We start from the raw sequence: 63,617 nt of genomic DNA on the forward strand, positions 1-63,617 counted from the left end.
CTGGAGCTGGACCTGGGTCCAAGGTGGTCCTATCCGTAGGGCCTGGCACATGGTGGATTTCACTGCAATGAGTCATGGAGGTGAGCAAGAGCTTATCAGTGTCTTAGTTGTAGAATTCTTCAAGTCTTTGGTTGAAAGGAAGAATATCTGGAGGTGAAAGTGGGTAGCGTCTCTCAGACTACCCCCTTCCAAACAACTGGTAAATAATTAGAAGAACAGAGGGTGGAAGCAAATCCCCTCTCCAGCTGGTGTGGGCATCCCTTGGAAACCCATGGAGAAACATGGCTGTGTGGTCTGCCAAGGGGGATCAGTGTGGACTGGAGAAATTATCTCATTAACTGGCCCTTCAATGGTCTCATTCGTTATACTCACATGATCCCTGTGTGTGAGGTACTGCCTCTGAGGGGGCTCTATGGTGACTCCCATACAACAAGGAAACCAAGGTCCAGAGAAATCTCTTTGCTTTTTTAAAAAACATATAAGCCTGGATGAAGAATCCATCATTTAAACTGGACCAGAATTTGTGGTCTAAGCCTTGTAGCAATCTTGTATCTTCATATATTTACTTTTCACTCTAAAAGTCATGGAGCCCTCTCTGTGGGTGCTAGGAAGGTCTGGATCTGGCTGGAGCAGCCAGATCATCAAATATGGAACAGGTCTCCTCAGGAAATTGGGGTGGGGATGGCGACTGGCTTCACCCCTGGGAGCACCTTGAAACAATCCACTTTCAATTTTCCAACAGTTTATGGCCATTTTCATTGTTCCCATCCAAGAAAATTCAAGAAAGCCTCTGGTGGCCCATTGGGCCATTTCTTTGATCTAGGAGCCACAGCCTGTATGGTCTGGAGCCAACCCCACTACTCAGGCACTGCTGCTGCTGCTGCTAAGTCACTTCAGTCGTGTCCGACTCTGTGCGACCCCATAGACAGCAGCCCGCCTGGCTCTCCCGTCCCTGGGATTCTCCAGGCAAGAACACTGGAGTGAGTTGCCATTTCCTTCTCCAATGCATGAAAGTGAAAAGTGAAAGTGAAGTTGCTCAGTCGTGTCCGACCCTTAGCGACCCCATGGACTGCAGCCTACCATGCTCCTCCATCCATGGGATTTTCCAGGCAAGAGTACTGGAGTGGGGTGCCATTGCCTTCTCCAACTCAGGCACTGAACCCACTGGATACCCACTGGGTGCCCCCTCTCTGAAGGTCTGAGAGACGGGCACCTGGAAGTCTGCTTAGAAAAACAGATAGAGGCAGAGGAAGGACGGCTGTAGCCTCCACATCCGGAACCACTTGGGGCACGCAGAGCAGTCTGTTAAACTTTAAACCACCACAGGCCACCTTGTGGCCAGCATCGCCTGGTCCTCGGACAGCATTCCAGCCGGTTGGGGCTGTATCTTTGCATGTGAGGCAAGGGAAGAACCAGTGCGGAAATGCAAATGCACTGTCGTTTAGTGACCCATATTGCGAAAACCAGCAAAAGGAAGTTGTGTTTTGCTGCTGCCTGAAGTCAGTCCTGGAGAGAAGTACGTGCGCCACAGAAGACAGGTGAGTGGTGCTGGCTCTGGGGTCTTCGCCAGCCCAGAGAGCCTCTGCTGGTCCCGTAAGGGGCACTTTGGGGTCAGGGAAAGTTCAGAGCAGTAGTCATTTGGGGTCGGATGTCTCTAAGGCAGGAAGCTGCCGTGGTGGCGCCGAGCGGTGTCTTGTGTCCCTTTTGTCTTCCTGTGGTGCCTCTGGCATGATTTGTAGCAAGTCGTTGAGCAGTGAGTGAGCACACTGTTGAGTGTCCTGTGGCAGTTTAGACTCTAGCAAAGATGAACTTGAGGGCTGGGGTCCCCGAATAGACTGGACCTTTGGAGGAGGGATAAGTGGTCCCAAACACAGTCCCTAGAGACTGTGGGGCTTCAGAAGATTCCTCTGCAATCTGCATTTTAGGACCTGACAGGGCCTGTCTATGATGGGCTGCTAGGAGGGAAGACTGAGCCTGTCAGGGCCTCTTCAGAACCTCATTCTGTGCCCAGAGAGTGCAGGGTGGTGGCCAGGCCACCTTGACCTCAGGGAGGTAGCCAGGCCACCTTGACCTCGGGGAGGGTGATGGGCAGCCATGGGGTACCAGAGGCAGCGGTGTTTGTGCTGGTTATACTGAGGGGGCATGTTCTAGGGCACAGCTGTACCCAGAGCACTTGGCTCCCAGGACCCTGTGGCGTTTGCAGTGTGGAGTCCCTCTGATTGCAGACCATCAGCCCGTTTACAGTTTCTCAGGGTCAGTGAGGTGCTGTGGATTCCCCCTGGGAGGTGGAAAGATGGGTCTGGGGTTTGCACTGGAGGAGGGAACCGAGGAGTATGCGGCAGCAGGTAGCTTGGATCCTGGTGATGTTCATGGCCCACGGGGACATTTGGCTTGCAGTCCCTCCCCCAGCTCTGTGACTATGGGCCACTGATTCTACCACTCAACTTTCTCGTATGTGAAGTGAGATCTGAGTGGTGCCAGGCTCCAGAGGTGAGCACAGCCCTGGGAGGCTGGGTGTGCTCAGGGAAGCTCTGCTGTTACTCACACTAGTCCTCAGACAAATCCCACGGTGACTTTGCTCCACCACTCTTTTAGGAGAGGAAGCTGAGGGCCACAGAGAAACTTAGGCCCATCACTTGCCCCAGACCATGGACTGTAAGCTGACAAGCTGGGCCCAAACTCAAACCTTTGGAGCCTGAAAATTTGATTGGCAAGTGGCCCTGGGGCTGGGTGGGGCTGGGTGCTGAGGGGAGGAAGTGGTTTGTCTTCGGCTGGGTAGTTGCAGGAGGCCAAGGCCCTGGTTCCGCAACTTGCGCTGACGTCTGTTTCCACACAAAACCAGCACCTCCAAATATGCAGTGGCCCCCAAAGCTGGACAGGACTGTATGCTCTGCACACACAGAAGCCTAGACTGCAGTAGGTCTGTTGAGTTTAGAGCTGAGATGAGGTGTTGAGCAAGGCCCCAGAGGAAAGGTGAGGCCTTTCTGCCCTGAGCCCCTTAAGAGCCTAGGGTGGGGGTTGTTGCTGGACTCAGAACAGTGATCACAGAAGAGTCTCCAGGAGCACCCCAGGATCATGGTCAAGTGCCAGGAGCACTTGTCTTGCTGCATCCTTGCCATCTGCTCCAGGTGGGCTCTGATGACCCCACTGACAGATGAGGAAACAGGTCCATGGAAAAGGGGATGAGTCTGGGAGTAAAAATGTAACCTTCAAGCAGTATTGACCATAGCACAGATGTGAAACCCAAACCTGAATGGGGTGTCGCTCACCTGCATGACCCCTGGCTGCCTACAGCTATGAGATCCATCCTGGCTCCAACCCCCACATCCTGTCCCCTCCCCTCTGGGCTCACACACCTAGGCACACTGCCACCTCTTCAGATGGCATGACTCACTCTTGTTTGCTTTGTGCCCTTCCTTTGTCCCTTCTGGGACACTGGTCCCTCTGCCTGTGATACTGCTGTCTCTGTCTGAGATATTGTTCCCTCTATCTAGGATGCTGTTTCCTATGTCTGGGTTCTTGTCCCCTGTCTGAGCCCCTGTGTGTGGTGGTGATGACTGGTTGTCTAGGTTCCCAGTGAAGTGGATGGTAACCTACCTTGTACATCAGTTCTACGGGGTTTTGTGGGGGCTACTTGGAGCCCCTTGGTGCCCAGGACACAGAGCTCTTGCTGGTACAGCCATGCGGCTTTGTGGGGGGTGAATCCACTGTCTAGGCCTCTGTTTCACTGTAATTACCTGACAGGGTCATTGTGCAGTTAGATGAGATGATGTGGGGCTGTCAAGTGACGGACGGTAGGAGATGGGGTTTGACCTTCTGTAATCTTGATTTGCATTTTATATTTTCAAAAATTTGGACTTGACTAAAGCATATTTTTGTAGGGCTATGTAAAAGTACATATTAGAAGGAAATAAAACTGACGTGCTGATTCAAATTCATCTATTCACTTACTCACTGAACATGCTTACTGAGCCCTGCTGTTTGCCAGGTGGCAGACCACACGAAGGAGGTAAGATTTCCACCTGTGTGGTCTGCAGCCAGTGGGGAGTGGAGTGGGGAGGTGTGGGTGAGCCTGGCAGGTGGGAGCTATGGAGGAGGGGGTTCTCTTCTGAGGAAGGTCTATCACAGAGCAGGGAATGAGCGCAGGGAGCTGGGCTAGGCTGTTCCTCCAGAGGGAGGGCCTTGCAAAGGCCCCCGAAGTGCCTCAGTGTGGAGGGAGAGGCAGAGTCATGTCTGTGTTAGGGTTTTCAGTATCAACTGGAAGCTGTTGGAAAGTTCTTATCTATTTTGATTCATTGCTTTTTTAGATAAAAATTTTAAACACAATCAAAAGTAGAGAGGAATATTTAGTGAGCCCAGGGTGCCCCATGGGAGAGGTCAGAATGGAACAAGGAGCCCCTGTTGCCTCACCCTGAGTGTGGGCCTAGGGATCTTGAATGCTGTAGGGATAAACTCTTTTCCCAAAAAACTTTATTACAAAACATTTAAAAAATACAGCAAAGCTCCAATAATTTTGCAGTGCTCACTCCTGAGATTCTACTTGCTTTATCATACATCTAGCTGCCTATGCAAGAAAGGATTTTACTTTTTATTTCCAAGGTTGTGATTGTATTTCTGTAGTTGCTTTTCATGTATGGCAATGCATAGTGTCTGTAATATTTATACTTGTTCTCCTTCTAGATAAAAATAAAAACAGAAACAAAATATGAATCAGAAATAAGCATAAAAATTTAAAAATAGAAAAAAAAAGGAAATAAAGAAGAATAGTAAATATATACATAAGCAAAAAGATTAAGTTGAAGCAGTACAGGGACTTCCCTGGCAGTCCAGTGGTTAAGACTCCACGCTTTCACTGCAGGGGGCATGGTTTGGAGCCCGGGTTGGTGAACTAAAATCCCTCATGCCATGCAGCACGGCCAAAGAAGAGAGAAAGAAAGAAACATCACAGTGATCTGTTTCCCAGACACACCTGCCTGCATACAACGCAGCTCTGCATGTGGGCCTTCTAGTCACAGCTCCTTACACTGTACCCAGTGCGTTCTTGGATTTGCTTTCCCTGAACTTCTGTCAACTCAGCTCTGGGCACATGTCATCACTACTGGGCTCATTGTGTGATTTTGCCAACTCCTACTGTAGCTGAGCAGGCCCTGTGATGGGGAACTAGGAGCTTCAGGTGATGCTAATCGCTGAAGGTCATCAGCCTGGTGAGGTGTCCTGCCCATCTTTGTCTGTTAGGACCCCTAAAAAGCAATGACATAGCCATTGGAGGTAGAGTGTTGTGTGCTGCCTTGAGCTTTAAGAACCTTTGTGGGACTGTAGTTGGGTCCAGTGCTGTTGACCAGTCTCCTTTCCTCCTCGCTCTGCTAGCCCCATCCTGCCTTGAAGTCTCATTGACCCCCACTGAATTTTGAAGCGTATGGCACCCCAGTGTCTGTGTCCATGTCTGGGTTCTCAGCACACAGGATGGAGACCACAGACTGTACCAGCCAGAGCACTTCCTAGGCTGAGGCCCCAAGACAAGTATTGTGCTTCTGGATCCTAACACTGGAGTGCAGGCACCTCTGGGTCATGGAGCAGCTTTGCAGACATGCCATCGACTGTTGCATCTGGCAGGGCCTGCACAACCAGACTTTTGTCACTGCTGATAGAGCCTTGTAGGTTTCTGCAGCCTTGTTCCCCAGCCTGCAACCTGCATGTAGGTGTGTGCAGCATAGCAGTTTCTGGTATTGCCCCATGGTGCTTTCAGTACTATTTGGATTACCTCCTTCACGTAACCAACCACCCCACTGAGCACTATTTCTCATGATTCTGGGACTGGTGGGGTGCATTCCAGTGGCCCTTATTCAGGGTTTCTCTGGGACTGTAGCCAGTCAGGGCTAGAACTGTTTCAAAGGCTTCCTCTCAGGCTCATACCTCTGATGGCTGCTGATAGCTGTCAGCTGGGGCCCCATGTTCTGGGGCTACTAAGCCATGTCAGTGACAAAGCTGTGGAGATCCCTGCCCACCTGGAGCCTCCAAGGTACCAGGTGACAGGCAGCAAGTGAGATGGGCATAGTGTTGATTTTAGTGGGAGCTCCTGCACTGCATCCATAGTGGGGACATCCAGCGTCAGGTGGAGCAGAATTGTGGCCCATCTGCAGGACTATCCTTGCCTGTCTCAGGCAGCTGCCAAGCAGTCTGGGGACTCCAGGGCAGGGACCACACCCCTCCTGCCACCCTATCCATTGGCTGCACAATGCACTCGGTAGTGGGGCACATTTAATTTCTCTGTACTTCTCCAGTCCCCACACCTCTCCTGGTCCCAGGTTTGGGGCCTTTGATACTGGCTGGTGGCAGCCTTGGGTGTCAGAGGCCCTGGGCCCTGGGCTGAGTTCAGTAGCTGGGCTCTCTCAGCTAAGAGAGCTTGGGGCTTCGAAGAGAGAGGTGAGTGGCTGGGAAGACAGAAATGACAAATGCTCCTTGGCTCCTGCATGGTTTTACATCTTTGGCCTTGGGCATGTCAGAATGAGCCTGGAACCCAGTCCAGGGGGTTCAGAGCAGCATGTCTGGTAGACTCAGCTCCTGGGTGCTGATTCCCCTAGGCCACATGGCCAGGATCAGCTTTGGCATCCTTGTCTGAGACATGGAATGTCACCCACCTTGGTGACTACAACTGAGCAAGCATACAAAAGCGCTCAGCATGTCCCCAGGCACATGGAGTATGTGTGTGTGTGTAATTGGATGTATGTTTATGTGTGTCTGTGTGTGCATGTGCATGTGTGTAAGTGTGTGTGTTTACATGTGTGTGTGTGGTGGGCACCCTTGCACGTGTGCGTCCTCGACCCTAACCCTCCGTCAGCCCTCCGCTCCTCTGAGCTGTGAGGAGGGGAGGCTATAACTGGACTGGCCTGTCCTGTGCTCACCTTGGCCTTAGAAAGGGAGACCAGCTGAGGCTGCGGGCTGTACCCTGCAGCTTCCTAAGTCAGATTAGAGGGTGGTCTCAGCTCTTCTGCAGCCAGAACTGCCCTCCACCAGGTACTCTGCTCCCTGGAGGACATCTTTATGCCGAGCCCTGGGTTTCCCAGTCTGGCCAAGCCTTGATCAGCTGCCCTTGCACAAAAACCCTTGGAAGATAAGATGACCACGCCTGAAGGACCTCCAGAGGAAGGGTACAATTCCTCCCCTTGACGGGGATCCAGGGAAGCCAGGCTGCTGCAGCCTCCCCAGGCTCTGGGCCTGCCACACCCCTTACCACTGTCCTCTGCATAGTTCATTGTCCCTTCTGTAACAAGGAAAATGACACTGGTGAGTGTTAGCAACTCACCAAGTCTGTGTAACTCAGAGGTATCACCTTCCCTGAAGTATAGTCAACATATAACTAACTGCATATGTTTAAGGTGTACAATTGGATGTTTCAACATCCACAAACACACACACATGTGATGAGCACATCTGTGAACTCTGCAAGGCTTCCTTGTGTTCCATTGTAACCCCCACACCACACCTATCCCTCCTTCCAGGCAACATCCTGGTCTGCTGTCTGGCATCACATGTTAGGGTACATTTCCTAGAATTCTATGTAAATGGAAAAACAAGTAGGCACCTTTTCCTTTGTCTTTTTCCACTTGAAATAATTTTTTCTAGATTCATCCTTATTATTGAGAAGTATTCCCTTTTCCCCTCAGTGATCCAAAGGTTTGTGTAGAATTGATATCAACTTTGGTCATTTTTTTTCTCAAGTATTTTTCAAGCTCACTCCTTTTTTAACACTCCACATATGTATTCTGGTTACACACATATTATGCTGTTCATAGTTTTTCTGCATCTCACAATTCATTCTCTCTCTTTCATTTTAGAAAGCTTCTATAGTCTCTCCAAACTCACTAATTTTTCTTCTTTAATGTCTAATCTGCCATCAGTCCCTTCCAGGGGGTTTTGATCTCACATCTTGTGGTTTCCATCTTTAGAAATTGTATATGTATCTTTTTTTATTTTCCATGTCTCTGCTGACCTTTTGAATATAAAGCAGGTACTGCTTCTGCCTTAAAGACCTTGTCTGCTAATTCTAGCATCTGTATCAGATATGGGTCAACTTCAATTCATTGACTTTTCCTCCTCTCTGTGGGTTGTGTATTCCTGCCCTCTATGTCTGGTAATTTTTGGTTGGATGCCAGACACTGTAAATTTCACCTTACTGGATTCTGAATATGTCTGTGCTTCTATAATTGTCCTGGAGCATTGTTTAGTGATGCTGTTAAGTTGCGTGTAAACAGAGGGACTTTTCTGTTAAAATTCATCAGTGTTCGTTAGGTGGGACGTGAGTAGAGCTCACTGTGGGGCTAATTATGCACCCACACTGAGGCAAGACCCTTCCAAGTTATCTAAGTCCCTGTGGATATTGGGGTTTTCAATCTGGCTGGTGGAAACAGGCTTACTCCCTGCCTCGTGTGAGCCTGAGTTGACGTTCCCTTTGATCCTCTCAGGTAGTTCTCTCTCAAGTCTTGTAGTTCCCTTGCACATGCACTGAGCTATCCCGAGGGCCCTCGTCAGTCTCCGTGTTCCCTCACTGCAGCTCTCTCTCTAGCCCTCTACCCTGTGACGTCCAGCTGCTTTGGGGTTCCTGGATGCCCAGCTCTGTCTCCTCACTCAGGGGTCGACCTGGGATCCCCTTCTCCAGTCAGGAAGTTGGGGTGACGGAGGGCTCACTGCACATGTTTGCACTTTCAGAAGCACTGCCCTTTGCTGCCTGGTGTAAGGTGTCTCAAACTGCTGTTTCGTGTGCTTTATCCATGATTTAGTTGTTTCAGGTGAGAGAGTAGCTCCAGTTTATTCAGTCTTGACCAGAAGCAGGAGGCCCTGAGGTGTGATTGCAGCAGGCTCAACCTGGCACCGGATGGCTGCACTAGACATGCCAAAGCTGAGTGTGTGGCCTGAATTCCATCTGGCATATTTTTACTGCTGTGTCATGTCTGATTTCTGGCAACTGGAGATTATCTTCTGTGCTATGAGAAGAATGCAGCAAAGCATGCATTTTCTGTTTAGAAATATTGATATTCCTCTCCATTAAGTTCTTGAGGAATGTGGCAGTAGCAATACTAAATGTGCACCCTGCACTGATTTTGGAGTCACTTGACTCAGAAGAAGTCTGATTACACTGGGAGACAGGAGGGCAGGAGACCCACAGGGGCTGGATCTTTGCTTGGCTCCTGGGGCCTCACCAGCCCTCAAGGCCATGTACGTGCAGAGGTGGGTCACACTTCTGTTCTGAGCACACTCTGCCAGGAGGCCCTTCTGTTACATGGGTGGCCAAGGGTCAGGCTTCAGGAGACCTTTTTGATTGTGTGTCTGGAGGGGAGGGGGACCTGTGCGTCCACTGATGGTTCTTTATTTTGTTTAGTGAGGGAGGAAGGCAATGTGTGAAGAAGCCACTGACAGCAGAGTTGATTGTGACTGTGAGCACAGGGAGTGCGTGTGTCTGGGAGGGCCTGCTGGGTCCCCTCAGTCATGATGGCACTGCACACTCGAAGGGACCCTTTCTCCCTGAGTCATGGCATGGCTGGGGACAAGCTCAATTGTGGCCCCAGTTTTAAGCCAGCCCTAGAGGCAATGGCAAGCCACTCCAGTACTCTTGTCTGGAAAATCTCATGGATGGAGGACCCTGGTAGGCTGCAGTCCATGGGGTCGCTACTAGTCGGACACGACTGAGCGACTTTACTTTCACTTTTCACTTTCATGCACTGGAGAAGGAAATGGCAACCCACTCCAGTATTCTTGCCTGGAGAATCCCAGGGATGGGGGAGCCTGGTGGGCTGCCGTCTATGGGGTCGCACAGAGTCGGACACGACTGAAGTGACTTAGCAGCAGCAGCAGCAGAGGCAATGGCAAGCCACTTCAATACTCTTGCCTGGAAAATCCCATGGACGGAGGAGCCTGGTGGGCTGCTGTCTATGGGGTCGCACAGAGTCGGACACGACTGAAGCGACTTAGCAGCCATAGCAGCAGCAGTAGAAGCTGCTATATGCCACGGCCGTTGTCGTACATGTTTCCTTGGGCTGGGGGCCAGGGAATCAGCCGTGCTCCATCTACCCATAGACCTCTACGACCTGCTCAGGGGTCCCCTGCACTGAGCGGTGGCCTGAAGCTGCCCTTCCATCTTCTCCCCAGAGAACTAGGTCTGTCACCCAGGTTGCTCTAAGTGCCAGTGGAGGAGGTGGTTGATGTTCTCTTTCACTTTTTTTTTTTTAGAACCTCCTGAACTGCTCCACTTCAAAACTGCTGGGCAAGAAAAAGATTTTCAGCAAATCCTGCCCCGTCTCAGTCTCGTGCAAGGCCTCGGCTGACCAACCCAAAGGACCCAGAAAGCAGCCGGCAGGGAGCCTGTCACCCGCCCTTCACCTCAGTGCCCTGTGGAGTCTGCCAGCCTCAGGTAACCCACCTGTTGCCCAGGAATAAGTGGCTGCTGTTCCTGGTCCCTGCCTTCTCTGCAGCTCCACTGTGGCTTCAAGTAGAAGATTTGGGGGGATCTCAGTCTCCTGCAGTCTAGTCTCACCTTTGACCCTCTCTGTGCAGGTCTGACACTTGACTGACTGACACTCGAAGGGGCGTTTCCTCCACAAGGTTTTCCAGAAGAGGCACCATGTGAGAGCATGAAACAGCCCCAGTGCGTAAACGCAGCAGCAGGAGGAATTTGGGACCAAGATCCAGGCTCCTCAGCCCCTGGGTCTCTGGAAAGTGTCAGGTCACCTGTCAGGCAGCATATCTACAGTGATATTGAGGGAGGGTCCTGATGAGGATCCTGCCTCACCTCAGAGCTACCTTGAGGATAGTGTCACGGATGCCAGAGCAGGGTGCAGACCAGATCCACTGTGCCCAAGATGGCTACTGCCATCATTTTATGCGTTTATTTCTAATTCATCGAGGAGCAGGTAGCTTCGTGCTACAGGATTCATTCCTCCCTCTCCTTTTTATTTCACCCTCTCTTTTTTCTTTCCTTTCTTCCTCCTTCCTTCCTTTGTCTCTTTTTCTCTCTTTCTCCCTCTCTCCCTCCTTCCATCCCTCTCTCTCTTCCTTCTTTCTTTATGAAGAAATTAACTTTTAAAATAAAATGCTTTGTATTTGCCATTGCCTGAAACCAGCTGAGGCTGACAGGGGTGCTCAAGTGCAGCTGCGTGTTGACTTTCTCCAGAGGGCCCTCCCTGGGGGCTGGTCCACAGCCCAGCTGGCATTGACTGCACTCATTTCTCCCTGACAGGAAGCCCCCAGCCAGCCCCTCACAGAGGTCAGAGAACTCAGCTTTGAGAATGGAGCCAGAAAGGGGGTCCTCAACACCCCCGGCCCCCAGTGCCACCATGGAGGAGCCAGACGCTGGGCCTAATAATGCCTCCCTGGAGCAACCAAGCACAGACCCAGGGAAGCTCCCAGCCCTCCCTGTCGGGCCTGGAACTCACTACGGGGAGCTTGCCTCTGGGAGCCCTGGCAGCCAGGCCTCTGCTGGGGACATGAGCTCAGTGGGTGAGGCCAGCAGCTCTAAGATCCCTAACCGGGACAGCGGGATAGACAGCCCGTCCTGCAGCGTGGTCGGCGAGCACTTCTGTGAGGACAGCGGTGAGGCGGGCCCAGGTACCATCATCAAAGGGCCACACCCGGGGACAGCCCTGGGCGGCAAGTCTCCACAGGAGGAGGCTGATAGCGATGCAGGCGAGGGGAGCAGTGAGGAGCCAGACCCCGAGAACAACCCTTCTAAGGTTGACATGGATCCAGCCAAGGTAGGTCACCTTCCTGTACCAGGTGTCAGGGGCTGCAGGGCCCTCCTCTGAGGGTATTGGAGGTCCATAGGGCCATCACTTACTTACATCACTTACTGGTGCCAGTAGCAGGGTGCACACTCAAACACCACTCTCAAAGAAGCCCCCGCAATGGGTTGGTGGGCAGGCCCGAGGGCAGGACCATGCAAGCAGGGGTCTCCCCAACACATCAGGCAATGATCTCACTCCTAAGCCTCAGTTCCATGGCCACACAGTGGCCCAGTCTTAATGGAAACAGCGCTGCCACCAGCTCTGTTCACCAGTGCTTGCTGCCTGCCTTGCAGAGCCCTCATGAAGAAGGCAGCATGGTTATCATGTTGTTTTATGAATGGGAAAACACTAGTGTTGCACATGGGGTGTACAGAGGCAGGAAGGGAGCCCAGGCATGGGAGTAGAGCCCCATGCAGATGGCCCAGGGAAGCAGGTATGCTCATGCATGTGGCTCAGTGTTAGAGAAAGCTCATCTGTGTCCCTTTAGCATTTGGGGCTCTGGGCTCTGCACTGGGACTCATGGGGACATGGGAGTAAAGCTGATAGCCCTGGCTTAGAGGGACTGCATGTGCATGGGAGGAGAACAGCATAGGTAAGCTGCAAGTGACTAGGTCTCAAGAGAAGCACAGGTGGCCTTTGGTTGGAGGTGGTATTGACAAACATGGCTGCATCAAGAGGCAGGTTTGTGGGCAAACGGCAGCCACGGGCCTATGCTGTTGTAAGCCAAAGTCTCAGCAAGTGGGCTGGGGACATATTTTAATCTAGGTTTTATTATTATTCAGAAATGACAAAGCCAACAAATCAGGAAATGACTTCTGTGTAAAGACAGTTTATTACTCATAGCTCATGAAAAGAGGGGGCACATGATACCAAGGAGAACCAGAGAGAAACTCACCAGGGTGGGTCAGGAGACAGAGGGGGTGGAAATTGTGAGCAAGAATCTTTTTTTAATCACGTAATGATTTTTTTTTAATTGAAGTATAGTTGATGTACAAGTACTATTTAAGTTACAGTAGAGTCTTTATTGTGATTTCTGATGAGATGGATGGGTGAGACAGAATAAGCAGGCTTAAGATTGGCCAGTCTGAATAATTTCAGTGGGCTCTGTGTACAGGGGCTGTCCCTGGATACCTCATACCTGATCCTGTGTGATTCAGGAAAGAAGATGGTTGGATGTGGGCTCTGGATGGGTTGGTTGAAAGACACTTTTTGTCTTGCTGGTGAATTCTTTATATCTCTAGGAATCAGTGTATCCTGGGAGGGACAGTATCTCCAGGGTCAGCAAGGCCCCAAAACTTTGGTATTAAGATAATATTGGTCTTGTAGAATGAGTTAGGCAGTGTTCCTCATTTTTGGAATTTTTTGGAAAAATTTGAGAACAATTGGTGTTAATTTCCCAGTGAAACCATCTGGTCCTGGGCTTTTCTTTGTTGGGAAGTTTCTTTATTGTTTATTTAACCTCCTTATTTGTTATTGGTCTCTGCATATTTTCTATTTCTTCCTGATTCAGTCTTGGTAGGTTGTGTTTCTAGGAATTTATCTGTGTCTTCTAGTTTATTCAACTGTTCGCATTTAATTGTCTGTCTCTATGATTCTTTGTATTCTGGGGTATCGGTTGTAATGTTTCCTCTTTCATTTTATTTATTTGATTTCTCTCTCATTTTTTTGGTTTGTCAATTTTGTTCACCTTTTCAAAAAACAATTCTTAGTTTTGTTGTTTTTTTAAATGTATTTCTACTCTCTGTTCCGTTTATCTCTGCTCTAATCTGTTAGTTACTTCCTTCTGACTCCCTTGAGTTTAGTGTGTTATTTTTCTAATCCTGAGGTACAAAGTTAGGTTGTTGATTTGAGATCTGTCCTCCTTATACATGTATGCATTTACAGCTATAAATGCCCCTCTTAGCACTGCTTTTACCCCATTCCATAAGCTTTGATATGTTGTGTTTTCATTTTCATTTGTCTCAAGCTATTTTCTAATTTCCTTTGTGACTTCTTTGACTGTTGTTTAAGAGTGTACTATCTAATTTCCAGAAATCTGTGGATTTTCCAGGTTTTCCTGTGCTATTGATTTCTAGTTTCATTCTGGTGTGATTGGAAAAGATATTTCATATGATTTCAATCTTCTTCAATTTGTTAATATTTGTTTTGTGGCCTAACACATGGTCTGATCTTGAGGGTTTCCATGTGCACTTGAGAAGAATGTATGTTCTGCCATTATTAGATGGAGTGCTCTACATATGTCTGTTAGGTTCATTCGGACACTGTTGTTCAAATCCCTTGCTTCTTTATTGATATTTTGCATGTCCTATCCAGTATTGAAAGTAGAGTACTGAAGTCTTCTACTGCTATTTTGCTGTAATCAGCTTCTTTCTTCTAATCTGTCGAAGTTTGCTTCATATATTTAGGTGTTATGAGATAAAGAACCTGCCTACAATGCAGGAGACCCAGGTTCGATTCCTGGTTTGGAAAGATCCCCTGGAGGAGGAAATGGCAACCCACTCCAGTATTCTTGCCTGGAGAATCCCATGGACAGAGGAGCCTGGTTGCCTACAGTCTATGGGGCTACAGGAGTCGGACATGACTTAGCAAGTAAACCACCCCCACCGTGAGGTTTAATGCATATTTATAATTTTTCTATCTTCTTGGTGAATTGATCCTTTTATCATTATATAATGTCTTTGTATTGTGTAAGGTTTTTTATTTAAAGTCCATTTTGTCTGATGTAAGTAGGCCACTCCTGATCTATTTGTTGACCATTTCCATGAAATATCTTTTTACATCTTTCAGTTACAGCCTATGTATATCCTTAAGTCTAAAGTGAGTTTCTTCTGTGTGTTTAGTCACTCAGTTATGTTTGATTCTTTGTGACTCCATGGACTGTAGCCTGCCATGTTCCTCTGTCCATGGAATTTTCCAGGCAAGAATATTGGAGTGGGTTGCCATTTCCTCCTCCAGATCTTCCCAACCCAGGGATCAAGCTCTCCTCTCCTGCATCTGCTGCTTTGGCAGGTTGATTCTTTACTACTGAGCCACCTTGGAAGCCTGAGTTTCTTGTGGGTAGCATATAACTGAATGCTATTTTTTTTAAAATCTGTTCAACCAATCCATATCTCTTGATTGGGGAGTTTAAATCATTTACATTTAAAGAAATTACTGATATGGACGAACTCACTATTGCCTTTTTCATTATTTTCTATATGCTTTGTAACTTTTTTGTCCATCTCTTACTGCTTTCCTCTTTTAAGTTTAACTGATATTTTTGTAATAATATGCCTTGATTCCTTTCTCATTGCCCCTTGTGTATATTCTATATATTTTTTCTATTGCAATTACATAAAATATTTAAAGTTATAGCATTGTATTTTAAGCTGGTAAAAACTTACTTCAATGGTAAACAAAAACTCTGCTTTACAGCTGTCCCTACCAGATGTTCTATGTGTTATCACAAATTACATGTTTATATGTACAGTATGCCCTTTCACATAGATTTAGAGTTTTTAAAAGTTTTGTCCTTTTTGTGTTATTTTGTACCAAAAATTATGACAGTATAGGTTATTATATCATATTTGTTCATGCATTTATTTTTATTGAAGAACTTTACATTCTTGTATAACTTCATGTTGCTATCTACCATCTTTTCACAACTTAAAGGACTTCTTTCAGCATTTCTTGTATAGCAAGTCTAGTGATAATGAACTCTTTATCTTTCACTTATTTGGGAAAGTCTTTATTCTTCACTTTTGAAGAACCACTTTGTTGAATAAGGTATTCTTGCTTCACAGTTTTTTTGTTTTTTTTTTCATCTTTAGCACTTTAAATATGATATCCCACTGCCCCCCTCCCCACCTTTTTTAATAATAGGTCCCACTGTGGTTCTTTGGGTTTGTCCTAGTTGGAGTTCTATGAGATTCTTGAATTTGTATCCATTTCATTTGGGAGACATTTTCAGCCAAAAATTCATCAAGTAAACTCTCTGCTCCTTTTACTCTCTTCTTCTGGGACTCCCATAATGCATATATGGTCAATTTGATAGTATTCCATAAACTTCTTAGGCTCTCTTTGCTTTTCTTCATTGTTTTTCTTTTTGTTTCTCTGACTTTCAAATGACCTAGATTGAATTTTTTAGTCTAATTATTGAAATGTTCAGCTCTAGAATTTCTGTTTGGGTCTTTTTTATAGTTTCTATCTCTTTAATGATATTTTCATTTAGTTCATGCATCACTTTCCCAATTTCACTTAGTTGTCTATTTGTGTTCCTTTTTTTTTTTAGCTCATTGAGCATCTATATGACAGTATTTAATATTTTTTTATAGGCAGCTCATAGATCTATGCTTCTTTAGGGTTGGTTTCTGGAATTTTATTTTGTTCCTTTAATCACACCACGTTTCCCTATTTCTTTGTAATATTTTGCTGGAATTTGGGCATCTGAAAATCAACCACCTCTCCAGTCTTCACATGCTGGCTTTGTGCAGGGAAAAATCTTAACCAGTCAGGCTAGAAGTTCTAAAACTTAGTAAACTTTGTCTGATCTCTTGCTCCTCTGGCATCTGCCTGCAGACCATCAGCTCTAACATGCTTCTTGCCTCAGTTTTCAGTGTCTTTGAAACTCTGGCACTGCTCATGATAGCATTCCAAGTCTGGCAAGACAGAAACCATCCCTCAGGAAACTTCCAGAAGAGACAGAACACTGGATGTACAGCTCACTCCTTTGTTTTCATCCTGAGGGAGGAGCATCATGGGGAGGGGGAGTTCCTCCCAGTCGTGCCATCCTATTTTGCTTGGGGGAGGAACGTAAAAGGGTGTTCCAAACACCAGTTTTCATTCACTGCTTGATAGAATCTCTTCTTAGTTTTAAAATGGCTTGGAAGCCATAGTTTCTCAGCTGAGATTTCACAGAGGTATTCTTGTTTGTATATTGTTAACTCCATGTCTATGTAGGAGAAGGAGGGCCTGGAGCTTTCTTTTTTGTAAATTTATTTTCTTGAAGCATAGCTGATTTTCAATGTTATGTTAATTTTTACTGTATAGTAAAGTGATTCGGTTATGCATTTATATATAAGTATATATATATATATATATACACATTTTTTAAAATATGTTTTCCATTATGGTTTATCACAGGATATTGGATATAGTTCCCTACACACGAGAACCTTGTTGTTTATCCATTCTATATATAGTAGTTTGCATTTGCTAATCCCAAACTCCCGGTCCATCCCTCCCACACCTCACCCTTCTCCTTGACAATCACAAGTCTGTTCACTAATTCTGTGAGTTTGCTTTTGTTTCATAGATAAGTTCATTTGTGTCATATTTTTTTTAATTTTATTTTTAAACTTTACAATATTGTATTAGTTTTGCCAAATATCGAAATGAATCCGCCACAGGTATACCTGTGTTCCCCATCCTGAACCCTCTTTCCTCCTCCCTCCCTATACCCTCCCTCTGGGTTGTCCCAGTGCACCAGCCCCAAGCATCCAGTATCGTGCATCGAACCTGGACTGGCGACTCGTTTCATACATGATATTATACATGTTTCAATGCCATTCTCCCAAATCTCCCCACCCTCTCCCTCTCCCACAGAGTCCATAAGACTGATCCATACATCAGTGTCTCTTTTGCTGTCTCGTACACAGGGTTATTGTTACCATCTTTCTAAATTCTATATATATGCGTTAGTATATTGTATTGGTGTTTTTCTTTCTGGCTTACTTCACTCTGTATAATAGGCTCCAGTTTCATCCACCTCATTAGAAAAAATATGGAACGCTTCACGAATTTGCGTGTCATCCTTGCGCAGGGGCCAGGCTAATCTTCTCTGTATCGTTCCAATTTTAGTATATGTGCTGCCGAAGCGAGCACCATTTGTGTCGTATTTTATATTCCACATATAAGCGATATCCCTGGAGGAGGGCATGGCAACCCACTCCGGTATTCTTGCCTGGAGAGTCCTCATGGACAGAGGAGCCTGGTGGGCTACAGTCCATAAGGCTGCAAAGAGTCGGACGTGACTGAGCAACTAAGCATATAAGTGATATCGCATGGCCTTTCTCTGTCCGACTTACTTCACTTAGTATGATAATATCTAGCCCATGTTGCTGCAAATGGCATTATGTCACTCTTTTTAATGGCTGAGCAATATTCCCTTGTATATATGCACCACATCTTCTTTATTCATTTATCTGTGGATGAACATTTAGGTTGTTTCTGTGTCTTGGCTATTTTAAACAGTGCTGCAATAAACACTGGGGTACATGTACCTTTTTTAATTATAGTTTTCTCTGGGCATATGCCCAGGAGTGGGATTATAAGATCATATGGCAACTCTATTTTGGTTTTTTGAGGAATCTCCATATTGGCTACATCAATGTATATCCCCACCAATAGTATAGGAGAGTTCCCTTTTCTCCACACCCTCTCTAATATTCTTATTTGTAGACTTTTTAATGACTGGTGACCACTCTGACCAGTGTGAGGTGATACCCTTATTATAGTTTTGATTTGCTTTTCTGTAACAGTTAATGATGTTGGGCATCTTTTCATGTGTCTATTGGGTGGGCTTGTAGCTTTCTGATTTGCCATCTTGATGATGTCATTCCACAGTATATTTTGATGTGGCTATTGTAGCTGTTCTGCAGTCAAAGCCCTGGGAGGATAGAGTTTTCTCTTGGCTGCAGAAGATTTGAGGGGATTGGTAAAAATTATTCTGTCTCCCCCAGAAACCTCCCTGGAAATTCCATCTGTGAGAACTGAGCCTCACATCCCAGTTCCAGCAGCTTCCTCTGATCTTTGGGGGCCTGTGGTCATCCCTGGTATGCAGTGTCAGATGCTGCCTCCCCCAAACTCACCGTCCCTAGGTGAGTTATAGCTCTTCTCTTCACAGTGCTCTGAACCTCAGAAGTTGCTCCACATCGCCCAGGAGCTCCTGCACACGGAGGAGACCTATGTGAAGCGGCTGCACCTGCTAGACCAGGTAACCCTCCTGGCTTGGAGCCTGCCTTTGTCTACTTCCAGAGTTTCAGTGGGCAGTTTCAGGGGCAAGCTTTCTATCTTAGCATTGGCTAGGCCTTGCAGTTGGAATATGACTGACACGAATACTAAAACTTGGATATATTTAAATCTCCTCCAGAAATTTTTAGTTTTTGCTTTCATAACTTGTGGCTCTGGGGCAAAGGTCTTGTCTAGTCACCTTGGGGGTTTTTCTTCAAGGCAGTTAAATTATCTGAGCATGTAAAGCCCTATGACAGTGGGTGGCACTCTCCCTCTTTACCTGGCAACATGGGGTTTATGAGCACAGGAAGTAAAACTCCAATAGAAACCAGGTTTTGACAGGTGCTGCTTCTCTTTGTAGCTCGCAAAGCAGAGAAAGGAAATCAGGATCATCCATTTCCCATGAAAGGCAGATGGAAGAAAGATGGTCTGTCTCAGTCTAGAGGGGACTGTTGCTGCCTCACTCCCAATTCTTGGCCATCAGTAAGCTTGCTTTAAGACCATAAGGTTCTTTAAGGCAGTTTGATGAAGCAGAAGTTTCATTAAGAAAACATAAGGCAATGGCAGCCTCTCCTGAGCTCCCATGTTTGTAGCAGAAGCAGGACTGTAACCATTTGCAGTGACCCACATTTAGTGACCACTGCAAGGGCTTCCCCATGCCTAGGTTTTCTGCACCGGGCTGACAGAAGCAGGGATCCCTTCAGAAGTCACCACAGGCATCTTCTCTAACATCTCCTCCATCTATCGCTTCCACGGGCAGTTCCTCCTGCCTGAGCTGCAGGCGCGGATCACGAATGAGTGGTAAGTGCAACTCAGGGTGCCTGGGAAAGTGGAGGGGCCAACATTTCCCTGGGAGTTTGATTCCTATGCCTTTGGAGATTGAAGGTCATGGTGATCCTGTTGCAGTGTTTTGTTGCATATTCCCTGCCAAGCAGCCTTTAAATCTGGGGTTTGCATGCCCCCAAACCAGGGGCTACCTGGGAAACCTTTCTCCTAGGGTCCTAGGCTCTCTTTTGCAGGGTCCTGGGCCAACCCTGACCCCATGGCCTCTCAGTGTCTTAGCTTCTTCATCTGCAAATTGGTGGTGGTGGTTTAGTCGCTGAGTCATGTCCGACCCTTGCGACCCCATGGACTGTAGCCCACCAGGTTCCTCTGTCCATGGGATTTTTCAGGCAAGAATACTGGAGTGGATTGCCATTTCCTTCTCCAGGGGATCTTCCCAACCCAGGAATCGAACCCAGGTCTCCTGTATTGCAGGCAGATTTTTTAACCGACTGAGCTATGAAAGAGACTTTAATACCTGCTCAGGGCTTTGTTAGTTGCTCAGTTGTGTCCAGCTGTTTGCAAACCCATGGACTGTAGCCCACCAGGCTTCTCTGTCCATGGACTTCCCCAAGCAAGAATACCGGAGTGGGTTGCCATTTCCTTCAGGACTTCCCTGATTGCTCAACTGTAAAGAATTTGCCTGCAATGCAGGAGGCCTGGGTTCAATCCCTGGGTTGGGAAGATCCCCTGGAGAAGGGATTGGCTACCCACTCCAGTATACTTGCCTTGAGAATTCCATGGACAGGGGAGCCTGGCAGGCTAGAGTCCACAGGGTCGCAAAAGAGTCAGATGTGACCGAGCACATTGAGCAGGTGCTACTGTAAATAGAATTGTTTGGAATTCCCTGGTGGCTCAGTCAGTGAAAAATCTGCCTGCAATTCAGGAGACTGCAGTGCGTGAGATGTGGATTTGACTGATAGGTCAGAAAGAGCCCCTGGAGAAGGAATTGGCAAAACACTCCAGTATTCTTGTCTGGGAAATCCCATGGACAGAGAAGCCTGGTGGGCTACAGTCCATGGGGTCGCAAGAGTCAGACATGACTTAACAACTAAAACCACCAAACCAGGGCTTTGTGGAATTTAAATGAGGATTGATGTCTACAAACACCAGTGAATAGACCATGCTTATGGGTTTATTTTCCCTCCTAGTATATACTGCACCTCTGCTTTAAAAAATGAGATGTTTTTCTCTCTCGTGAGTGTCCCCAGAGAGCTGTCCCTCTGTCCCTCTGCTGCTTCCATTTATTTGTAGGAGAGGGACAGCTCAGCTGCAAGGCATGTGGTGTCCCCAAGAGTCCACTCTCTAAGCTAGAGCCAGGCCAGAGAGAACACAGAGACCAGGGGCCAGGGGCTTGATTGGGGGGTGTCCCTGCACCTGCAAGGCTCAGCAAGCATCCAGGTCAATTTGTAAATATTTTGAAGGACACGCTCCACTTGCAGAGCAGGTTATACTGTGTGCAAGGCCATGAGGTTAAAGCTCAGGGCTGGATTGCCTTTCTGGCTAATGCAGCGCACACCTGCTAGAAATGACTTTGCCCCTCAAGGCCCTGAAGAGACTGTCAGTACACAAACACTCCTTGTGTAATAATGGTGCAGGAGTCCAGGGGCTTCCCCTCTGCCTTTGAAAGCCCATTCCTAGTAATGCTGCAGAGGATGACTGTTTGCCTGTGCCTTTTTTTCTTCTTTTGGATTATTTCTTTAGGATAAATCCCCCACAGTTCTAAAGTCTAATATATTCATATATTTTTGGTTCCTTTAAATTTATTTCTAAATCCCTGTCCAAACCACTCATTATTACACAGTGCTGCTTTCCCATGATATTGCCAGAATTAGATCATCCTATGTTCCTAATTGTTGCTCATATAGAAGTATAATGGGGTTTTCTTGGTTCTCTTCGATAACTGTGGCTCATCAGGTGGTTCCATTATTACTAACAGCTCCTGGTTTTGAGCAATGGTTCTGTGACTGCACTGTTGAAGTACTTCACATGATCCTCTAGGCAACACACTATTTTCCATCCCATGTGATACAGGAGAGGAAAGTAAGGCTTAGAGAGGGTGACCAGTTTGCCCACCATCACACAGACTTGGGAGTCAGGCCATTGTCCCATGGCTCCCTGTGAAGTCCCTGTCCCACCCTGGCCCTTCACTGGAACTATGTGTGTGATGATCTCATTCCCTGGTGAAGGGATGTGAACCCCCGACTTGGAGACATCCTGCAGAAGTTGGCCCCGTTCCTCAAGATGTATGGTGAATATGTCAAGAACTTTGACCGGGCTATGGAGCTGGTGAGCACCTGGACCCAGCGCTCACCTGTATTTAAAGACACTGTCCAAAGCATCCAGGTAGGTGGCCCCACCTCTGCTTCATGGGCACAGTGATGGGTTTGTATTTCAACATGGAGGAAATCAGTAAAATTGTGGGATGTGTCCAGATGCTCTATTAATGCTTTGATCTTTAAAATAACTCCAAGAGAAAAATCATCATTTTCATTTCATGGAAGAGGAAACTGTGGCTCAAAAAGTTTGTGCAATCATGCCATCACAAACTATTATTCAATAGGACCAGAATCCAAGTGCCAGTCTCCCTCCAGAGCATCCCTCAGTGGCTGGTGCAAACACTTAGGAAAATGTTGCATCAATTTTTTTTTCTCTTTTTCTGCAAACGGACTGTTCACAGCTCTGGTTACTGTTGTCTACTGCCCTGTTGGTCTTTTTTTTACTAATTTACGCAGATTTTACATGTTAAGAATGTCAGCTGCTAACTGTCAAATGTGTTGCAAATTATTTTTCCCCATTGATGTTTTATTTTTTAACTTTATTTAAGATTTTGTTTTCCATACAAAATTTGAGGGTTTTAATTGGCCACATTCACCAATTTTAAATAAAGTAATTCTTTTAAAAATATTTTAAGTATGAGCCACCTGCACCCACATGCATATATGCACATATGTAACACATGTGTACACACACATGTTCACACATGCATACGTGCAGCTACATTCCTCACTGTACCCTGGAGAGTTAATGGGCACTGAGCCCTCTGTGCCAAGGCTTTGAAGGACAGGTTCAGATTTGGGGTGGCCCCTTGATAACTTTCTGGGTTTTCCTCAGATCCCACTGTAATCACATCACTCATGATTTCTTAGTATAGAGTCCTGTATCTGCCTGCATCTCTCAGCATCCTCATCTCTCCCTAGAGAGGATATCTCTGATTCTGAGTGCTTCCTTTTCCCCTTTTACCTGCCACCCCTACACCCTCTCCCGCTCACTTGCAGCTGGGCCCTCCCAGCTGTCCGCACAGAACAGTCTCCAACGAGGATGTATATAAAAGTGCCAGCACTGGGTCTAGAGCAGGCCTGCCTGGGGTGCAGCTCCTCACTCCATTGTTCAACCTCTCCAAGCCTCAGTTTCCTCTGTGTAAGATGTGGCCTGCAGTTGGTTGATTGTGGGTTCTCCAGGCAGCCTTCTGGGGGCTGCAGAAGCTGGAAGTGTGGAGTGTGCCTGGGAGCCGCATGCCTGCCCATGGGTGCCCCACACCTCCTCTGTCTACCCCACAGAAGCAGGAGCTGTGCGGAAACCTGACCCTGCAGCACCACATGCTGGAGCCCGTGCAGAGGGTCCCCCGCTATGAGCTGCTGCTCAAGGACTATCTGAAGAGGCTCCCAGAGGACGCGCCAGACTGGAAGGATGCAGAGAGTGAGCTGGCCTGGGCGGTGGGAGTTGGGGCTCCTGCTGAAAACCCACATCGAGAGAGACAAACAGGCAGAAAGATAAAGACAAAGAGGCAGAGATAGAGAGACAGAGACAGAGACAGAAGGAAAGAGTTCCAACTCACCCCTAAACAGGAAGCGACTGAGTGAGTGTAAGGGAAAACCTCCCCTGCCCCCACTGCAGTGCGAGGAGAGGATGATATTCCTGTGGAGGGAACTGCTAAGTGCTGGCAGAGCTTAGGGCTCGTGGAGGACCTTGTGGGGCTGGCAAGGCTGCGCCTGGTGCATGGGCAGCAGCTGATGGGCAGCATGGGGCAGGATCTGCACAGGGGAATGGGACACCAGCCTTGGCAGACCCCCAGCAAATGGGACACGTCTGCCAGCTTGCACTGCCCCACCCTGGGCCAGTTCTAATGAGCACCTGGTACAGCCATGGGAAAGGACAGGCGCAGGGCAGAGCCTGGCACTCAGCCTCATGGGGGAAAGACCTGCGGAGCCATCAGGTGCCCTGTAGCTAGATTCTGTCGTCTTTCTGCAGGGTCCTTGGAGCTCATCTCCACAGCTGCCAACCACTCCAACGCTGCCATTCGGAAAATGGTGAGTGTGGGCATTCCCAGAAGATGCCTGAGGAACCAGCAGTTTAGGGCATGGCAAGCACAGGGTGGGCCAAGCATCATCAGTATGCACACTCACCCACCTGCCCCCAGGAAGACAGAGGCTCTGCTGAGAGCTATACAGGCCTGCCCCTTACTAGCTTGATGATTGCTAGTAAGTTATACAGTACCCTGTGCCTCAGTTTCCCCATCTGTAAAATGAGGTCACTGACAAAACTTGTCTCCTTGGGGATCATGGGGATCAAATCACTCTACATAAAGTGCTCAGAACAAGACGTGGTACAGTTCAGTGTTAGCTCTCAGTGTTAGCATCGCTCATTTGATTGTTCATTCATTCATTCAAGCTCTGTCAGCTGGGGCTGCTATAACAAAGTATTGTAGACTAGACAGCTTAAACAGCAGACATTTACTCTAACCATCTGGAGGCTCGAAGTCCAAGATCAAGGTGCTGATGGATTTGATTCCTGGCTTGTAGACAGCCACCTTCTCGCTGTCCTCACATGGCAAAAAGAAAGAGCAAGTTCTCTGATGTCTGTCTTATTAGGGCTGTAATTTCATCATGATCCCCTCTCCCACCCCATGACCATGACCTCATCTAAACTTAATCATCTACCAAAGGCCCCATCTCCAAATACAGCCTGAAGGTGTCCTCTTGTTGATCTAACACCTCTAAGCAATGGGGTCTGCAGATGGGGAGGCCTCCTAGCTCATACCAACACCGTTTGACCCAGCTGGCATTGTTTCATCACAGCCCTTGTTTGTCCTGCACACTGCCTGGACATAGTGTAAGAATTTCTAATTCCTTACCCAGAATTTTAGATCAGGGCATTTCACAAGAGAATCCAAATTCTTGGCTTTATTGGAAAACCCTGAAAACCCCAGGGCCACACTTCAACCTGGGATGAGATGAGGTATCTTCTCAGTGAGCCGGCTCTCCAGGCTGCCACAGTCTCTATCCAGCCCTGGTTCCCTCAGTCCTGGGACCTATTTACTTTCACATGGGCACTGCTGTTTTTTGAGAGGAGAAAGAAAGGAAAATATTTCATTGACCCCCACATCTCTCAACAGTGAGAAATTAGAGATTGGCAGCCTGTTTTGGGGAAGCTCTTGTTATGTGTGATCCATGTCCTATGTCCTCCTACCTGACTTTCCCCAGGATTGGGTCTGCTTTGGGGGTACCCACAGCAATCAAAACAGGCAACATTTCACTCTAGATCCTTTTTAATCTAATTTCCCGTCTTTTTGTCCTCAATACTAAATCTAATGGAGGAGAAAGAGCTGCTTCATGGAACTCCATGGTCATGAGGTCACAGAGGCCATGGACCTTTGGAGGAGGCACTGTGGGCCTACATCTCGGAGGGGCATGGGATGGACTCCCATCACACTATACCATATTCACCACGTGGCAGGTCTCACTCCAAGTCTGGTGAGGCCTCTGTGACAGTCTGGGGGCTCTTCTCAGGTGCAGGGGACGGTTTATCAGTGTGTGCTCACAGGAGCCTCTTCATGCTTCCACCTATCTATCTGTAATCTCCTCATCTTGGACCACCGCTGCAGCCTCCCCACCTCCAGTCTCCCCGGACTCTGATCCACCTTTCTCTGCTCAGAGCCTTCTATGGGTTGCTTATTTTGTCACTCCCTGTTCAGAGCCCTTCTGACCTGCCATCGCCTTCCAGGTACACACACAAGCTCTCCAACATGCTGTCTGCATGCCTAGCCTCCAGGACACATAGGCCCTTTGGCCCTGCCTTGTCTGCTCCTCCTTAATCTCTATGCTGGGGTCCCCTTTCTGCTCCCACGCCCATATCTACCACCTGTTTCCATACCAGAGACAGAAGGGCCAACTAAACCAGCCTGCTTCCAGGGCATGCAGATTTAGACTGGTCAGATCCAAGGGCAGTGGCTGCTGTAGCATAGTGGATCCACTCTTTTTGTTGCTGGGTTAAGGTTCCTTAGGCTCAGCTCTGCCTTTTGCTGTGTTCATTCCTTCATTCCTGGCTTAGGCACCTCTCAGCCCAGAGCTGGAACAATCAACTGCCTATCCTCTCCCCTCATACTCCAGGGGAGCTGGTTGATCATATGACCACAACCAGTCTTGAGGCCGGAGGGAGATGACCTGAGGCTCGGCAGAGGTGTGGTCTTATCATGGCCCTGGGCCATCTGAGGGTGGAGCAGGAAACCGGTAAGGCTACAACACAAGAGGGGCCCAGCATATCTCCTCTGACCCAAGGCCTTCACTGCCTCCCCATAGAAGGCACTGGCATGCAGTGTGGAGGCCAAGAGAGCCAGTCCCCGTTCTCTAGCTGAAGCACCTCCAGCAAGTTACTTAATTTCTCTGTGTCTCAGTTTCTCTGTCTATGAAGTGTGTAGTTGCTCAGTCGTGTCCGACTCTTTGCGACCCCACAGACTGTAGCCTACCAGGCTTATCTGTCCATGGGATTTTCCAGGCAATAATACTGGAGTGGATTGCCATTTCCTTCTCCAGGGGATCTTCCCAACCCAGGGCTCGAACCCGGGTCTCCCGCATTGTAGACAGACGCTTTACCGTCTGAGCCACCAGGGAAGTCATTCTCTGTCTATAGGTTGAGGTTAATAATGGGATCTGCCTCATAGAATCCATGCTAGAATTAGGTTAAATATACGCCATGTGTATTAAATACACTCTGTGTAGAACAGGGCAGGGCACATGGTGCTGGCTGCTGTTACAATTGAATAGTTATTATTAACATGCGAGGTGAACTTCTGTTCTTCAGTGCCCAACTTGAGTGTCACCCGTGTTTCCCCTCACATCTGGTTGTACACAGGCTCATGGTCCCATCTTGGTTCTGGTCCACACTTGCAGGGCAGGGTTCCACTCATCTCTGGGTCCCCAGCCCTGGCAGGCCTCCAGTCCCTGTGGTTGTGGAGCTGCCTGAGCCCCGTGTCTCTCTTAGGAGAAAATGCACAAGCTTTTGGAGGTGTACGAGAGACTGGGTGGGGAGGAGGACATCGTCAACCCTGCGAACGAGCTGATCAAGGAGGGCCACATCCAGAAGCTGTCGGCCAAGAATGGCACCACCCAGGACCGCCACCTCTTCCTGGTGAGCCCCCATCCAATCACACCAGCCCTGCCCACTCCTGCCCAACCCAGCTGCAGAGCCACAACCCTGCCGGGCCTCACCCAGCCCAGATGCAGAGTCCTGGCCCACCGGGTCACTCAGCCACACCCTCACCCAGCCCAGACCCAACCAGCGGCAAAGCCACGCCCAGCGGCTAAGCCACACCCTCAGCCCACCCCCTAGCATGCCCTCGCCACGCCCACATTCAGCCCAGCCCCACCCAGCCCTGTCCACCACCGCCAGGGCCACGCCCCACCTCCTCCCTAGGGTGGTCCTCTCTGGGGTCAGACACCCTCATCGCGTGCCTGCCCGTCCCTATCGCAGTTCAACAGCATGATCCTTTACTGTGTGCCCAAACTGCGGCTCATGGGCCAGAAGTTCAGTGTCCGGGAGAAGATGGACATTTCCGGCCTCCAGGTGGGTGAGCCCCTCCCACGCAATCTGTTCCACTGGGAAAGCACAGAGCAGGTGGAGGGACACAGGGCGCTAGCCACTCACTGCTGTGCGACTGGTCATCTGCCTGCTTCTCTGAGCCTTGCTTCTGTCCTGATCCAGGCGTGCAGGAACATCTCTGAGTCCTGGCATCCTGGACTGAGTGGGCAGGATCCCGGCCCTTCAGCTTGGCCTACCTGCCAGCACGTGTAGGCTTCATGTTGGCAGGCTGAAGGGCCATGGCAGGACCAGGCTGTCTCCTGTACCCAGCACTCAGGGTTCCCTTTACAGACTCTAAGGAAAGCTTGAGGTGAATACAGATGGGGTGCCCATCGTTGGGCACTTTGCTCTTTGGGCGTCCTTGTTCTTTGGTCCTTGGTCCTATGCTCCCTCCACTCCTGCACCAATCTGGAACCCGGATGAGGTTCTGCTGACATCTGTACCCCAAATCCAGACAGCTTGTTGTTCTTGCCATCCCTCTTCCTTGAGTCCATCAATGTCTTATGCTGTGCGGCTACTGGAGCTGGAATCAGTGCTCCTTCTCCTGTGGGGGAGTACTTTGAATTAACAGGCACTCCAAAAATGCTGGCTAAATCAAAGTACTTAGTTATATTGAAAAGTAAAGATTTGCTAGTGAAACAAAAAAAAAAAATCCCTTCTGATAGTGGCCTGCCTGTGGACCACGTCCAGCTGAGGGAATGAGGGGTGTAGGGGATGAAGGATGGCTCCTTGTTGCAGATGCCCCTGGATCCAAGGTACCAGCCCATGGGGCCTCAGAAACCCCTGCAGAGAAGTGGGGATCCTCCTGGCTTTTCTAAGATTTTCATCCTGTGTGTCAGGAGTGTCTGGGGGGTACCTTGTGGGGAAAGACACTGGCACTGACTTCCTGGGAAACTCCAAGAACAGACACATTTGGCTGGCACAGTTCTAAGAACAGTGGATTAGTGGTCTTAGCCTTGCGTGGGCAGGTCAGTGGTCCACCCTCCCCCCATGGACTGACTCATACAGTCGCCCGCAGCAACCATGACCCTAAGCTGGACACCTTTCCTGCAAACCCTCTGGGTCCCCTCTGTCCCCTTCTCAGGGAAAACCCTCCAAGTGTGAGTGACGGTGTGAGTCCACAGTCCAGGCCCTGCTGAGTGACACACTGTTTTCCTTTTGTCCTTGGCTGTGTGCCTTTAGGTGCAGGATATCGTCAAGTCAGGGGCGGCCCACACATTCATCATAACTGGAAAGAAAAGATCCCTGGAGCTACAAACTCGGTAGGGTCAGCTGCCTCAGTGTCTGCTGCTGTGTGAGTGTGTTTGACCTGAAATTTTAGCAGATGGCTTCCTTTTCTAAACTGGATAACCTTTTGATGTGTTTTTTATGTATTCATTTAACTGGCTTATTTGTGGTTTAAGATGTTAACAGTACTAAGGGGAAGTCAGTGAAAATTAGGCCTCTACCCACTTCCTGTTTCCCACCCCCAGCAGACATTTTTAACCATCTCTGAAATATCCTTCTGGAATTTTTGTCCCCATACATACATACATGTATCTATTTTTTTAATCACAGATGACCATTTTCTGTCTAGTTTGTTCTGCATCTTGCTTTTTTCACTTAATTTATCAGAAATCACCCCATATATGATCATCATTTTCTAAAGTAGGATAATTTTCCAATATGGTCATTGGCTGGTTCCCACTGAAGGGCATCTAGGCTCCTCCGGGGTCTTGTTGCTGCAAATGGTGCTGCATGCAGTGTCCATGAACCAAGCTTTGTACAGATGTGTTGTTATGTATCTGACAGATTCTTGAAGTGGAATTGCTGGCCAAAGGGTAGCACGTCCACTTTAAATTTTGGCGGCTATTGTCACACTACCTTGTAAGGTGGTGCCAGGCTCTCTCTGACTTGCAGCAGTACATGGGAGAGCCCATCTATGACCCACTGTGGCCCAGGAGGGTGTTGACTTACATCCACTGCAGAGGGCTCTGCATACCAAGCTTAACCACATACAGTCACACCTGACTTCGTCTGGGCACACCTGGACCGTCCTGAACCCACACGGCCATACCTAACTCCACTTGGCCACACTCAACCTGACTGCACTTGGTGATACTGGCCTCATTGTCCCAGAGCCTGTGGAGCCACTCTTCCAAGCCTTGAATTGTACTTCCAGGCAGTGAGCAGCTCAGGCATTTGCTGCAGAGCTGAGAGGAGTCGATGGTTTATAGTCAGTATCTAAGACAAAATTAGGACTTCCGTGGTGGCTCAGATGGTAAAGCATCTGCCTACAATGTGGAAGACCCGGGTTCGATCCCTGGATCAGGAAGCTCCCCTGGAGAAGGAAATGGCAACCCACTCCAGTATTCTTGCCTGGAAAATCCCATGGATGGAGGAGCCTGGTAGGCGACAGCCCATGGGGTTGCAAAGAGTTCGACAAGACTGAGTGACTTCACTTTCACTTTCAAGACAAAATTAATAAAATACTGTTTTGGCTTTTATAGGACAGAAGAGGAGAAGAAAGAATGGATTCAGGTAAAGCTCCTAAAGTTTTAAAGTCACCAAATGACCAAACTCTTGAGCAGCATAGTAATTTCATTCTGGAGCAAGGGATGGGATCGCCCTGTGGCCCTTCAGGTGTTGCCCATCCATCTATCCACGTTGAAGTGGTGGATTGACCAAGCTTCTAAGTACCTTCAGACTCCACAAAAGTTTGAATCCATTCTCTTATCTGGGGCTCCTCCTCAGTAAACAAATAAACGTAAAGGCCTGGAAGTGGGAATGCAGGGAGGTGCCTTCACCCTGGGGAGAATCTCTACTGGCTGGCAGTTTGAAGGCAGGTCGGTGTCACCTTTCTCTCCATGGCTGGCAGGAGCAATGCATTGTGTGGAAAGAGCAGTTTGACTTCCAGGATGGAGTCTGCACTTCAGTGACAGGCCAGGCAGCATCATGGGGCAGCCACAGCAGGCTCAGCTCAGAGCTGGCCATGGTGGGGACATCGGTCAGGAGGGCCAAGGCAGTGTGAAGACCAAGGCAGTGAGCGGGGTGGGCAGACCACCACCAGGCCAAATGCTAACCATTAGTGAAGTGTGGCTCACATAATTCATAGAAGAGAAATCTGAGTGAGAAGAGAAAAAGGAAATTCAAACAGATACTAGATGGTAATGCAGTTGCAGGAAATGAAAACACGGCCTCAAATCCATATAAAAGGTTCCCAGAGAGTGTCTGCTTTGGGCTTGGAGCACTGCATGTGGGGTGGCATTGGGATGCACGGGAACTGGAGTGGGGACCTGGTCAGTCACTGGTCACATCCCTGAGCCTTGTTTCCTCACCTTATGGGGGGGGCTATTGCCGAAATGTGAAGCTGTTGGTCAGGGGAAAAGGCAATGACCATAGGACCCTGTCCTGACCTTCCTGGAATGCTCTCTGAGGGCCTTTGTTCTCTGTGGTTGTTTCAGGTCATTCAAGCCACCATTGAGAAGCACAAGCAGAACAGCCAGACTTTCAAGGCCTTCAGTGGCTCCTTCAGCCAGGATGAGAATTCCCCCCTCACTCCAGAATCCCCTGTGAGAGCCAGCACCTGTTGGGTGACCTAGGCCCTTTCTGCAAGGACTGGTATCTGGGAGGGAAGCTGGTCCCCACACTCTCCTCGTTCCCACCTTTACTGAGCATCCATGTGGGGACCCCTGCTCCCCGTGGGTGTGGTCAGCACTCAGAATGGAGGGAGGGAAAGACAGGGCTGGATGAAGCTGCTACATGATCCGCTGTACTCTCACATGCACTAGGGGCTGTGATCTTATCAGCAGGGGTGGCTTCCTCCCAATGGGGAGTCGTCCCCAGGCCTGGGGGGAGCAGGGAAGCAGGATCCCCACCCACGGCCAGATAGGTGGCCCTAGGCCTTGGCCATCCCCTCTGTGTTCAGTTCAGTTCAGTCGCTCAGTCGTGTCCGACTCTTTGCAACCCCATGAATCGCAACACGCCAGGCCTCCCTGTCCATCACCAACTCCCGGAGTTCACTCAGACTCACGTCCATCGAGTCGGTGATGCCATCCAGCCATCTCATCCTCTGTCGTCCCCTTCTCCTCCTGCCCCCAATCCCTCCCAGCATCAGAGTCTTTTCCAGTGAGTCGACTCTTCACGTGAGGTGGCCAAAGTATTGGAGTTTCAGCTCTAGCATCAGTCCTTCCAATGAACACCCAGGACTGATCTCCTTTAGAATGGACTGGCTGGATCTCCTTGCAGTCCAAGGGACTCTCTGTGTGGGCACAACCAAACGTGACTTCATGGTGAGAGTCCTCAGAGACATCCCTGATGCCCAGCCCAGACTGGCTCAACAGCTCTGAGTCCCAGACACCAGGCCTGGTTGGTCCTCCCTGTGGCCCACAGGCCACCTCGTTATCCACTTAATATTTGCATCAAATCTCCATTTTGCCTGCTTTCCGGACTATTTTGGAAGAAAACTTTGTGTCATCCCCAGACAGGAAAAGCTCTGTCTCCTAGCTTGAACAGAGGTGACCTGAAAACAGGATCCCCCTGCCCCACCCCATACCTGCTATTAAAGTCGATGCAGAGGCAGATCCTGACCATAGAAGGCAGGGCAGTGAGCTCTCCATGGATGCCGGAGGAAGGAGCTAGAACCCAGGGCCACCTCACATGGTGTGATGTAGCCAGCCAGGCCCAATGGGCCTTGAGAAGCCTCATACCTGCCCACCTTCCCCCACCCCTAGCTGGGTAATGATAACTCTCCTGGGATGCCTTCAGTCCTCAGCCAGGCCAGGGAGGGGCTGATTGTCAAAATCATAGCAAATGCTAGGCCCCAACAGTCTTTCTCCTGACCCTGTGATCAGACGGAAGAAATGGTGGTGTTCCAACATTACACTGGATGTCAGCATGTGGCCATGGAACCTCTGCTCATGCCAGCTGTCTCTGTCCCTTCCAGATGATGAGCCCCAGCTCCGAGGTGCCCACAGTGCCAGCCAACAGTGGAGGGGGAGCTTCAGGGGTGAGTGACCCCCTCAGCTGTTGGCATGGGTGGGAGGTGGAAGTTGGGGTCAGATCAGGGTGACCTGAGGGTGAGTCCTTAGGGGTAAGCCTTCCCCCTACTCCATGAGACCTGCGTCCTTACAGTGATGGCCTCTGGGGCCTGTAGGGAGAGGGCTCGAGAAAGCCTGCTGGGACCCAAATGTCCATTTTTTGGGGTGGGTGGAGGTTACACAGCTAAGATCTCCTGAAGACTTGTGCTCTTTACCATGAATAGAATAGCCCTGGATGAATGTGCATCAAGGTGGTGCCTGGCCCTCAGGATGCTCAGTCAGTGTGGGCAAAGATGGTGTGTCCAGGGACGGCCTGTGTCCTTGTCCCCACTCTGACAGGGCCAGGCCATGGGACTATGCCTGAGCCCCGCCCCCTCTGTTGGTTGGGAGATTAAACAGGAGGGCCAATGTGCGTGCCTTGCATGCAGGGAGCATGCAGTCCAGGGGAGCGTCGTTATTAACCACGGGGCCTAATCGTCATGAAGTCTGATGACAGTTATAACCCTAGACCCCCAGGGAGGTGCTGAGCCCCGCATCCTGAGAGGGGGTTCTCCTGGGCACCCCCGCTTTGCCCTTGTGTGTGCATGCTCAGTCACGTCCAACTCTTCGTGACCCTATGGACTGAAGTCCGCCAGGCTCCTCTGTCCATAGGATTTTCCAGGCAAGAATACTGGAGGGGGGGCCGTTTCCTTCTCCAGGGGATCTTCCCAACCCAGGGATCGAACTAGCATCTCCAGGCAGATTCTTTACCACTAGCCCCACCTGGCCCTATTCTTCAGTTTTCCAGGCTCAAAAGAACGAGTGGGGGCCTGAGGCCCAGCCTGACACCTAACAGGGTATTTGCTCCTAGAAAGGAACATCTCCTGTGGGTGGGTCAGTGCTGTCCCCACCTTCTCTCCTCCATGCCTGCCTCTCCTTCCCTCCCCCACTTCTCTTTCTCACACCCTTATCAGGACCATTCCCTTGGGGGCAGGTGCACCCCAGTTGGACAGCAAAGTCTGCCTGAATTTAGCACCAACTTCTAGAGCTCCCTCTTTTCTGGCTACAAGGGCCCCCCTGCTGGTCATTACCACCATCCTGGGTTGGCGGTTGTGAAGGACAACTCATTTTAGGAAGCGGAAATGGGCTTGACAGGTGAGGAGACCTAGCCTTCGACTCCAAACTTTGTGGTGTGACTGGACTTTCCTGGGACAGCAGCAGAGGGAGGGACAGCTGCCTAGCTTGTTATGGGGAGTAAGTGTTCCTGTCCTGACTTAGATTTTTAGTAAGAAAACTAATCTCCTCCTCCCACAACATCCATGCATTGATAGCATTGAGCCCCTGCTGAGGCCCCAGAATGCACCAGTGTCCCCCTGGCTCTATTACAAGAGCAGAGGCTTTGCGAGGTCACACATGACCCCTGACCTGACATGTCTTGTATTGCAGGCACTGGGAAAACCTTGAGAAGTTCTTGGGCTCTGAGGGAAAGATACAGCTTTTCTAGAGCATGATGGGGTTCAGGGACCAATTGAGAGGAAGGAACCCCCTTATTTGAGTGATACTGCTGCCACACAGTATGCTGTGGGGGTCAAAAGCAGCCTGTGCTAATTTGTTTGAACTCAAAGTCAGGAAATCTAAAAGCCGCATGGTCAGTAGGGGAGAGATGGTCTTATCACAGCCCTTCAAACTCCCTGAGGGGCTTCCTGCATCATGATCCTGTCTCGCATTGCCTTCTTTCCAGCCCACCTTCCCCGACCATGCCCTGGTCCCCCTCACTTAGCCATGTCCCAGGGCCTGTGTACCTGCTGCCCCCTCTGTGCAGAATGCCTCATCTGTGAGGCCTTCACAGCTGACCCCAGGATCACTGACAAGTGTTTCCCTTATGAAGCAGCCCATTATCAGCTTTATGAATCACAAAACTATACATGTAAGGCTTGCACTGTGCTCCTGGGCTCCTTTCGGGAACGTCTAGGAATGTCACGAAAAGCTATCTGCACGTTCAGGCTTCCTCTGTATAACTGACCAGAGAGAAATGACAGATGGGGCCTCTGCAGTTTTCCAGTTGGCCCCTGGGTCCCTTGGCCAGGGGTCTCTGACAGCCTGCTGGCCCTTTGCATAAAGCACTGCCTTTCCCTGCCTCCACAGGGGAGCGGAGCTGGACCCCATGCAGGGCCCTCTGCTATCTGACCCTTGGCCTGGGGTGGGCTACAGGGCCTCAGGAGCCATGAGCAACCCCCATTCTTTGTTGGGTGAGTCCATAACAGGCCTCAGCCCTGGGATGCAAGGAGAAGTGGAATGGCTGCAGGATGCATGGTCAGAGAGGCGAGGCTGAGGAGGATCCAGTGCCAAGGCAGGGAGAGAGAAGCAGGAGGTGTGGCTGGCACACAGGGCAGGCAGTGCCCACTGGAGAATCTTCTAGCTGGAAGGACCTGAAGGCCACATGTTTAATGTTCTAACCTGTGAGTGGGTCCTGACATGAGGCCTTGGGCAATTCCTCACTCTCCACCCCTATCTTCTCCTGGATAGGAAGAAGAGAGAGAGAAACTGTTAGATGCCTGTTGGCCGCTTGGGTGCCCCTCCAATTGGTCGCCCAACTCCTTTGATAGGTGAAAAGGTAACTGAGAGCCCCTGAGGGTCAGGGCCTCAGCCCAGTCCTGGGGTCTGTCTAGGCCAGGCTGCAGACCTGCGGGGCAGTGACAGCAACACTCAGTCAGTGGGTGAGCAGGCCGCCCCTCTTTCTCCCACCTGGGGGCTCAGCCTTCTCAGGGCTCTGCAGCATCTCTGACTTGCAGATGCTTGAGATCACAGTTCAAGTTCAGGCCTCCTTGTCCCAGTCCCTTTACCCACCCCAAGCCAGGCCGGGGCCCTACAATAGACAGATATCTGTTAGCAACAGACTCATAGCTCTGGCCCCGGCACATGTGGCCTGGCCATGGTTCTTCTCATTTGTGTCTCCGGTGAGCACAGATTTTAGTGGACCCAGGGCAACTCAGTGAAGCTCCTGCTATATAAGGCGAGTCCAAGACATACTCAGTGGATATTTGTGGAAAGCACCCAAAAGTGGGTTTTAATTCTGACACTAGAAAGAATGATCTTTGCTACAACATGCCAGATGTAAGCTTTTGGAGAGGAAATGTAACCTCACTCTCGGTGTGCTGGTTTGATTTCCTGGTGTTGTCCTCAGACACACAGTTTCCACAAGCCCTCTTTCCTAAGAGAAGCTAAACCAGGAAGTTTTGCAAGGGGGCCTTGCAGAAGCCAAAGACTTCCCTGTTGTGTAAAAGTTACATCTCTCTTCTCAGAAGCACAGAAATGTCAGAGTCCCTGACCCACCATGACCACACATGGACCGTGACCACACATGGACCCCTCCATGATGCGGAGGAAGGCCCCACCCCTGCCACTGTCTCCTCAGCATGCACAAATTTAGTACAACCCACCCTCCAGGGCCCTGGGACAGAGCTGCCCACAAGAGGAAGAGGGAATGGGCCTCACTGGGCAGGACCTAAGACGTAGGCCAGTGTCCACACCCTTCAGGATGGATGATAACTTTGTGGCTCTGTCTTCCGGGGCTGGTTGTCAGGACCACTGTTTGGGACCCACTTCTTAACCTGAATTTTCCTCCTGCTTCCCTGCTTTGTAAGTGAATCTGCTGAAGAGAAAACGCTTAGGGAAACAGGCCTTGGCACATACCTCCTCCCAGGCCCACGCTTGCGTGGTTGGAGTGCTGCGGGTGGAGTCGCTTGGCTGTTACTGGAGAAAGCCACGGTTCCACACCTCCCCAGTTAGACTTGGCCCAGCCTTTCCAATGTCTCCACACCCAGAGAGAAAATCTAAGCCTCTCCCTTTTGTTGCCCTATTCTGTATCCTCATCCAAACAGGAAGTATGGTTGGCCAAGACCTGTCCCCAGCAACGCAGGTGGGCTCACCCCAGCCACCTGGTCACCAACTTTTGGTGGGGTAGTGCATCAGGGGTGGGCCACAGTGGCTTATAGTCCTCAGCATGGAGGGAGCTGGTACCTAGCCTGAACTCTGTCTGAGCACTGAGCTGCTACCTGACAAAGGAAGCCAGGAGGGTTGCTCTGTCAAGCCTCAGCCCCAAGATGCCCTGCTCTGGGAACTGCCCTCTGTCCCTTTGGCCAGGGCAGGGTCCCTGCAGTCCTGGTGACCTTCACAGGTCGAGCTCATGGCCACACACCTCTGGCCCCCTACAGCCTCTCCTCCATCTTGTGGGCCAGCCCTGCCCCTCCAGCCCCATGCCTATCCCCTGGCCCTCAGGGATACCCCAGAAGACCCTTTGGTCCCCTGGTGTTCTCTGCAATTGTGCAGCGCTGTTTTCAGGGTCTGGAGAGCTGAGGTTCTGTGGCACACGTCAGGGCTTGAAGGCAAGCCAGTGGATCCAGCCACCCTACCTCTGACCACGCCCATCCCACGTGCCCGTGGTGTCCTCACCTGGAAAATGGGAATGACAGGGTCACCATGAAGGTTGGTGGAGGGCTGGGGCTGCTGCAGCTGCTGCAGACCCGTGGATGGCCCTCCCTTCCCTCCTCTTGTCTGAGCCCTAGCAGTTCTGGAGATGGTCTCCAAGGAAGGAACCCTGAGTGGGGCAGACAAATGTGTCTCAGGGCTACAGTGTGGCTGGTGGCCCGTGTCGGATGGCAGGGTGGCCTTGGGTGAGACGTGTGGCTGTGGAGAGCATCAGTGTTGCTTGTTGGGTCTGTGCTGCCCGTTCTCCACCCACAGAGCTCTGAGGTCCTGAGCTGCATGGAATAAACTGAGAGGGGGACATCTTAAACCCAGTGTCCATGGGGCCAGGGGTCATGAGATGGAGGAGAAGGCGGCAGGGGGGCCGTCTTGGGCGGAATAAGTGTTCCTGTCACCCTCAGAGGCACCAGCTGTCTCATGGCTCCTAGTACCAGGTGGCCAGAGCTGGCCTCACAGTGGTGGGGCCCACAGTGGGGACTATGAGCAGAGGCAGCAGAGCTGGGGAGCATAGGCCTGTGTTCAGGCTGCTTAACAAAGCACCACAGACACTTATTCGCTCACAGTTCTGAAGGCTGCAAATCCAGGATCAGGATGTTGGCAGGGCTGGCTTCTCCTGGGGCCTGTCAACTTAAAGAAAAACATACAACTTAAGAGTTGAATTTAAGTTTTATTCAGGGTCTTACTAAAGACTAGCCCAGCAGACAGCTCTGAGAAACTGATTCTAAGAGACGGGGGGAGGAGTCAGGATATGAATGGATTTTTTTGGGCTAGGACATACATGTAGACAGACATCTATCTTAGTAAAAGATGACTGCTAATCATAAAGAACACATATCTCAAGTGAACACTTTTGGTGTTTTTCTGTGCATGGGAAGATACAAGAATCTGGGGTCTTTGAAATTCTTTCTGAGATGTGCATCTATCTTGGGGCCTGTTTCTCCAACACACAGAATGTCTCCTCTTGTGGTTGTGCCTGAACCTTATATAACGGGATGATGAGTGACGCTCTTTGTTCTTTTCTTGTTTACAGGCATCTCTCTTAGGCATATAGATAGCCATCTTCCCCCTGTGTCTTCATGTAGTCTTGCCTCTGAGCGTGTCCATGTCCTAATCTCCTCTTCTTATAAGGACACCAGTTATGTTGGATTAAGGCCCACCCAAGTGACCTCATTTTACTTTAATCACCTCTTTCAAGGCCCTCTCTCCAATTACAGTCACATTCCAAGGTGCTGGGGGTTAGAACTGCAAACTATGACTTTTGGGGGACACAATTCAGCACAAGCCCCTCCTTTCTGTCTCCTCACCCCCGACCAGTGCATCTCTTTCTCCTTAAGTTTGCAGAGTTTATATTAAACATATTTCTAGCTTATTTTGTTCAGATTTTTATTATAGAAGTTTTGGACACACCGAAGTAGAAATAACGGGCAGCGAGCCCCGCCTCACCTGTCTGGAGCAACTTCAGCTTTGTGCTTTGTCCCTTACTCCACTTTACAGATGAGGAACCAGGCTTGGAGAGGAAAAGTGACTCATGCAGGGTCTCACGGCTGATGAGGGGCAGGGCAGGGGCCTGGGAGTTATCCCCTAACTTGCACTACTGCTAATCAGATGGAGAAACCTAATCAGACAACACTTCTGAGCCCCCATCCCAGCCTCACTGCATGGGCAGTGCCCACTCCCGCCCTCACTCCTGCCTGCCTCCCACTCACCTCCCAAGCCGTTGCATCAGATGGGGCTGGGGTCCTAGACACAATTGATGTCACTATGGCCAGGGGGTAGGTGGCCAGAGCAGACCACACCAGCTCTCAAACTTCTGTTCATAGTGCAGAGGGGACACAGTCCTCGATGGGAGTGTGAGGTGGGGGGGTGGGGGTTTGGGGGTGCTGGTCAGTGAGTGACTGATTTGCTTTCTATATGTTTTTTGGTTTTCTTCTCCTTTCACAAGCCGTTCTGGTGAACAATTGAGACAATCCAGATAAGAGAGTCAGATAAGAGTAATTCTACCCCAAACAGCCAATAGGATCATCAGGGTGTGCTTCCTTCCAGTCTTTTTTTCATGCATGTACCCTTTTTGGTATAAACATCATATGCTACTGTCTGTTATTTTGCTATTTGCTTGTTTCCCTTAGCTATAGAACTCAACACCTTTAATTTTCCGATACATCACCTTGACATCTACCTCCCATGCATGATTTATGCACCTGTTCCTTAGTTTTAAACTGCATCAGATTTTTTAAAAATTTGTAAATGTATGCTTACCATAAAAGGAATAAATACTTTTAAGAAAAAAGTAAAGTGATAGAAGAAAATGAAAACCTCTCTCCCATTGCTGCCTGCCACTCCCAATTCCTCTTGGCTCCAAGGACTTTGATGTGGTTCTTATAAATCTTTTTGAGAAACCTTACACAAAACAGCTTGTTTATACGTTAAAGAAAGCAAAACAAAAGTAAAAGGATTTTGTAGTGTGTTCTTGTGACTTGTCTCAAAGGTCTTTTAACCTCTCTGAACACACACCACATTATGTTTCATGACTTCCTGTTGTTTCTCTTCTCTTGCTGAAAAGACTCATCAGTGCCCTCCTTTGTGGGAAATTCAGGCAGCATCAGAAGAGACAGAGAGGGGAGTCCATCCCCCTGACCCTACTCCTCCACCCCAGGAGAGCGCTCTCACACGTGTTGGGTGGGCAACTGCAGGCACCACGCTCTGGGGCCCAGTGCAGGATAAGAGTGTGGAAGCAAGGGCCACCTGGCCGGATGCTGGGTGCAGACACCCGGTCCTCGGCGTCTGGACTTTGCTGCAGAGCAGCCACCATTTCCCCTGGTGTGGGTTCCGGTTGTTATCTCTGCAGACACAGCAGGGTTACGTCACTGACCTTTGTGGAGGGCCAGGTCATTCCAAGCATAGAGTTCCTGATCCCCTTGGAATTTCACTCTGTGTGATAGCAGGGCAGCTTCTGGGGAGCGGGGCTGAACAGGGGGCCATGGCCAGCGTGGCTCCTGCTTAATTCCCTTCTGCACGTCCAGCTTTCTTGCCCCGCATGTGCGTTGCCTGTGTGTCACACGGCTGCCACTCCACACGTGCTGGGAAGCTGACTGCAGCGGTTTGCCTCCAACAGTCTGAGCCCAGGAGAGGGTCCTCTAAGACCAGACGTGACAAGGAGAAGCAGGGCTGCAGCAGCTGTGGTGAGACCTTCAACTCCATCACCAAAAGGAAACACCACTGCAAGCTGTGTGGGGCGGTGAGTCCAGATGGGAGGAGGCCAACTGTTGGGACCTCCATGTGCTTCGTTCCTCCTGCCAATCTTCTTTCCATGCACACAGACCCCCTGGATTCTGGACCCTCCGAGCAAGAAGGCAGGGCCTGGAGGCCCAAAGGGGTCCAGCCTCGGGGTCTCTGCCTGCTGGACAAGGCTCCTGATCCCCCTGGCTTATGGGCAAGCCCTTCCCCTCCACATGATGTCACATCTCTCTTGGTCACTGTGGCCCTTCCAGCCTCCTTCTGGACAGTCTTCTGTCCCTGGGTGGTAGGGTCACAGGTGCCCTTGTCTTGCAGGTCATTTGTGGGAAGTGCTCTGAATTCAAGGCTGAGAACGGCAGGCAGAGCCGTGTCTGCAAAGAGTGTTTCCTGACCCAGCCAGTGGCCCACTTGAACCTCAGCCTTGAGGAGCCCCTGGAGCCCAAGCAGAGCACAGAGGTAAGTGGGCTGGGTCTGGTGAGCCTTCTAGACACAAGGCCCCAGAAGCCTTGACAGATGGTGCTCCCAGAGCTGTTGGCTTTCTTGGGACCAGGACTGATGAGGCTCAGTTGGATCCATAGGCCACTGCAGGCAGCTAGCAACTGAATGCCAAATATCTCCTGTGTGCATGTTGGGCTTCATAGGATCTAGTCATGGTTGAGAGCTTGGGAATCATTTGCACCCTGGAGTTAGATGGTGCTTTAGTCAGCTCAGGCTGAATAATAAATACCACAGGCTGGGCAGCTTAAACAACAGAAAGTTATTTCATCATAGTCCTTAAGGCTGGAATTCTGAAATCAAGGGATCAGCAAGCTGGTTTCAATTGAGGTCTCTCTCCTTGGTTTGTCGATGGACTTAATCTCCCTTTGTCTTCACATGGTGCTCTCTCTATGGGTATCCTAATCTCTACTTATGAGGAAACTGGTCATATTGGATTGGAGCCCATACATATAACCTCATTTTAACTTAATTACCTCCTTAGAGGCCTCATCTCCAAACACAGTCTCACTGTGTGTGTGTGTGGGGGGGGGGTTGGGGGGTATGGGGGGGTGGGGGGCTGGCACTTAGGGCTTCAACATATGGGTTTAAGGGCAGACAGTTCAGCCCACAGCAGATGGGAACACATTTCATCTTCACTCACGGTCACCCTCATTGAAGGCCTGGAGGCCCTGCTGAAGTGAGATGTTGCTCCCACCTTGACCAAGCCATCAGGGCAGTGGGGGCAGTGAGGACACTCGCCCCCTTCTCAGCTCCTGTTCTCCGGAGATGGCTGCTGCCCTCCAGGCCTTCCTTGAAGGGCACTGTCCCTATTTGATGAGGTAACAGGAAAGCTGGAAAAAAAGAGAATATGGCTTTCCAAAAAAGTGCATTTTTTCATTCTCTCCACATAACATAGTCCATGATTCTCAAGGCCAGCTGCACATTGGGATATTCTGGGAAGCTATTTATAATGTTCATTTCCCTTCCCAAAGGCTGTAGGGAAGGTTATCCAGGTGGGTCAGGACTCTGATTAGAGCCCCAGTTAGAGTCTCTGTATGTCTTAGAGGTTAAGTGCATCGGTGTATTAGAACTGAGTGTAGTATCATCTTGACAGAGGAGAGAGGGGTCCCTTGCACAGCTCCCTTGGCCTTCTCATCCATGCATTTTAAATGCTGTATCTGGGAGACCCATGTCCCAGGTCCAAGCAGGAACCAGTTTTATCAGGTGTGTCTGAGGGATTTTCTGATGACCTCGGGGTTGTGTCCATGACTGCTCTAAACACATCAGAAGAGAGAGAAGGGCGTGTGTGATGTATGATGTATATGTGAATGAATGTGTGTGTGTGGTGTGTGAGGTGTGTGTGGGTGTTGGGGGGTGGTATGGGGGTGTGTGTGTGTGTGCATGTGTGTGGTATGTGTGTGGTGTTATGTGTGAGGGGTGTGTACCTATGTGTGTGTGTGTGTGCAGATAAATCACAAAAGCCACCACATTCTGGTTTCCTGCAGTTCCAGTATTTCCTACTGCCTTTATTTCTGTCTTTGACCTTTCTTGTGGTCTCACTCCCTAGAGGGTCCAGCCCAACCCCAAGTGGCCTTGCAGTGACCCTGGGCAAAGTCAGGTGGGCCTAGGCCTTTGTCCAGTCTGTCTTCCCCTCCTGCCTCTCTCCCCCCAGAGCCTTGGCCCTGATGCTTCCCCAGGAGAGTAGCTCTTCCAAGTGAGACTCACCTGACTTGTCCTCTGTGTTTCCAGAAGCCAGTCGCTGCGGAGCCCCCACCCAGCCTGCTCTGCGGCCCCCTGCAGGTGTCAGATGGCGGCACAGCATGGAGCAAGGCGTGGGCTGCCATCTCTGAGTCAGACTCCCTGGAGTTGGTGCTGCACCTCCACGAAGGCAGCCAGGTGTGTGCTCTGTCCACTGGGCCACGCTGGGGGTGGGGGTTCACCCTGCTCCGGCAACCAGAACCTCAGGCCCGTGGCCTCAGGCCTGTGCCCATATAGGCCTGGGCCATGCTGCCTGGGACCAGCTTCACTTGGAGGGTGGCTCACGTGACCCTAGGTCCTGTTTCCCCAACTGTCCAGAATCACCCTTCTGCTACCCACTTGTGGGAGGTAGTATTTAGTGATGCCAGGACTCCAGAGGCTAGGGTGCTGACGCTCCTCTACTTTTCAGCAGGATGGCCAGCTGCTCCATGCCATCCCCCTCTCCGGCTGCAGGGTGAGTGTGCTGGACCCTGCAGAGAGACTGGATGCCAGGCACGTGTGGCAGCTGCAGCAGGCCCAGCAGTCTTTGTACCTGAGCGCCCCGTCTGCCGAGCTGCAGCAGCAGTGGCTGGAGGCTCTCAGCTCAGCAGCCCATGGGCATTCATCCCAGGCCAGCCTGGGGGCCCAGCAGCCCCAGGCCCCAGCTGCCCCATGAGCTGAGTCTCTGCCATGTCTCCTAACTGTACAGCCACCACCGCAGGGCCTATGCTCTTCTGAGAGGTGGTGTCAAGGCTCCACATGGGCATGAAGAGATCCTGGACCTCTGAGGGACCGACAGGCCACACAGCACTTGGCTCTGGAGGGTTCCTCCATGTCAGAGAGGAGAAAAATGAGGCCCAGAGAAGGGCAGCCAACTGCCTAGGTCATCCAGCATGTCTCTCAATGAGCTGGGCTTCTGCCTGCAGGCCCAGTCGTGTGGCCCAGAGTTGGGCGTAGGGTGACTGTCAAGTAAAGTCTGTCTGAGTGGGCCATGAGCAGTCACCTGTGCCAGAAGACAGAAGGAGCTCATGGGCGGTGCCCAGGGACACCTGGTGGATGTCTGCAGTCATGCCATCCCTCCCAATGAGTGCCCACCATCCACACCATCTACATGCATGCGAGCTGAACCAGACCTGGCCCCTGGACTCCACCTCTCTTCCCTTTCCTCTCCTGGCGACTGGGCACAGCATTGTGCTGCCTTGTAGTTTGACACTCCATTTGGAGATGCCCAAGGGGGCGAGTGGTACGTTCCTAAATAACCATGCTGCAAAACTACAGGGGGACCACACAGGCATTGTGTGGGGCCCCAAGATTTGTGCCTGCCTCCCCTGGTGGGTGGTGGACAGTGCTTATCTGCATAAATAAATAAATAATGGCAGCCAACAGGTGGACACAGCCTTGGGGCAGGGTCTCCACACAGTGGGCCTGCTGGTGGTTGGATGAAAAATGAGGGTAACAGGGGGCCTGGACCCCCATACAGGCCTGCAGGGTGCAAGTCACACCCCTGTGGGTGCCACAGGATGCAGCGGCATCAGATGGCGAGGCCTCGGACAAGGTGCCATGCCTGGACAGTTGCTGTGTCCCTGCGCATGCTAGTGGGGTGGATAGGACTGTTTGCCCCATAGCAAGTGGAGCCAGACTTAGCTACGGGATCGTGGGGTGCTGGGCACTCACAAAGTCAACAGGAAGGTCTATTTGGACCAGAGCCCTGAGGGCCTTGGGAGAGAGCTGAGGGACTTAGGGAGTGATGACTGAGGGGTATCCAGTCCCTTGGGACCCCCATCTCTCCAACATCCACAAGATACCCTGCAGGGATGTCTGTCACTGCCCAGTTGTGGGCAGACTTGCAGGGCACCTACCTGGAGGCTGAGAGGGCCATTGTGAGAGCCAGAAATGGATGACTGGTCGTGGGTGAGGTGGGGGTTGGGCTCCGTGAGGAATAACAGGGCCCAGGTGAGGTGAGTAGAGTCCAAGTGAGGTGGTGGGGCATAGGTAAGGTAGGCAGGGTCGGTGAGGTACAGGCAAGGTAGGAGAGAGCACAGGTGGAGACACAGGTGAGGTGGGCAGGGCACTGGTGAGCTTACGCACGAGTCAGCACCATGCCCTGTGTGCCCACCCTGTGATGCCTGGATGTTGCAGCAGCTGTATACCTGGGCCTCAGTCCTGCATCTGTGACAGCCCACCCACCCTGCAGTGGGTGTTCTGATGCTACTTGATACCAGCAACCTGCCCACTGAGAAGGGGAGGCCAGGCCCTTCCAACTGTGCTCTTATTCAAGGAAACACAGCAAAGTCCTACCCAGGGAGCCAAGGTAGGTGTCAGAGGCAGTGAAGGGACCAGCCAGCCCCTCCCCACTGGTCCTGCCCCTTCTCCCTCAGAGCTCTGCTCTCTCTGCCTCATGCACTGACTGAGGGGGCCTAGTGGGGCTCCTTCTCAGGGTCAACTCTGTAACACTCCCGTCTTACCTGAATCCCAGGATGTTCCCACTTGACAGCTGAGGAAACTGAGTCACAGAAAGGACCCTCCAAGAGTCCCACAGCTCCAGACCAAGTGCACAGCCAGAATTGACCCACTGGACATGGTGCCACTCTGCCAGTCTGAGGGGTCAAGACTGGACCCCCTATTCAGGGTCCTCACCCAGGGCTGCCACTGTGGGTTCTGCCATTATGACCAGTTCCCCAGTGAGCTCTTGGGCACCAGGGCAGGCCTGAGCCCTATCCTCTCTGACCCAACAGCTTGGGGGGCCTGGCATACAGGTGTCCACGGTAATTTCAGGAGGGTCTTGTCTCACTCAGCACATCGGAAGGCTGGTGAGGTGGCCATTCTGTCCCTAGCAGCTCTGAGTCCGCCAGGACATTACGTTCCATCACAGTCCATCGGAGAGTGTCCTGGGGCCAACTGCAAGGGTGAAAGCAGGAAGCATTCCATCGGCTGTGGCTGCAGCAGGACTGGGAAAAATGTCCTCATTGTCCAGTTTGGACAGCTGGGCCCTGAGGATCCAGAGGAAAGGAAATTCCTATTTGGAGTGGCTATTCCTATTGAGACACTGAGAAGAAAACGTGCAGCCATGGAAGAGAGAAGCAGGGTGTGTGTGGGGGGGTGGGGGGTGGCAGGAGGTACCCGGAAGCCTCACTCCTGACCAGGACATGCTGGGGGAGGGATTACAGAGAGGGTGCCTAAGTTGAGGGCAGGGCCACCAAGATCTGGAGGAGCCAGTGAGGAGAAGGAGGATCTGGAGGAGCACAGTGAGGAGAAGGAGCCTGGGGGAGACAAGACCTGGTCATGGGGTCTCCACAGGGTCTTTTTTGGTGATGCTCCAGGAGGCGAGAGCCATGGGGCAGGCTTGGGGGTCTTAATAGATCCAGTTGGCTGCAATAGGGATGACCAGGGCAGAGACGGAGACAGGGCCAGGTATCTCAACACAGACCCCCATGAGGGGCACACCAGCAGCCATGGTGATACAGGGGCGCTTCTGCCAACTGTGCCCACACAGGCATGGACCTATGTGGCCAGAGCTTCTAGCTTTTCAGGAGATGAAAGAAACTTGAATGTTCTTATGATACATCCCGATAAATGTTAACTATTGTAGAGTTTGAAGTCATGGGGTGGGTGACCAGTGGATGGCTCCAGGGATCCCTTCGGCTAGGGGCATCTGGCCTGCCCTGAGCCCTCTGGATGCCCCAGTAAGGACTGTGAAAAGCAGGCTGCCTGCCTGGAGTCTCCACACCATATGTCTGGGTGACTTTGAGACTGGGCTTCTTCCCATGCACACATTGCCAACATCTGTCCACCCTCATCTTGTCCCCATAACCCAGGGCCTGCCCACACCACACTGCCCACCCACAGAGCGGGGAGGTGGATGCACACTGGCTTTTAGCTTCTCCACTGTCCTTCCTTTTCAATCATCTCCTCCTCCCCAAGTCCAGCTCCCAACCCTGCAGGACAGGAGGCCATCCACTGTCCTAAAGAATACCAGTCAGGGCAGGAAAGGGTCTGAGGTACCCAGCTGCCATAGGAGTCAAAGGCCTGAGCTAAGAGTCTTCTGTGCCTCCAGGGGCTGCTGCCTGCAGTGTGAGGAACACATGTCCCCATTAAGGCCACGGGGGATGTTGGCTGTGTCCCTCGTAGTCGTGGGAAGAGGAAGGAGCCACCATACTCAAGGGCCTGCTGCAGCCAGGCACCCAGCCCAGCCATTTGCTGAAAAGAATTATAACTCGGGTAGTGTCTTAATAGTAATGAAACAAAGACCCAGAGAGGGAAATACACTTGCCCAAGGTCACACAGTGCATCAGGGACCCAGCTGGGTCACTCTTTCACTCCCTGTCCATTTCTTCATCACTGACGGCATGCCTGTGTGCTGGGCACTAGGGTGCCAGCCACTTGGATTTCTGGGACTCAGGGGTTGAATAATGCCCTGTAGCCTCTGACCCTGCCACATCTCCAGCCTCATTTTCTCCTGCCCTCCCTTGCTCCCCTGCTGCTTCATCCTGACCTCAGATTACCAGGCTCGTCATTGGGTCTTTAGAACATACTAGTCTCCCTCCCATCTCAGGAAATTTGCACATGCTGTTCATCTGCCTGGGGGTTCTTCCTTCATGACTTTGCAAGAGTCTGCTCCATGAACCTCAGCAGAGCCCTTGCCCTAATCTCTCTACTTTTTGTTTGGGTATTTGCCTCCTTGTTTAATCTCCGTCTCCTCATCTAGAACAGAAGCTCCGAGGGCAGAATGAAGCACCTATGATAGCACCTGGAAGAGAATAAGTGCTCAGTTTATATCTGCCAACAGCATTAGTGAAAGTTGAGGGATTTTGCTCTTGCCATGCAGCCCCAGAGCACTTTGGGTCTGGAATCCTCTTTTAACAGACCTTCTCTAGTGGCTCAGATGGTAAAACGTCTGTCTAAAATGCAGGAGACCCGGGTTTGATCCCTGGGTCAGGAAGATCCCCTGGAGAAGGAAATGGCAACCCACTCCAGTATTCTTGCCTGGAAAATCCCATGGATGGATGAGCCTGGTAGGTTACAGTCCATGGGGTCACAAAGATTCAGACACGACTGAGCGACTTCACTTCGCTCACTCTAACAGATCAGGAAACAGAGCCAATGGCTGCCTGGGGTGATAAAGGCCCAGTGGCTCTCCTGCCCTCTCTGAGTCCCTAGGTATCCAGGACATAGCCAGGTTCTCCTCAGACATCTGGTCCCATTGCAGAGAATAGCACATGAGACCCAGAGAGCTGCCACGCCCCCAGAAAATCAGCAGAGGGGCATTGGGACCCAAATGGGTCTGACTTACACCTGTGCCCATCCCTCACTGCCCTCCCAGGGGACAGCAGACCCCTGTGCACATGGGGGTGGTAGGATCAGCCCCTGAAGCCCCAGCTGACACTCCCAGGCCTCAGGGGGCTCTAATCCTCATCCCCTAGACGCTCACACGGCCTTCCCACCTCTTGAGGTCTGACAGGGCCCTGGAATCCAAGCCCTTCTGAGCAGCTGGTCCAGGTGCTGGGCATCCAGGAAGGAGGGTGGGCTCACCTCCTCAGGACCCACTGCAACATGTCTGTAGACAAGATCTCTCTGAACCACCCTTCTGGGAGCCCAGCTGGCAACTGAGAGTGGCTATTCTGTGGACCCCCATCGCCCATTCCTACTAGTCACCTCCCTCTTCTGGTGGGGTTCCCAGGGGGCTGTGGATGGTCCCAGAGGACTTCAGGTGGTCAAAGGGGCTTCAAGTGGTCCTGAGGGGCTCCAGGTGTTTCTGAGGGCCAAGGTGGGTCTTTAGTTTGTCTCGGGGGACCCCAGGTGGTCCTCAGGGCCTCCAAATGGTCCCTGTGAGGCTCCAGGTCTCCCCAGGGAGCTCAGGTATTCCTGAGTACTCCAAGTGATCCGAGGAGCTCCAGGCGGTCCCAAGGCAGCCAGTTGTGACAGGAGGCCTGGCTGCTCCCTAGTCATATACCCTCCTACATTCACCCTGCCCCCCAATTATAAGAGAGAAAACGGAGGGCCAGAGAGGTGGGCAGGACTAGGGCAAGCCATGGGGAGCAGCCAGGAACCCACCCCAGCAGGATGGCAAGTACCAGGTGGTGCCAAGGAGAAGAGCTCGTGGCTCAGATGGGCCATCTCGCCCCCAAGACCCTAGAAAAAGAAGGTGTGCAGGAGAAGGCCTCCATCGGGGCCCCTATACCACAGGTTCACTGGCCAGCTCTCCGCTCCCTCTGCCGGGGTTGGTCCAAGATGGCCGTATGACCCAAGACAGTCCCCCTTTGAGGGTGGAGGGGGACCATCCTGGAACGAGATGGGAGGGCCTCCCAGGGAGCCCAGACTAGGATAGGAGAAAAGAGGGGAAGAAAACCATCTCTGACTTCGCCTGAAGCAGCAGCAGTGAGCAAATAAAGGTCATCTGGAGCCTTATTTCTTCTATGGCCCTGCCCCACCCCACAGCACCCACAGACAGGGACCAGCCTGCATCCTCCAAAATGTCCTCCCTTGACCCTGTATTCCTGAGAGGCCCCTTTCCTGCCAGGGCCAGGCCTGCCCCTGGGGGGCCTGGTCATCAGCACTCCAGTTCTGCCTGCTGAAACTGCGCATGCCACATCTCATGAATCTATCTTCATCTTGGAGGGCCACTTCCCTGTGCTCTATCCAGACTCAGAGAGCAAATTATAGCCCCCCAGAACATCTGACCCCAAGGGGCACTGGAAAACTGACACCAGAGCAGCCCTTCTCCAAAGAAAAATACTGGAGTAATTCCCAAAGCCTCCCCACTTCCCAGAGGCAGGACGTGGCCATTCTCTGTGTGTGGTCCTAAGCCCAGAGCCCTCCAGCATGCCATCCTTCCTCCCAAAACCTCAGAGGAAAGGGACATTATCTTCACTCCAGTCACAGAGGGGGACACTGCAGCTCAGCACTGAGAGTCATGTCCTAAGTGGGTCCCCACTGGCTCCCAGCAGGGGGCCTATGTCTTATGTAACTTTCTCTCAGTAGCAGATCCTGCTACACAGATCGAATGCAAGGACTTTATTTGGGAGGCAACCCAGGAAGAATAGTAGGGGAATGGAGAATGAGGCAGAAAAGGGAAGAAAGCCAACACAAGTTGGCTTCCTGAGTTGAATAGTGTCCCTCATCCCAAATCCATGTTCACCTGAAACCTCAGAATGTGATTTTACCTGAAAGTATATTTTTCACAGATAAAGTTAGTTAAAATGAGGATCGAGTGGGCCCTAAACCCAGTGATTGGTGTCCTTATAAGAAGAGGACAGGACACACAAGGAAGGCCTTGTGATGACAGAGGCAAAGACTGGCATGTCGCAACTACGAGCCAAGGAACAGCAAAGTTCACCCGGAGTGACCAGCAGCTCACTCTGGTGTGTGCGGCATAGAAGGATCCTTTCCTAGAGCTTCCAGAGTGTACACAGCCCTGACAATATCTTGATTTCAGACTACTGGCCTCCAGAACTTTGAAAGGATAAATTTCTGTTGTTTTAAGCCACTAAATTTGTACAACAGCTCTAGCAAACTGATACAGATTTTGTACCAGGAAGGGGGATGCTGCTATAACAGATATCTAAAAATGCAGCTGCGGAACTGGGTAATGTGTAGATGCTGGAAAAGTTTTGAGGCACATGATAGAAAATGCCTCGATTTCCTTGAAGACATTGTTGGTAGAGATACGGACAACAAAGGTGATTCTGGTGAGACTGAGGTCAGAAAGAAGTGAGGACTCTTGGGCATATACCTGAAGAAAATCATAACTCGAAAAGATACACACACCTCAATGTCGATTGCAGCACTGTTTACAATAGCAAAGACATGGAAGCAATCTAAATGGATAAAGTAGGCATGATAGAAGCAACATGGATAGACCTAGAGATATCTCACACTAAGTGAAATAAGCCAGACAGAAAAAGACAAACATCATGATGTTGCTTATATGTGGAATCAAAAAGCAAACAAACAAAAAAGATACAAATGAACTCATATACAAAACAGAAATAAATGCACAGACATAGAAAACAAATTTATGGTTACCAAAGGGGAAAGTGGGAGAGAGGAATACATTAGGAGTTTGGGATTAACATATACACACTATATATAAAACAGATAACTGACAAGGACCTACTGTATAGAACAGAGAGCTATAGTCAATATTTTGCAATAACCTATAAGGGGAAATGATCTGAAAAATGTATATATGTATGAATAACTGAACCTCTTTTCTGTACTGATGTACGACATTGTAATTTTTTACTTCAATTAAAAAAAAGAAAAACCTCCAAAAAGGAAAAGAAAAGAAAGAAGTGAGGAGAATGTAGAGAAAGTTTCTATTGTCTCAGAGAATACATATATGGTCATGAACATATTTTTGATATAAGTATGAACATGAGAGGTGCTTCCAGTGAGATCTCAGATGGAAATGAAGAACTGGTTACTTGAAAAGCCATAAAGTAGAAGAAACTTGGCTGAATTATGTTCTAATGTTGAGTGGAAAGTAGAAATTGTAAGGAATGAACTTGACTATTTAGCTGAGGAAATTTCCAAGTAAAATGTGGATGATATGGCCTGGTTTCTCCTTGCTGTTTATAGTAAAATCTGAGAGGAAAGGAAGAAACTGCGGAAGGAACTGATAAGCAAAAAGGAATCAGCACTTGATGATTTGGGAAGTCCTCAGACAGTAAAGAATCTGCCTGCAATATGAGAGACCTAGTTTGATCCCTAGGTCGAGAAGATCCCCTGGGGAAGGAAATGGCTACCCACTCCAGTATTCTTGCCTGGAGAATCCCATGGACAGAGGAGCCTCGCGGGCTACAGCCTATGGGGTTTCAGAAAGTCAGACACAACTGAGCGACTTTCAATTCACTTCACTTCAGATTGTTAAATTTAGGAAATTTACTGTTCAGAAAGTGTGGTCTAAAGAGAGCACCAAAGGTGTGGGAGAGCCTACTGCTGAAGAGATTAGGCACATGACTTGCAGGCCTACTCCACCATCTCAGGGGAATGAAGGAACAAAGATGGGGTTATTCAGGAAAGATCTGTGGAGCCTCTTATCTGATGGTGTGGCTCCCTGTGAATTATAGAGAAGGCCGACAAGGTTTCTGAGACTGTTACATTAGTTACATCTGCCAGTTTGAGAGGCCCAGGGATGGAATGAAGTAAAGAAAGAATGGCTTGGAGGGCAGAACCATGAAGGCAGAGGCAGAGAAAAGAGAAGGTGGGGCTACAGCTGCTGCCCAAGCCACAGAAAGCAGGGCCACCATCACGCACCCAGAGCATCAAGCCACAAAGGGTTATTTACAGGCCTTGAAATCTACTGGAACTGGCACTGCTGGGCTTCCGACTTGCACTGGACCAGTGGCTCCTTTGCGCCTTCCTTTTTCTCCCTCTAGGACTGATTTACGACTTTGGGAGATGTTGGGATGGAGTGCATGTATTTTGTACATGGGGGACCAATGTGACTTTTGAGGGGGTCAGAAGGCAGATGATGATGGGTTAAATCGTGCCCTCCACTAAAATTCATGTCCACTTGGAATGTCAGAATGTGACATTATTTGGAGGTAAGGTCTTTGCCCATGTAACTAGTTAAGATGAGGTCCATCCAATCACTGCTGTCCTTATAAAACACAGACGCGATGGTGGGGGCAGACTGCAGTGGTGCACCTACAAGCCAAGCCACACCAAGGATTCATCTGTTGTTTTAAGCTTCCTGATTTGCGGTACTTCCTTGTAGTGGTCCCAGGACACTGATACACTGATACACCCTAATACACAATGACTCTGTGTATTAGCAAGCAACTGAGGTCTGGAGCGACTGAAGCCTGGCTGCAGGGGAAGCCTGTGTGCCAGTCACCCCATTCTTCCCTGCAGAGACCTCAGGACAACACTGGGGTTTTTAGATCTCCCCCAGTGAGATGAGATGAAGTGCTCGCAATGGGACTGTGTGAGCCATCTCAGTACAATGATGTTAGGGAGGTCCTGAGTAGGGTTTGGGCTTATGTGAGGCAATTTTGATGAGGGTTCAAGGAAGCAGAGCTGGGTTGGATGCTGTTAGGAAGTGGGACTTGTTCTATGCTTGAGTATCAATAAATTTTATTGGAAAGTGTGAGGAATGAAGGGAAGCAAAAGCTGTGGCTGATAACAAAGCAGTGGTTACTTATATCACCAGGATGGGGACAGTTAGTTAATGTCTCTATCCTGGCGATATATGGTGTTGCCTGTCTCACAGAGTGACCTTGTCTGATGTTGATGTTCTGTGACAGTTTCTGTTCATCAGGACAGCCCCAGCTTTCTCATAGTGCAGAACCATCGCCTCGGAGCTCACCTGCCCACGGGGCTGGGGGCTGGGAGCTGGCAGCACACTGCATCTTGCAGGGCCACACAAGGAAGCACCATTGTTGCTCAGGAAGCAGAGGGAGAGGGGGACCTGTGGCGAGAACCTTTACCATGGTTTCTTCAGGAACCACTCTGCAAATAAATACTTCAGTAGGCTCTCCAAGCAGAGAAGGCAATGTCACCCCACTCCAGTACTCTTGCCTGGAAAATCCCATGGCTGGAGGAGCCTGGTAGGCTGCAGTTCATGGGGTCGCTAAGAGTTGGACACGACAGAGTGACTTCACTTTCACTTTTCACTTTCATGCATTGGAGAAGGAAATGGCAACCCACTCCAGTGTTCTTGCCTGGAGAATCCCAGGGACGGTGGAACCTGGTGGACTGCCGTCTAAGGGGTTGCACAGAGTTGGACATGACTAAAGCGACTTAGCAGCAGCAGCAGCTACAGGAAGGACTGAGTGAGCAGGCTTTACTCCTGGGCCCTGGGAACCCAAGAGATCACAGAGGCTGGCAACATGGGGCACAGAGTCAGGTAGGACCAGGTATTTAATGACTGGATTGAATAAAATAGGGAGTCAAGGAACAGCTGGGCAGGGACCTTTTAACTAATCACACTGTGAGTCCGGTTTTGAGAGGTGGTAGCCATCAGCACGGAGAAGGCAATGGCACCCCACTCCAGTACTCTTGCCTGGAAAATCCTGTGGACGGAGGAGCCTGGTGGGCTGCAGTTCATGGGGTCACTAGAGTCAGACACGACTGAGCGACTTCACTTTCACTTTTCACTTTCATGCATTGGAGAAGGAAATGGCAACCCACTCCAGTGTTCTTGCCTGGAGAATCCCAGGGACGGGAAGCCTGGTTGGCTGCCGTCTATGGGGTTGCACAGAGTCGGACACGACTGAAGCTATGCAGCAGCAGCAGCAGCAGCTATCAGCAAGGCAAGACTGACCCCCCAGTCCTCTGAAGGCTGAAGGAGCATGTTCCCCACCGAGGATCACCGTGTTCTGCCCACACGTAGTCTCTGCACAGGGGCCCCAGTGAGCACAGAGATACACAGACATTTAGCCCGTGCACTACCCTTGGGGATCTTGGCCTTCACCAAACGGGCTGGCCTCAGCCTCCCCTGGCCCTCCTTGAGCCTCTCAGAGGAGCTGAAAACAAGGTGGTTTCCAGGAGGACTGGGGCCATGGAGGGACAGGGGAGAAACGTGTACAGCAATATGCATGATTCACATGAGCTTGGACCCACCTGGGCTGAGCTGGGCCTCGATGGGAGGGAAAACTCGAGGACACCATCACTGGAACTCCACAAGTGGGTATGTGAGAGATGACCTTGTCTCTGGTTATGGTCCCTGCCCACCTGCCCTCAGATAGCATCTTTACAGCCCAAGGCCAGATGAATAAAGTGTACATTCCCCTGAACTGTTCAGAAAATGTGGACAAACATCAAAAACGTAGACATTACTCATATTTCCTATCAGCACTTAACGCCATGTCCTCCAGCCCTCCTGTGTCTGCATCTGCTTGTGCATGTTTTATCAGAACTCAGATTACACCTACGCTTAGGGTCTGAGTTTGATCCTAGCTCTCTAATATGGAGTGGCCTGCTTGTGTGCAGGTGCCCATCAGATACCCAAGAGAAGTCTGGCCTACTGCTTGTGCTCCCACGGTGGCCCTCAGATTTGCTGAAGGTGAGGTCTGTCTCCTCCCCTTGAACCTGAGTTCCATGGCAGCTTGATAAACAGAACACAATGGAAGTGACATTCCAGGCTAAGGCCTGGATAAACATGCAGTTTCCTGTCTTCAGGAATGCTTGCTCCTAGAAGACAGCGCCATGTCAGAAGGAAGCTCAAGCAGCCTGTGGAGAGGTGATGATGCCCTGGGATGAGCCCTCTCTAGTGGAGTCTCACCGTGGAGCAGAGCCAAGGTGCTGAGCCCTGCCTGGACTGCAGATTTATGAGCAGAAATGACTGTTGCTGTAATAAACAGTATCTGTTATAAACAGTATCTGTGGTTATGCAGTCACAGGTTCCCAGAACCCTGGTCCATCGAGTGACTCTACCTGACACAGCTCTTTGTCCAGGGATGAACACATGGTCCAGCCCACCTCTGGGATGAGGTGTTGGGATGCTGAAAGAGTTGCTCCCCTGCTCTGGGATTCTTAGCCTGAAGGGCATCCCTCAAAACTTTGAAACTGCCAACAGCTTTCTCTTCTGGGTTGATATTGGATTTCTATTCCTTGAAGATGACTAATGCAGCTACTTAGCAAATGTATGACTCACAGGCCTGAGCCTCAGTTTCTCACTTGTAAAATGGGGACAGCAAAGTGCTCGTGATGATTACCGGAAAATCAGTAAGCATCAGACTGAATGGTAGAAAAGCAGCTGCCAGCACAGGGAGTGAGGAGGTGAGTAGGTACGCTGGCTGCAGGGCTCAGAACAGCCCCTTCCTGCTCTCGGCTGTCCCAACCTTCCTACTGGCCCTGATGGGGCTCGCATCCTGAGCACACTTGGTCTTGCAATGTACATCTTGTCCTTCCTTTGGCCCATCTCAGGGAAACTGAGAGGCAGAGAGAGCCAGAAAGTCAGGCCCCAGAGGCTGGGCCTTGGGGGTGAGCTCTGTTGCTATGGACAGATCCTTCCCCCAGGCCTCAGATTCCCCATCTGTGAAATGGGAGCCCTCCAAGCACTTGTTCCATGCAGGTCTCTCCAATGCGTTCATTTGGATGGCCTTGGCCAGCCTTCCAGACCTTATGAAAGACCACTCCTTAGGAGGCCCAGGAAGTGCCTTCCCACAAGGTGTGTGCCAGGCCACAAGCCTGGGCCTCAGTGCCCCTGAGCCACAGCCTCAGTAGATGTGGCTTGGGAGAGGTGGGGAGGAGACAGGAGCCCAGAGACAGGGCAGAGCTTACCCAAAGTCGACCAGCAGGGTGCAGAAGTAGTTAAAATGCCCTGTGAGGGGCTGATGAGGGCCAAGAGGTCACAGGGGCTGTGTTAGGCAGGGGGAAGCAGGCAGGGAGCATGGGGAGACAGGCTCTCATACCTCTCCTGTCACTGGGGACTCGGGCTCCTGCCATGCTGGCTGTGCAGGTATATGGCCTCAAAGAAGCTTAACTGGCTCAAAACCACCAACCCTCTGGATTACCCTGGACTCACCAACGCACATTTTACCCCAGGCTTACCTAGGAAAAACTTCTGTCTGTGAAAACATACCCATTCCCCCTGGCAGAGCACACCCAAACCCTGTGAGTGAGCCCTCAGACCACAGTAATGAGGCATCATTCGAGCAGGCAAATGGCCACAGGTGGGATCATTCTACCTCCCTGAGTCCAGCTTCCCCATCTGTAAATGAGGGGCCAGTCCATATCTTTTCTGACAGGTAGAATTCAGAACTGTCCAGTGACTGTGTGTAATCATTTACATGTGTTCCACCTTTAAAATCTTTATTAGTCTCCTGTTTTCTGAAAAGAAATAGATTCATGCCTATTGCAAAAAAAATCAGACAACACAGAGAAGCGTCAAGAGGCAGGAGAAAATGAGCTACAATCTGGCCACCCAGAGGTGAAGGAGGAGCCCCCAAAGCAACCCATCAGGCTTTGTCCCTCCTGGGCACCCTGTGTCCTGGCTCCCAAGTGGGCCTGGCATTAAGGAGGGGCTGGTCCTCTCTTTTCTATGACTCCGTCATCTGCTTTTGCCCCACCCAGGAAAGCACAGAGCCCATAGGCCTGCTTCCTCCCAGCTGCCTTGCTACATATCTCCAAGCCATCACTGTGAACCTGTGGGTAGTGCTCAGATGTCACCAGGGGTAACTCACCTTTCTCCCTCCTGAAGGTCAAGGAATGCCTCGCTTGTGCAGACTCAGGGCCAGGGAAGACAACCCAGCAGTCAGAGCCCTGATGGGGAGTGGGCTCCGGGCAGGCATTCCCTACAGAAAAGGACCAGCTCTGGCCTGCCTTTGGAGCAGCCAGAGGACTAGTGCGTGTGGAGGATGACAAACAGCCTGGCAGAAAATATTTTGGGGAGAATTCTTCTCTCCCCAGGCACGCAGCTCATTGGAGCTACAAGTTTAGATTACTTTTTAAAATAATTGCTCTTAATTTAAAAATGTAATTTTTTATAAAAGAGGCCAAGCCCATGAGTGCTTAGTCACTTTGCTCATTCAGGTCTGACTCTCTGCGGCTGCATGGACTGTACCCCGCTAGGCTCCTCTGTGCATGGGATTTTCCAGGCAAGAATACTGGAGTAGGTTGCCAATTCCTACTTCAGGGGATCTTCCTGACCCAGGGATAGAACCCACATCTCTCATGTCTCCTGCATTGGCAGGCGGGTTCTTTACCACGAGTGCCACCTGGGAAGCCCTTAAGCCCATGAGACCACCCAAGGCAGCTGGGAGGAGGCAGGCCCTGACTCTTACTTTGGGATGGAATTTTCTAGCCTTGGTCCATTATGAAAAGTTTTTAAGATAAAAATCTTATTTTTATACTGAGAGAAAAAATGAATATTTAAAGAAAAACAAAAAGCATTTTACATTTCCAAGGTTATTATACAATTTGTGGAAAACAAACACACACAAAATGACCACCCCCTGGGGTACCATGGCCTATGGATGCTGTGTCAGGAGAATCAGGTTAAGGTAGGCTCTCTGGGACAGGCAACACTCCAGCTAAATCTTGAGGGAAGGAGATGCCCAGACAAGATCTTCAGCATCCCCCTCAAAATCTCTGGTAGCATGTGTGTAAGCCCATTTTACAGAGCAGAATATTGAGACCCAGAGCTTCCAGAACCCTCTCCTTTCACCAGTCTCCCTGGTTCCTTCCTGCCAGTTCATTTATTCAACAAGTGTTTGTCTGGGCATACTCTGTGCTCCCAGATGCCAATGAAGATGGGGAAGAGGTAATGGGGTGGGGGCTGGATCCCCAAATGCAGAGAGGCCAAGGCTTGGGTCAGCTTCTTAAGAGCCTCTGCTGGCTTTTTCTTGCCTCTTTGCCAGCTGCCCACATGCTGCCTTCAGCAGGGGAGCCATATATCTTGTCTGCTTCATAGAACTTGGGGTCATGCAGCACGGAACAGCTTTGTCTGGGAAGGGCATCAGGGAGGGCTCCCTTAAGGAGGTGGCTAAGGCCTGAGGGCCTGGGGACACCAGCCTGGCATAGCACAGGCACTGTTCCCCATCTGGGCCAGGTCTTGGAGAGGTGGGGGGAAGGTAGGGTTGGCCTAGCTTTCAGACGATGGTCTATCCCTGATCATGTCACAGTCTCCCTTCCCTTGGGAGGGTGGCAGGATCTTTTCTATCCCTTAGATTAGACTTTTAAGGCTCAGGCATTGGGTGCCTGTCAGAACTATGATCCCTGACATGAATGGGGCAGGGGTTGAGGTGGTGGCCCAAGCAGTCTGAGTCTGTGGTGAGCTACTGCCTCAGTTTCCCATGGTAGGTGTTGCTGGTGTTCCAGGAGCATGCCTTTCCAAGAAGCCCCAGAAAAGATGGATGGGGTCTAGACTGAGTTCATATTGGCCGAGAACCCACTGTCTCCCACTGCTCCTGAAGATGTCTTTGACACAAGTCGGTGTTCTGAGGCATAACAAGATGGACGGTTTCTTGTACAGAAGTCTCAGGCCACTCCCAGTTCCTTAACAGGACAAATGGAGGCCAGCACCACATGCTTGAATACCCAGAACATGTAAGTGTGCCACAGATGGCCAAGAAAACATGTTGTTTCACTCCTGACATGTTATAGGCTGTTACGGGCTGAACTATGTCCTTGTCAAAATTAAAGTGATTGAGACTTAACCCTGAGTACCTCAGAACATGACCTTATTTTGAAATATGGTCTTTATAGAAGCAATCAAGTTAAAACAAGGTCATTAGGGTGGCCCTATTCCAATAGGACTGGGACCCCTATAAAAAGGGGAAATTTGGACACAGAGACAGACGCGCACAAAGGGACAAAACAGCCGTGTAAAAACTGGAATGATGCTGCCACAGCCAAGGAATTATCTGAAGAGAAGTGCGGGAGAGGCGTGGAAAAGACCACTTCCTAGTACCTTCATGGGGAGCACAGCCCTGCCAGCACCTTTACCTCAGACTTCTGGCCTCCAGAACCCTGAGATTACACACTTCTGGAGTCCTAAGGTACCTAGTCAGTGGTACCTTGTTATAGCAGCCCCAGGAAGCATATACATTCTAAACAACCAGGCCCTGGCCCAGCGTGTGGTAGTGTAGGCAGCCCGCAGGCAGCTCCTACCAGCTCTATCCTGTGATTTCAAGGGCCACACCAGACCTCCCCTTCCAACCCTGATAATGCATCTTCAGACAGCTGTCCTGGGTACAGTGTTGTGCACAAAACATCAGAGCCAACGAGAAGGCCACAAGACCCCAGAGGTGAGCATGGGGCCATCTGTAGGAAATTCTGGGGTCTCATGTCCCTGAGGGCTTCCCTTTGGGGCTCAAGGGAAGACACGACTTGTGGTTCAGTTGGTAAAGAATCTGCCTGCAATGCGGGAGACCTGGGGTCGATCCCTGGGTTGGGAAGGTCCCCCGGAGAAGGCAAAGGTTATGCACTCCAGTATTCTGGCCTGGAGAATACCATGGAGTGTATAGTCATGGGCTTGCAAAGAGTCAGACATGACTGAGCCACTGTCGTATGTCCCTGAGTGTGGTCTGGAGGCGGCAGATCACAGTGGGCCCTGCAGACGCCCCTGGATTCTCAGTGTGACAGATGGGACGAACATGCTTGGTTCATATCAAGGGAAATGAAGAAAGTCATTATGTGTGACCCACAGGTCTAAATATTATGGGGAGAAACAACTCTGACTCAGGAAAGAGGAGGGCGCTTATATATTACATTGAACATGAGTGTCTACTAGACTAAGAAAGCAAAGGCAGGGAGGGGCTGGCCTGCTGGGACCCTGCCCTACTGTCCCACAAGATACCAATCTCTTTGCTGCTGCCTGCCAGGCACTCCAGAGCCAGTTCTGTCCACCTGGGCCATCTCAGAGACTTCCAGGGGTGGCCACACTGAACTTCTGGTTGTACCTCGAGCTTCCAAAGAATTAAAATTGTAAGGCCTTTGCGTCAGCTGTTCTGTCTTGTGGTGGTTTACTGGATTTATCTTGGTATTTCAGTTCAGTTCAGTTTAGTTCAGTCGCTCAGTCGTGTCCGACTCTTTGTGACCCCATGAATCGCAGCACACCAGGCCTCCCTGTCCATCATCAACTCCCGGAGTTCACTCAGACTCACATCCATCGAGTCGGTGATGCCATCCAGCCATCTCATCCTCTGTCATCCCCTTCTCCTCCTGCCCCTAATCCCTCCCAGCATCAGAGTCTTTTCCAATGAGTCAACTCTTTGCATGAGGTGGCCAGAGTACTGGAGTTTCAGCTTTAGCATCATTCCTTCCAAAGAAATCCCAGGGCTGATTTCCTTCAGAATGGACTGATTGGTTCTCCTTGCAGTCAAGGGGACTCTCAAGAGTCTTCTCCAACATCACAGTGCAAAAGCATCAATTCTTCGGTGCTCAGCTTTCTTCACAGTCCAACTTTCACATCCATACATGACCACAGGAAAAACCATAGCCTTGACTAGACGGACCTTTGTTGGCAAAGTAATGTCTCTGCTTTTCAATATGCTATCTAGGTTGGTCATAACTTTTCTTCCAAGGAGAAAGTGTCTTTTAATTTCATGTGGATCCCTGGGTCTGTCTTGGTTTGCACTCCTGGTCTAACAGTGGATCCTATGTCTGTTTTGCTCTCCATTGCTTAGTTCAGTGTTGGGTCCCGGATCTATCTGGGTCTAATGGAGGTTCCTGTGTCTACCCGGGTCTCCATTCCTCCATTCCTGGGGCATTCCTGGATATGTCTTAGCCTGCACTCCTAATCTAATGGGGGATCCCTGTATTTGTCTGTATTTGTGGATACCTGTATTTGTCTGGTGGAGAAGAAAAAGGCAGCCCACTCCAGGATTATTGCCTGGAGAATCCTATGGGTGGAGGGGCCTGGTGGGCTGCTGTCCATAGAGTCACACAGAGTTGGACACGACTGAGGCAACTTAGCATGCATGCATGCATTGGAGAAGGAAATGGCAACCCACTCCAGGATTATTGCCTGGAGAATCCCAGGGACAGAGGATCCTGGTGGGCTGCCATCTATGGGGCTGCACAGAGTCGGACACGACTGAAGTGACTTAGCAGCAGCAGCAGCAGCAGTATTTGTCTTGTGTTTGTATTTGTCTCCACTGCTTAGTAATAGAGGATTCTGAGGTCTAAAGGTGGACCCCTGAATCTACCATGGTCTCTACTACCTAGTCTAATGGAAGATCCCTGTGTTTATCATTGTCTGTACTGCTACCCTAATGTTGGATCCATGTGAAACGAAGAGAAGCGAAAAGCAAAGGAGAAAAGGAAAGATATTTCCATCTGAATGCAGAGTTCCAAAGAATAGCAAGGAGAGATAAAAAAGCCTTCCTCAGCGATCAATGCAAAGAAATAGAGGAAGACAACAGAATGGGAAAGACTAGGGATCTCTTCTAGAAAATTAGAGATACCAAGGGAACATTTCATGCAAAGATGGGCTCGATAAAGGACAGAAATGGTATGGACCTAACAGAAGCAGAAGATATTAAGAAGAGTTGGCAAGAATACACAGAAAAACTGTACACAAAAGATCTTCACGACCAAGATAATCACGATGGTGTGATCACTCACCTAGAGCCAGATATGCTGAAACGTGAAGTCAAGTGGGCCTTAGAAAGCATCACTACGAACAAAGCTAGTGGAGGTGATGGAATTCCAGTTGAGCTATTCCAAATCCTGAAAGATGATGCTGTGAAAGTGCTGCACTCAATATGCCAGCAAATTTGGAAAACTCAGCAAGCAGTGGCCACAGGACTGGAAAAGGTCAGTTTTCATTCCAATCCCTAAGAAAGGCAATGCCAAAGAATGCTCAAACTACCGCACAATTGCACTCATCTCACATGCTAGTAAAGTAATGCTGAAAATTCTCCAAGCCAGGCTTCAGCAATACGTGAACCGTGAACTTCCAGATGTTCAAGTTGGTTTTAGAAAAGGCAGAGGAACCAGAGATCAAATAGCCAACATCTGCTGGATCATTGAAAAAGCCAAAGAGTTCCAGAAAAACATCTATTTCTGCTTTATTGACTATGCCAAAGCCTTTGACTGTGTGGATCACAATCAACTGTGGAAAATTCTGAAAGAGATGGGAATACCAGACCACCTGACCTGCCTCTTGAGAAACCTGTATGCAGGTGAGCAAGCAACAGTTAGAACTGGACATGGAACAACAGACTGGTTCCAAATAGGAAAAGGAGTATGTCAAGGCTGTATATTGTCACCCTGCTTACTTAACTTCTATGCAGAGTACATTATGAGAAATGCTGGACTGGAAGAAACACAAGCTGGAATCAAGATTGCCGGGAGAAATATCAATAACCTCAGATATGCAGACGACACCACCCTTATGGCCGAAAGTGAAGAACTAAAAAGCATCTTGATGAAAGTGAAGGAGAGTGAAAAAGTTGGCTTAAAGCTCAACATTCAGAAAACTAAGATCATGGCATCTGGTCCCATCACTTCATGGCAAATAGATGGGGAAACAGTGGAAACAGTGTCAGACTTTATTTCTGGGGGCTCCAAAATCACTGCAGATGGTGATTGCAGCCATGAAATTAAAAGATGCTTACTCCTTTGAAGGAAAGTTATGACCAACCTAGATAGCATATTGAAAAGCAGAGACATTACTTTGCCAACAAAGGTCCATCTAGTCAAGGCTATGGTTTTTCTAGTGGTCATGTATGGATGTGAGAGTTGGACTGTGAAGAACACTGAGCGCCAAAGAATTGATGCTTTTGAACTGTGGCGTTGGAGAAGACTCTCAAGAGTCTCTTGGACTGCAAGGAGATCCAACCAGTCCATTCTAAAGGAGATCAGTCCTGGGTGTTCTTTGGAAGGACTGATGCTAAAGCTGAAACTCCAATACTTTGGCCACCTCATGTGAAGAGTTGACTCATTGGAAAAGACTCTGATGCTGGGAGGGATTAGGGGCAGGAGGAGAAGGGGACGACAGAGGATGAGATGGTTGGATGGCATCACCTACTCGATGGACATGAGTTTGAGTAAACTCCGGGAGTTGGTGATGGGCAGGGAGGCCTGGCCTGTTTCGATTCATGGGGTCGCAAAGAGTTGGACACGACTGAGCGACTGAACTGAACTGCATTCCTAGTCTAAAGGATGGATCTGTATGTCTATTTTGATCACCGCTACGTAGTCTGCTGCTGCTGCTGCTGCTGCTAAGTCACTTCAGTCGTGTCCGACTCTGTGCGACCCCATAGACGGCAGCCCACCAGGCTCCGCCGTCCCTGGGATCTCCAGGCAAGAACACTGGAGTGGGTTGCCATTTCCTTCTCCAATGCATGAAAGTGAAAAGTGACGGTGAAGTCGCTCAGTCGTGTCTGACTCTTCATGACCCCATGGACTACAGCCTACCAGTCTCCTCTGTCCATGTAGTCTAATGTTGTATAAACTTAGTGATCCACCATTAAACTAGGAGTGTGGACCAAGACAGACCCAGAATCTTCCACACACCTTCCCCCAGCTCTGCAGGACTGGTCACCAGGAGTTGCCTTGGGAATACCCCGCTGTGGACTCGGTAATCTTAGCGCTTCCTCAGCATTTCCTGGGCCTGGGCGGGGTGCTGCGCCTGGGCTGGGCGGGGTCCTAGAGAGAGGAAGGGGCGGGCCGCAGCTCTGAGCCTAGCTAGGGGCCCCCTCTAAGGGGGCTGGTTAGGAGGAGTCAGGAGCGGGCAGGCCCCCCCAGTGTGGTGTGTGAGCCTAGGGCCAGACCCTGGAGGTCTGAATCTTGCCCCCCGCGACCCGGGGGGTCCTCACTGAAGAAGTACCACATGGACACCCACCACTGA

The 63,617-nt window shown here is 50.2% G+C and overlaps 1 protein-coding gene and 1 non-coding gene across 2 annotated transcripts; one reads left to right on the forward strand and one right to left on the reverse strand.

Moving 5' to 3' along the window:
- Positions 1-1,510: 1,510 nt before the first annotated feature.
- Positions 1,511-43,788, forward strand: FGD3 (FYVE, RhoGEF and PH domain containing 3). The gene is made up of 18 exons (XM_055579067.1): positions 1,511-1,538; positions 10,225-10,405; positions 11,231-11,744; positions 18,658-18,747; positions 19,429-19,565; positions 21,776-21,932; positions 23,147-23,285; positions 23,838-23,896; positions 26,847-26,993; positions 27,336-27,428; positions 28,626-28,705; positions 29,933-29,963; positions 30,887-30,994; positions 32,368-32,430; positions 40,038-40,160; positions 40,475-40,615; positions 42,386-42,532; positions 42,807-43,788. Exons 3-18 carry the CDS (start codon positions 11,280-11,282, stop codon positions 43,047-43,049), a joined length of 2,223 nt encoding a protein of 740 aa, XP_055435042.1. The 5' UTR covers positions 1,511-1,538; positions 10,225-10,405; positions 11,231-11,279; the 3' UTR covers positions 43,050-43,788.
- On the reverse strand, positions 17,530-17,636 carry LOC129651848 (U6 spliceosomal RNA). The gene has a single exon (XR_008714355.1). It is a non-coding gene; the product is annotated as a U6 spliceosomal RNA (small nuclear RNA).
- Positions 43,789-63,617: the final 19,829 nt, after the last annotated feature.

Source organism: Bubalus kerabau, chromosome 4, assembly GCF_029407905.1.
Source record: "Bubalus kerabau isolate K-KA32 ecotype Philippines breed swamp buffalo chromosome 4, PCC_UOA_SB_1v2, whole genome shotgun sequence".
In the NCBI taxonomy this organism is placed as follows: domain Eukaryota; kingdom Metazoa; phylum Chordata; class Mammalia; order Artiodactyla; family Bovidae; genus Bubalus; species Bubalus kerabau.

Bases quoted from the DNA above. Each gene is read 5' to 3' on its own strand.
- FGD3 (XM_055579067.1), top strand. From the start codon at position 11,280: ATGGAGCCAGAAAGGGGGTCCTCAACACCCCCGGCCCCCAGTGCCACC. The intron at 11,745-18,657 runs GTAGGTCACCTT...TTCTCTTCACAG, and splicing joins TTGACATGGATCCAGCCAAG to TGCTCTGAACCTCAGAAGTT. The intron at 29,964-30,886 runs GTAAAGCTCCTA...TGGTTGTTTCAG, and splicing joins AGAAGAAAGAATGGATTCAG to GTCATTCAAGCCACCATTGA.